The sequence below is a fragment of the Haliotis cracherodii genome, unplaced genomic scaffold, assembly GCF_022045235.1.
Source record: "Haliotis cracherodii isolate W230 unplaced genomic scaffold, xgHalCrac1.p SCAF_15, whole genome shotgun sequence".
NCBI lineage: Eukaryota > Metazoa > Mollusca > Gastropoda > Lepetellida > Haliotidae > Haliotis > Haliotis cracherodii.
The window spans coordinates 22,344,446-22,416,534 of NW_027266270.1; the positions used below are offsets into that span (position 1 = coordinate 22,344,446).

The window sequence follows — 72,089 nt, forward strand, 5'->3', positions numbered from 1 at the left end:
CCAGATCGATATATCGATACTTGATCGGGATCTGGTTATAAAACGAACGGGTTATCAAGCTTCGTAACCTGAATGCCCATAATTCCCAGAAGGCATTATTTCTTAGGGTCTTTGCGGGCTGCAGGGTAGTCTTGTGGGTAAAGCGTCGGCTAGTCACGCCGAAAATCCGGGTTCGATTCCCTAATTAGGAACGATAAGAAATCCCCAAAGGAACACCTCTCGTCATCATAGTCCTTGAGTGTGTCTATAAGCAGTGTAAAACCATGCACACTAACTGAAGTCTGTTTGGATAATTAGTAATTCAGATAAAATCGACCGCCTCCGTGCTCTGTTGGATAGAGTGCATCCACGGAGCGCTGAATGTCCAGTTGTCGATCCCCGGCCGCATCATAACAAAAAGACGAAGGTACTTGTTGTTACCCTGCCTGACACTCGGCATCGGCTGTAAGGGGGTACAACAAGGACTGGTCGGCTCGGAGTCTCGGAGTACACTGTGTTACAGTTGCGTATACATGTTAAACTGCAGCATGGTATCTCAGTGTGCTGGCACTATCAAACCAGCATAAGTCCAGACTTGTGCAAACAGCAACACACCCTACACACACGTGAATGTACGTCGCTATTAAAGTGCAATAATCTTGAACGCGACCTCACCTCACCTCACCTCACCTCATTTACAATGACTTATCACGACGTGTCAGTGTAATGTTTAAAGTACACGGACCATAGATGCTGACCACTTCATAGTACCATGAGTTACGTGTTGCTAAACCACGGATCATAATCGGAGCGAATACGGGAATTGAACCCTCAATCCTGCACAGGACTCACCACACCAGTCCACAAACATCCCTACACGAATAACTCCAACCCATCTCAGTTATTTACAACAAGACTCGCGGCAAATTGATATTGTTAGTGCCAAACTGACTGATATTAGCCAAGAGAACGGCACTTTCGACAGCAACGAGAGTGTTCACTTATGCTAGCCTCCTGCATGCCGTGCCTGTCAACTCCCTAGGGTGTGTAGGTTGTAGTTAAGAAGACATTAGGTGAGACTTTCATATTTCCATAAAGAGTTGCCTCATAAGATTGATGATACCGTTGTCTTCACGAGAATGTTTCATGGACACATCTTACAATTCGTGTTAACCTACAACACATACAATTACTCCTCCGCTTTCTTCGCCTGCAATTGTAATTTGATATAAACTGCCAGGCAAAAGTATACACCGATGTTCAGTGATCCATTCATTATATTTTCATCTCTATTTCGCCTTTACGCCCAATGAACTCTGTTCCGCCAGTTAATCGTAATAGTTTTGTTCTTGTTTTATGAATGCAACATCAATTCTAGTAAGCAATGCTACATTAATCAGCACTTCTACTAGCACCACTAGCACCACTACTGTACTGCCACTGCTGGTTCAGTCACTACAACGTCTACCACTACAACTGCAACAACTACTACAGCTACTACTACTACCATCTCCTCTACTTTTATCACAACTATTTCATCCGCCACCACGACTACTACGGCTACTACTACTACCATCTCCTCTACTTTTATCACAACTACTTCTAACACCAACACCACTACTACTACTACTACTACTACTACTACTACTGCCATCTCCTCTACTTTCATCACAACTATTTCTACCGCCACCACCACTACTACAACTACCATCACCCCTACTTTCATCACACCTATTTCTACCGCCGCCACCACCACTACTCTTTCTACTACTTCTACCATCACCCCTACTTTCATCACACCTATTTCTACCACCACCACCACCACCACTACTACTACTACTACTACTACTACTACTACTACTACTACTACTACTACTACTACTACTACTACTACTACTACCATCACCCCTACTTTCATCACACCTATTTCTACCGCCACCACCACCACTACTCTTTCTACTACTTCTACCATCACCCCTACTTTCATCACACCTATTTCTACCACCACCACCACCACCACCACCACTACTACTACTACTACTACTACTACTACTACTACAACTACCATCACCCCTACTTTCATCACACCTATTTCTACCGCCACCACCACCACTACTCTTTCTACTACTTCTACCATCACCCCTACTTTCATCACACCTATTTCTACCACCACCACCACCACCACCACCACTACTACTACTACTACTACTACTACCATCACCCCTACTTTCATCACACCTATTTCTACCACCACCACCACTACTACTACTATCATCACCTCTACTATTTCTACCGCCACCACCACTACTACTACTTCCATCACCTCTACTATTTCTACCGCCACCACCACTACTACTACTTCCATCACCTCTACTTTCATCACAACTATTTCCACCGCCACCACCACTACTACTACTATCATCACCTCTACTATTTCTACCGCCACCACCACTACGACTTCTACCATCACCTCTACTTTCATCACACCTATTTCTACCGCCACCACCACTACTTCTACTTCCATCACCTCTACTTTAATCACACCTTTTTCTACCGCCACCACCACTACTACTACTACTATCATCACCTCCACTTTCATCACACCTATTTCTACCGCCACTACCACTACTACTACTGTCATCACCTCTACTTTCATCACACCTATTTCTACCGCCACCACCACTACTACTACTTCCATCACCTCTACTATTTCTACCGCCACCACCACTACTACTACTTCCATCACCTCTACTTTCATCACAACTATTTCTACCGCCACCACCACTACTACTACTTCCATCACCTCTACTTTCATCACAACTATTTCTACCGCCACCACCACTACTACTACTTCCATCCCTTCTACTTTCATCACACCTATTTCTACCACCACCACCACTACTACAACTACTTCTACTACTATTATTATTATCATTAGTAGTAGTAGTAGTAGTAGTAGTAGTATCATTGCTGCTATCGCTGCTACTACCGCCACTACTACTACTTATTCGATCAAGTGACCAGCTCCTAATCAACATTCAATCTAACAAACACAAGTTTCTCCATCTTTCCAATTTGCCACTGATTCACTCTGGAGCTCTCTTCCGCCCAGCTTCAAACCATCTCTTACTCTGTCATCTTTAAGACTGAAGACTAACACATTTGAACGTAAATATTGACAATTCACTCAAGTTTATCTCTTGGTTTATATATAGTGAGAGAGCGAGAGTCTTTTTAGTGTTCAATCCCATAAGAAAATTCAAATAAATACATCAATATACATAGTCTCAAGCTTGAAGAATATGAATATTTATATATTTGGAGTGTTTTATATCTTCTATATGCTCCTTGACCTTGCCCTTTCGTGATGTGGAAGTATGGCGCCATATGAACAGCCTCAATTTTATTAATAACATCATCACGGGGAGTAGTATTTGTAGTAGTAGTATTCGTAGTAGTATTCGTAGTAGTAAGTAGTTGTAGAAGTATAAGAAGTAGTAGTATTCGTAGTAGTAGAAGTAGTATTCGTAGTACGACTACTACTACTACTACTACTACTACTACTACTACTACTACTACTACCACTACTACTACTACTACCACTATTATCATTATTAGAAGTAGTAGTAGTATAAGAAGTAGTATTCGTAGTAGAAGTAGTATTCGTAGTAGTATTCGTAGTACTACTACTTCTATTAGTAGTTGTAGTAGTAGTATCACTTGATACCACTATCACCACCGCGACTACTATCAAAACCAATACTCCTAAGACGACCAGCACCATAGCTACTACTGCTTCCAATACTGCCATTACTACCCCAAATAGAAACAGCGTCTACAGTATCCCTCCTTCCATCTCTATCAACAGCTTCTACTACTTGTACTACCACTGCTACTACCATCCATACTACTTTTATATCCACAAAGAAATTACCACACAGGCCCTTATCATCTAGTCAGCCTAGCGAGCCTTGAGTGTTTTGGGAGTGTAAATTGTTTCCAAATGAACGGTATTGTCAGTGATATAGTTCCACTGTAAGGTTGTTAAGACAACCAATGTACGCTCACTGTTGAAACACAGAAAGCTGTTTTGTGTATTTTCACTGCTAGGGTACAACCATCACCTGTTATAGATCTTAACACGTACGTGTAGGACTTAACTAAAGCGACAGATCCCTTTCCATATCGAATAGAAATCTCTGCATAAGGCAGAGGATTGTACGATTCCGACTATATCATGAGCATGTGTTTATGAATCACTATCAAATAGTAATGACACCAGGTGTTCGCGAAAAGATGTTAAACACAGCCCACCTTTGTATGCGTCAAGCCATAACACTGCACTTCCCTGGAGTGTATATACAACAGAAATGACTATAACAGTGTGTGAAATATAGCTGTATTTTCAGGGTTATGGGACGGTTCTTCGTCCAGACAGGGAGTGTATTTACTCTGAAAAGTCTACTATATCATGGGCATGTGTTTATGAATCACTATCAAATAGTAATGACACCAGGTGTTCGCGGAAAGATGTTAAACTTTGTATGCGTCAAGCCTAACACTGCACTTCCCTGGAGTGTATATACAACAGAAATGACTATAACAGCGTGTGAAATATAGCTGTATGTTCAGGGTTATGGGACGGTTCTTCGTCCAGACAGAGAGTGTATTTACTCTGAAGAGTCTACAACATGCGCACCCTCATTGAACACGAAAGTCTGGGGTCCTACAATTCATACACTGTATGTTATCAATGAGGCCTCGCAGATATGGAAGCTGCAAATGGATCTAAATCTTTCTGATTTCCTCAAATCTTGGATTTGCTTGAACGCAGGGTAACCTTTACGCTATTCCATACAAGCAGCGGCATTCGGACAAATCCCGTTATCTTACTGCCGTTGTTTGATTGTTGTAGAAACATGGCATATCGTCCGATCCCTCATTTCTGTCAATATTATATTGATGCAGTCAATTTAAGGAATTCGATCGCCTAACCCGATATGAGGCTGCAGTTCCATAATGTTAAGCGGTCCATCGGGCGCTGATGGTATGTAAATACACGGACGAAGGCGAAGACCCTCCCCACAGCCCCACGCAACCCCCACAAACACAGCGTTACTGGGAGGGGAGGAGCCAGCCTCTGAATCCATTAAGGGATTTGGCTAAGTTGTATGGTAGCGTGGGGAACGACCACTCACTTGAAACTTCCCTTCCATTTTGTCAATATACATTCCAGCCTGTCCGAGACTTCGGGGATAACTTGGACTTGACAGAAGGGGGAAATTAAAACTATTTTTAATATTCAAAAGAACGCCAACTTTTTTCTGAAACCAGAAGTGAAGTGAAGATTAAAAAGCACCCACAACCGAGCCGCGTCGCAGAGAGAGCGGAGACAAGCAAGGAGACACATCTCACCACCGGAACTTACTCTCTACCCTCAACATGAACGCTGCTCTCTTTGCCAAAGCTGTTACCGTTCTCTTACTCGTTATATGCAAACAAGGTAAGCCGTTTTCTCAGTCTCCTTCTCACTTGATATTTGAAAAATATTTATTCTAAAATTCCACAGAGTATTCCCTTATGCCATTATTTATTATATACTTTATTTATTATATAACAAAGAGCCTATTCCTTGATATATCCGATATATTCTTCAGGTTTAATTAATTTTGGTAGATATGCCAGAAGGATTTACTTAATTCGTTTAAATCTAAATCATGTGCAACTTTTATAGATTCCACACAAGATTACTGACAAGAAATGCAATGATACTCAGTCTTGTGTTGTGCCAACTTTTTTACTGCTAATTTGCTCAATATTTGCATTGGTTAGACTGAAGCGCCTTTAAATCGTTCAGCGCTCATGATAACTTACAATCGATTTCCTAAACGAAAGGCAGTTTCTCAATTGAAGTCAGTACCAGCATTCTTTCAAACATTTTCGTCATAATTTGCACCTTAGTAAAACCATTAAAACACTACGTTCGTTCTGTCAAGTAGCGATAACAAATCAATGGTGAAGCAAAGACGGTATTAACAGACATTTCTTATGATTATGAAAGGATTTTATTTATCATATGTTCCATTTACGATGTTCGATCACTTGGAATATGAGCACAAGTAACCACTACACCATGGAGACTAATGCATCTCTGTAAAGTTCACTAATTAAACAGGGAAAGCCTAGCATGTTTCACCGTCTAATGACATGGAAGCATGGAACTGCATTACGTGTAATGCATTTTTAACGTCTAGCATGACTGCCAGTTGTATATCTATCTGCCGCGAAGTTCCATTAAATATGGATCGCTTGCTTTCAAGACATGTGCAGTGATTAGACCAGGTGGTCGTAGAAGAGGCGCCATCCATAGCTAGAAACATGAATGAACGCTCGTCTCACTAAGCTTTCGGATGACATGGCATGCGAGACATTTCCTTGAAACCTTATTCTGACTCAGCTGTGTAGAAACATATTGGCACTGTCATGTATATTTGATATACACTCTTGTGTTCATCGATATATGAGAATGTGTATATTAATATTTTTTTCAAAAAATCACATCACGTTGATGTAATGGCAATTTCTTTGTAAATCATCCTCATATACGTGTAATTGATAAGGGCTAAAATGACATAAGTATTCAGATCCGTGTAATCTTTCATCTCTAACCCTTCTCATGGTGTATCATCCACGAGTAACGGTGCACATTGTCTAAGTTTCCCTTTAGAAGTAGTGTCCCATGGCATACAGGAAGGTACAGTAGCCTCGTGGTTAAGGCGTTCGATATCTCGCAGTAACTCAGTTTAATCCCCACACGATACAATGTGTGAAACATAAATTTTGCGTCTACCCTTTAATCAATCACAGACTCAAACACGATTACTTGTACACACTGATGATCCATTGATTAATTTCAAACATATTTAATCACATAACCGTTTGAATACGTTTGTTCTGCCTTTTCTACAAACCTTCCTAAAGTAATAAACGCTCTTGGTAGCCTGACAACTTTTACAGACGACATAGAAGTATGAACTTGATTTACAATGCAAGTTGGCAAGTGTTGCTTTTCACAACCTATACTAAAGTAATAAACGCTCTTGGTAGCCTGACAACTTTTACAGACGACATAGAAGTATGAACTTGATTTACAATGCAAGTTGGCAAGTGTTGCTTTTCACAACCTATACTAAAGTAATAAACGCTCTTGGTAGCCTGACAACTTTTACAGACGACATAGAAGTATGAACTTGATTTACAATGCAAGTTGGCAAGTGTTGCTTTTCACAACCTATACTAAAGTAATAAACGTTCTTGGTAGCCTGACAACTTTTACAGACGACATAGAAGTATGAACTTGATTTACAATGCAAGTTGGCAAGTGTTGCTTTTCACAACCTATACTAAAGTAATAAACGCTCTTGGTAGCCTGACAACTTTCACAGACGACATAGAAGTATGAACTTGATTTACAACGCAAGTTGGCAAGTGTTGCTTTTCACAACCTATACTAAAGTAATAAACGCTCTTGGTAGCCTGACAACTTTTACAGACGACATAGAAGTATGAACTTGGTTTACAATGCAAGTTGGCAAGTGTTGCTTTTCACAACCTATACTAAAGTAATAAACGCTCTTGGTAGCCTGACAGCTTTTACAGACGACATAGAAGTATGAACTTGGTTTACAATGCAAGTTGGCAAGTGTTGCTTTTCACAACCTATACTAAAGTAATAAACGCTCTTGGTAGCCTGACAACTTTTACAGACGACATAGAAGTATGAACTTGGTTTACAATGCAAGTTGGCAAGTGTTGCTTTTCACAACCTATACTAAAGTAATAAACGCTCTTGGTAGCCTGACAACTTTTACAGACGACATAGAAGTATGAACTTGATTTACAATGCAAGTTGGCAAGTGTTGCTTTTCACAACCTATACTAAAGTAATAAACGCTCTTGGTAGCCTGACAACTTTTACAGACGACATAGAAGTATGAACTTGGTTTACAATGCAAGTTGGCAAGTGTTGCTTTTCACAACCTATACTAAAGTAATAAACGCTCTTGGTAGCCTGACAACTTTTACAGACGACATAGAAGTATGAACTTGGTTTACAATGCAAGTTGGCAAGTGTTGCTTTTCACTTATGCTGGAGACTAGAAACCGGTACAGAGAGCGTGGACCAAGGGCTGTAACCACCGGATCATCGCTAAGCATCAGTACAATACTGTAACATTGGGCTTGTCGCTCTAGACATCTTGATCTTGGCATTTTGTGTCATTGCTATTCGCGCTGTTGCTCTAGGCATCCTTATTCTGGCGGGCCTGAAGTCGTAAATGTCTGGTTAGGTACACGACGGAATGTATCCATTGTAGCGTGTTGTTATTAAAGTGAGTGGTACAAACGGCAAGACATCAACAACCACGAACAAACCTTTACGTTACGCCTTCTTTATAACATGACAATACAAATCTATCGTCTATTCACATTGAATCTTTAACACATTGGTTAAAACAGCATGATACAAATCGTTCCGCTATTCACCTTGAGTCTTTAACATATTGGTGAAAACAGCATGATACAAATCGTTCAGCTATTCACCTTGATTTTGTAACACCTCTGTTGTAACAGTGTAACGCCAATCTGTCAACCTTGAGTCGTAAACATATTGCCCATACCAAAATATACATCTGTCCTCTATTCTAATCAACCGAGAAACGACAATGTTATTTCCGTGTAACAACGTAAAACCCCCAATCACGTTTACCACTTGGTACAAGCTATGGTTTAGTTGGTGTCTGTTTGCATTAAGTAAATGTAGCATAGGCGTGTTTGTGTGTGTGGACATCTACACAAAATGACATACGTCAATTGATGACCAGCCAGGATTAAGCAGAAACGCAGATACAAACCTTTTTTCGGTCACGATGAATATATGTTGGAACAGTCAATCAAAGAATAACGTGTATGCCACATGTCAGGCAACATTGTATATTGTGTGAGTGACGGGTACTAGGACAGAACACGCTTACCTTTTTTGCGAACACCTCATGTCGTCAATAAATTTCAGTGATCCATTCTTATAATTTTCACCGCTATTTTCCCTTTAACGCCCTTGTTTCGTTGGATCCTCGCACCTGGCTATTCCCTGACGCTGGCATTTTATAATTATAAATTGGATCTAACCGGAACACTATTTAACAATCAAATCGTACATACGGAGAATACTATAAGTTTGATTTGATAACGATTGACACATATGAACATGTTAGAACCCTAATACCACAGCTGTGGTGTGTACACACGTATTGATGAAGCTAAGCAAACAGCACTGAGTATTGCGGCAAACACGCACATCCCATGACAAACTACATCATATGGAAAGATGAAGCCGGCGCAAACCTCCATCAACGTATATATGCTGAATCCATCATTCTGGTTTTACTGATGGACGTCCGTGACAGAAGTATTCCGGGAAATCGTGGCATTCAACGTTACCTTATTTCATTACTACGGTTAAATGCGACTCTTGGGGTTGATTGATAATGATGAGGAGTTGAAAGATGAAGATGCTTGTGATGTTATGGTATAAAAGGATCACTACACTATGTCAAATACCAAACTTGTTTGATGAAAGTCTTCGGTGAATTAGTGGGAATGTTTTGTGTTCATTTAATGACAGTAATCCTTTTGATTCGAGCGACAACTGTAAATCATAAAAATAGGTTTGGTTGAAATACAAACTCGGTTTATCAGAGAGGTGATTACGGGTCTTTGAGAAAATTAATCGGTTGTGTAGAAAGCAAACTAATAAAAAGGGGCAGTGCCTACATACACGGTCACAGACGCACGTTCGTCTCCAACGTCTCCAACGTCACTGGTACAGTCGCCGTGGTGAAATATTTCAGTTAACCATTGAAAAGATCCTTTGAGGGTTCTACGTTTTTGCGCAAAATGTCATTGCTTGCCTTCTTTTAAATATCGATTGACACCATATGGTTGAAATAGTGCCGGTGTGATGTTAATTTTTCACTCACTCACTTGCTTTAAATATCGACTGTAGTACATGTTACGTGTCATACAAAGGTTTAAACACTTTGAAATTCTGGTAACATTTCTTGAATTGATACAGCAAGATTAAAGGCTTATTTAGACTGATTCCATCATCAACGTGGCACTGAATTTGATAAACTATCGAAACGGATTGTCGTGGAAAGTATGCCTGCTTTTGATTTGTCATTATTCATGTGTGACAAGTTCGGCGAATAGCTCACATGTCATCGACAAGAAAAGATTATTGGTTTCAACTCAAAATATCTATATTTGTGAAGTATATTAAAGTGTTATATTCAAGCATATGGTTGACATTCTCGTTTCAACGAAAAAAGTTTCAATACAGATTAAAAACATATTTAGCTTCTTTAAATATATCGATATGATCTCGCATACTTGAATATCGTGTCACAATGATTTAAGCTGTACGACCAGTCTCTCCAATGTAGGTAGATACCGTTGTCACTTAAACCCGAGCAACTATACACAGGGGATCTGAAGAATGCCAGAACGTAAGAGATATTGATGAGCAGATAAAACACCCTCTTTGAGCCCATTTGAGACACAAATGATGCACAGTTCTAGGTCATTGATGATCCAGAAGACTCCCTCCGGACGAAAACAGTCATTATGATTACACTTCTAATTGATTAATTGTTTCCCAATGAGAAAATATATCCATGAAGTATTAGTAAATGTAAATCTTGTTCTTTGCCATGATTGGGATTGTAAGCGGAGTCGACTCTGAGGGTCTTTAGTAGAGGCTGTTAAAAGGGAAATGGACTGTTAGCTTTGCTTGAATTACACGATAAATCTGCGAAAAATGTAGAAGTTAGGTTTTAAAAGGCCTGTGTTTTGCATAGCTTGCAACGTACGGAACGAATGTGTCTACCCAACCTAGACTGTTTTTGATTTTCCACATTGCTGTCTCAAATAGGAATAGACTGGTTTCACACTGGGAAGCGCCGGGGTGGTGTAGGACGGTGGGGTGTGTAGGACGGTGGGGTTATGTAGGACGGTGGGGTTATGTAGGACGGTGGGGTTATGTAGGACGGTGGGGGGGGGGGTGTAGGACGGTAGGGTTATGTAGGTCGATGGGGTGGTGTAGGACGGTGGGGTTATGTAGGACGGTGGGGGGGGGTGTGTAGGACGGTGGGGTTATGTAGGACGGTGGGGTGGTGTAGGACGGTGGGGGATGTAGGACGGTGGGGTTATGTAGGACGGTCTGGTTATGTAGGACGGTGGGGGGGTGTAGGACGGTGTGTAGTGTAGGACGGTGAGGTGTGTAGGACGCCGGTGGATAGGACGGTGAGGTGTGTAGGACGGTGAGGTGGTGAAGGACAGTTGGGTATTTTGGGACGTTGGGTGGGGTTATGTGAGACGGTGAGGTTATGTAGGACGGTGGTGTGTAGGACGGTGTGATTATGTAGGACGGTGAGGTGGTGAAGGGCAGTTGGCTATTGTGGGACGATAGGTGGGGTTATGTGGGACGATGGTTGGGGTCATGTAGGACGGCGGGGGGTGTAGGACGGTGGGGTGTGTAGGACGGTGGGGTGTGTGGGACGGTGGGGTTGTGTAGGACGGTTGGGTGTGTGGGGCGGTGGGGCTATGAAGTACGGTGAGGTGTGTAGGACGGTGGGGTGTGTAGGGCGGTGGGTTGTGTAGGACGGTGGGGTGTGTAGGACGGTGGGGGGTGTAGGACGGTGATTTGTAGGACGGTGGGTGCACGTGTGTAGGGCGGTGGGGTTATGTAGGACGGTGAGGTTATGTAGGACGGTGAGGTGTGTAGGACGGTGGTGTTATGTAGGACGGTGGGGCGTGTAGGACGGTTGGGTGTGTATGACGGTGGGGTTATGTAGGACGGTGAGGTGTGTAAGACGGTGGGGTTATGTAGGACGGTGGGGTGTGTGGTACGGTGGGGTGTGTAGGACGGTGGTGTTTTGTAGGACGGTGGGGTGTGTAGGACGGTGGGGTTATGTAGGACGGTGGGTTATGTGGGAAGGTGGTTTATGTGGGAAGGTGGGGTGTATGATGGCGTAGAATGGCTGGTAGTACAGTTACAAATACAGTCTGGAAAAAAGTCCACGAGAAGATTGAATAATGTGGCTCTTATTACACAAAAATAATTTACCTTCAAACACACGTAAGATTTACAAAACAAATGGAACCTTTCCCTAAGAATTGGACAAGATAGATAATAGAAAGACCCACGCAAGAATACCATTTATCCCTGCGAATTATATCTCCCTTAACGCAGACTGCGCGTGTTTGAATGGCAAATGTAGAGTATTATAACAATAGAGGTTATACAAAACGTTCGTCTCCCACTCAGGAAAGTTCAACGAAGAATTAATACAGTTACATGATTTTTGTTTTTAGCGTTTATCATTCCAAGTCATCCTAAGGAAAATAGTAATGCATGCTTCATATAACTATACGCTGCTGACTTTCATCATGGATATATCTATTGATCAAGCTAAAAGCCTTTTGCTTACTAACGTAATATTATAAGAAAGAACCGCATATTGACTGATGACATAATTCATAGTGCAAGAGTGGTATTGGAACGAGGGCAGATAGAGAAGCACCCTTATGTGCACAAATAATCTTTCAAGGAAAGGCACCAACGCAACTTAGATCCCCAATTATCGATATTCCATTACAGAAATACGGAACACGGTATGTGTCTATACACATACCATAGCATGGCTGTAAGCAATATTCCCAGTTCCACAACTCGGATAGGTTCGTATACAGAGGCTGGATGGAGTACACTAAGTGTATTTATCATCATATCGAATACATATAAATGTGAATTGAATTGAGTCTACATGCAGCATACCGATTAGTGTGATAAGAAAACTGTTATATCTTCTGACTTTTATGTCAAATATAACGACATATGCGGGTGAGTGTTAGCTTCCAGACGGTCTGGAAGTATTTTATGCATTTAAGTGTTTTCTTGAAATGAGGCATGGCGAGAAGATTGGTATTAAATGTATATCTAGAAATTGACAGCGGTTTATCTTTATGGGGATTTTCCTGTGCCTCAATTACGAGAAAACTGGTACACTGGGGCTTTGTTCCTCGTGAAGAGTGAGTGAGTGAGTTGGGTTTACGCCGCTTTTAACAGTATTCCAGTTATATCGCGGCGTGTCAGCTTAATGTGGGAGGAAAGCCCGAAGTGATGCAGGTCTCAGACGTTTATCACCAAGGTGAAACCCACGAGCACGGGTATGGTGCTGACAAACCTAGAAATCGGTGCGAACCGGGATTGCCAAGGGATGCAACTCTGCACAGCGAATCGCGGCGCCTTAGATGACTGGGCCACCCATGCTCCCTCCTCGTGAAGAAGACTATCGTGGATATTAAAGTAAGAGATCCTTCTTTCGTACTGTATTTACACCCAGAAGCCCAAATATCTACAAGCAATTACTCGTGCAGTTTCATTCCTTTATGGGCGGCACGGTAGCCAAGTCGTCTAAAGTACCGCGAGTCACTGTTAAGAGTTGCGTCCCTTGGGCAGGCCAGAAACCTATAATCGTGGGTTCGAATCCCGGTTCATCACGTTTCTAGGTTTGCAGCACCATATCCGTGCTTGTGGGTTTCACCGAAGTGATAAACGTGTAAGACCTGCATCAGTTCAGGCTTTCCTACCACATTAAGCTGACATGACATGGTATAACTGGAATACTGTTGAGGGCCGCTGAACCCACTCACTCATTCCTTCCTTTGTGAGCTCTTACTGCTGGATCGTCTGAATCATGTGAGTGAGGCAATACTTGACAGGTGTGACTGATATCCATGACAACGTGGAACAACACAGCCATTCCCAGTACAATTAGTGATTTGCGGGAATGTAAAAACCTTGAAGAGAGACTATGCTCGCATGACTCTTGTCCGTGCCAGTCTCGGTCTAGACCCTTATTTAATGCCATGGTGCAACTGCGACGTCAACTCGCAATAATTAAGGAACTTGCTAGCGGTTACCTTGATACGCATTCTTCAATGTAAGCTGGCAGGCAAAGACGGTTCTGAATGAATTTAAATGAAATTTGCAAGAACTGCCAATTTACCTAGATCTTTTTAACTCAGAAACTAATACCTTAATGTTGTCGTAAGAACACTGATTAAAGAACATATCAACTTCCATTGGCTTGTATTCTGGAAAGACCCTTTAATGTCAGCGCAAAATCGCATCACCAGCCAAGACGTCAGACATAGATATATAGCTTATCGATACCGATTGACGCCAAGGAGATAGCAGAATGAAAACCACTTCCTCCCTGGCTTTTCCCTCTTCCGCTCGGATTCCTATATCTCACAGCCGGGAACTACACGGTCAGCCATTCTGGCTGATAGTTTATCCTAAAACTCTGTCCACCCTGACGAATTAATTCTATTTCTTTGCGGAGCTGTTTGTTTAAGCGATCGCATGTTAAAGGTTAATACCAATTTCTGATTTCCTATTGGAACTAACCAAAGTCTGAAGATGGAATCAATCCCCCGGACTTATATATATTGCCTTTAAGTGACCCCAAGAAACTAACTGGATCACATGGGAAAGTTCAAAAGCCAAAGACGTTTACGAAATGTTTAATAAACGCTGTCGGTGCCATAATTCAGGTTTGTAGGAATGAAGATGAACTCCATACTTTGACATGACAAACTTATATTTCCAGACTTCGCCAGGAAGAAAATGTCATTTAACAACTTATCTTTTTTCAATCTTCAGAAGGGGAATAACCTTAAATATGATAGAATATAACATTATATTAGTTGTATTTGCAGATGAGGATGAGTGAGTGAGTGAGTGAGTTGGGGTTAACGCCGTTTTTAAAAGTATTCCAGTTATATCGCGGCTTGTCAGCTTAATGTGGGAGGAAAGCCCGAAGTGATGCAGGTATCAGACATTTATCACCAAGGTGAAACCCACGAGCACGGGTATGGTGCTGACAAGATGAAGATGAAATGTTCCATGTCTAGAGTTCGGGCTTTGTTAAAGATGCTACAAGCGCTGATAGAATCAATGAGACTCGCTGGCTACAGTTGAAACATGCCCCTTGTCTCCATGCTACTGATGTTGTAGTATCTAACCCTGATATGACTGACGCGTTCATTCAGTTACAGTTAACGCAACGCTGAGGTAGCTCGGTGCTGCGCCAGTTCACAGCTTGCACACCGATCCAGAACTTAAGGCGTTTTTACAAAATCCTATACTTTTATTTGGACGTTTGTACACCATCTTCATCTCGACGCGGTGGTGGGGTAAAGCGTTCGCTCGTCAGGTGAACGATGCGGGTTCGATTCCCCCATGGGTACAATGTGTGAAGCCTATTGCTGGTGTTCCCAGCCGTGATATTGCGGGAATATTGCTAAAAGCGGCGTAAAACCGTATTTACTCACTCATTCATTCATCTCGACAAGAGGATTGGTGATTACAAATCGTTATCAGTCTGGACATCTAGCCGTAACTTTTTAGGGGCACAGTGTTTTGTCTCTTAGTTTGGCCCGTGAGTCCTGGGTTCGAATCCAGGTACCGTCCCGAGCATGACCCTTTGTCTGTGAGCGTCATACTCGTGCTACAGGTAAACGAGTCCGATCTGCATCACGTTGACTCTCTACATTAAAAAGGGCGGTGAGATAGTCCAGTGGTTAAAGCGTTCGCTCATGGCGCAGAAGCTTCATGTTCGATCCTCAACCTGGGTACAATGTGTGAAGCCCATTTCTGGTATTCCTCCACATAATAATGTACCTTTTCGCAAACACCTGATGTCATAAATAATTTTTAGTGATCCATCCATATAATTTTCACCGCTATTTTGCCTTTTACACCCATATTGAAATTGTACCGTTGGATAATCGAGACTGGTTATTTTCTGGCGTTGACGTTTTATATTATATACATCATAATCATAAAAACTTACCATACACAACTTTTTTTTAATCAATCGTGGTATTGAGAAGAAAAGTGGTATTGACTTAAAGACAAAATCAAATCAGTGTCTGTTAGCGTTGGCATCCTGTAATAACTTGAAATTGATTCTATTCACTGTTCTGTTTCTCAATGAGGTGAAACAAATTACGGGTTACAAAAAATACACACCTAATTTTTAACGATTGTCAACGATTGGTCCATCTCTGACAACACAGTTGTGATAAAACACAGTCTGAGCTATCGTGTTTCTAAATTAATCCACCATGGCAAACCCCACGTAGCCCCTAAACGCTTAACAAGATACAAGGCGAGATTGTACGTGATTGTGCGTTAGTTCGCGGGACAATGTCCATACACTTTGTTGACAAATCAATCTGGAAGAAGAACAATTCAATATTTGTGATTTACTAGCATAACGCGGGATCAATGGCGTTATTTTAACGTTCGGGTACCTACACGACTTTATGAGTATCGTTATTCATAAAGGGAATTACAGTGACAAGGTAATTTGAGGACCTTTGTTCGCGAGAGTCGAAACAATACCCTTATGTCCATTAGCCACTGCAACCTAACCAATGGTATTTGTATGTCACTGTATACGAACTGCTGCTGAATTTACAAGTAATATATGCATTGGTCGTAATTGGAAAAGTGCTTTCCTTACATCAGTTGTTACTATAGTTAGAGCGTCCATTCATAGCGTGTGAGTTAGTTTTACGCCGCTTTTAGAAATATCACAGCAGGGGACACCAGTAATTGGCTTTACACATTGTACCCATGTGGGGAATCAAACCCGGGTCTTCGGCGCGACGAGCGAACGTTTTAACCACTAGGCTACCCCCCCCCCCCCCCCCCCCCCCATGCGAGTCAACACGTGAACCGGTGCTACCAATGGGGTGTCTATTTCTTCAAATAAGCATTTCAAATTTACAGTCACAGCAAATTTGATTCAACAACTACAAACTGTTTGTTAATGTTATTGTATTATCTACAACTGAACAACAGTTAATTCAACTGCCTGACAAAAGGAGGCTAAAATGAAACAATTTGAAACAAGAAATGGTTATTCGATGGTGATGTATTTGATACGGGTATGATAGTTGTGTTTTGCACCTTAAGCATGCAGTGTTTCGGCGACTGTTTTCAGCCTAGTAACGTTTTGATAACGTTTGTCATGTTTTGGTTAAGTCCAATTTTTAATTTATACATTGTACTTTCTTTTCCCGGCAGCATATTACAAGTGTTGCAAAAAAACATCACACAGATGACTAATTTAAACTGACTCTGAGGCACCAAACCTTGCTTCACAGGTCCACTTTATAGCATACATATATATGTGATGCTAGTTTTTCGGGTCTAAATTGGACATGTGAACGAAACCTCGAGTTTGTTTGAAGATATGACACTTTCAGAATCTACTTCTTTGTTGTTTATAACAACGTTTCAAGGTGACTTCTAGTGAACGAATAAATCACCCGATGAAGGGTAAGAATAAGCCCTGAAACGTTGTTACAAACAATAAATAGGGTGTTATCCATGAAAGTGTCATGTGTTCATTTTCTTAAAACGTATAAATGCCTATCAGAGAATATACGTTTGTTTATTGTCATAGAGAGAATACACTCTGAACAAAACGATTCAAGTTGATTAATGCTGATAAGAAATAAGAAGAGCTATTTGTTTACAACATTTAGCGTAACAGTGAGTGAGTGAGTGAGTTTGGTTTAACGCCGCTTTTAGCAATATTCCAGCAATATCACGGCGGGGGACACCAGAAATGGGCTTCACACATTGTACCCATGTCGGGATTCGAACCCGGGTCTTCGGCGTGACGAGCGAACGCTTTAACCACTAGGCTACCCGACCGCCCTTTAGCGTAACAGGTAACTATGCGTTTTAATCGTTTTTTCGTACAAGTTAAGTATCGAACACTGGAGTTGATTTCAATTACAGTTCTTGTACGCGAATAGCAATATAAATCAAACTTTTGTCGTTGCGCAGTGGCTCAGAAGACCTTTGCAACACAGAGCCAATCTGTTCTTAATTATCAGACTGTCATTCCCTTCAGTCAAGGTTGTCATAACATCTCGTTCCTGCTCGCGAGACACTAGTGAGACTTCATTTGAGAATTATCAGCTGTGTTTTTAGGAAGATAGAGGACTATGAGCCTGGCCTCAGTACGCACCACGGCACATTTGTCAGTGTTAAAGGATTAGAGTGTGTTGAGTTTATGTTGATTTAAAGAGGCGACGAATTCATCAACCACGTGGGCACGCACGACAGCGTATCTGTGTCTGTCTCTCCCTGCTGATTGACATGTTTTTAATAGTTTCTACATGTGATGTTGCGTCGATTGGAATGTGTTCAAAATACTTGTTGGAAATAAATGTCTAGCAATTGTATGCACGTGTTGCATACACCCATCTACCCTAAGTAACGGGACATTTGATATTCGGAGTGGGGGTGGTTGTCTTTAAAAAAAAGTTCCAATAAATAGGGGGAAATAGTTTTTCCACTTGACCACGCTTAAATCATTTGAGGCCCTTTTACGTTTTCAAATACATATATGGTAATCATATGTAATATAATTCTAATATTATTAATTTGACGCGTCAGTGATCAACATGATTTCAGATGCAATTCAATTTTTCTGCCTTTACCATGTGCCCCCGTGTTTGTTCAGGTGAACTCTTGACTTGCCTTTGCATGTGTTGTGACGGGTGCCAGGATACGCTGACACCTGGTATCATCACGTTTTAATGGGCTTATGATATAGTCGGAATCGTACAGTTGACTCTGCTTTGTGCAGAGATTGCTTATGATTATGGAAAGGGTTTAGTGGTTTTTCATATGACGACCAGAGGACGAGTATGACAAGAACTCATTCTGACATCACTGGAAAGGTCATTCTTTAATGTTACGTCACACTTTGAAATATTGGCATGGAAATTATCAGTCAAACGTTTGTTTCCTTTTTACGTTTCTATTTTCATTTATTTACAAAAACAAAATAAATTGTTCGCGGGTGAAGCCGGGAAGTCAGTTTAAGGTTACGTGCACATCACCAGAATATGCATCCTCACCAGTCGTGCAAACAACTCTCCCATCACTTAATGCTGCTTAATATGGTAATTATTTGTAATCAGATCGGATATCACAAACGTGACGGCGAATTCCAAAGTTGTCATACAAGTGTCACAGAGTAATACAAACAACCCACTAATCAATTCTCCAGCAAAATTATAACTATTATTATTTTAGTCATCTTTATTATCTTACTTTAGTACTTTGAGCGTCCAGTGGTTAAAACGTTCGCTCGTCATGCCGAAGTTCGGTTCGAATCCCCCTTCTCCACAGTATGAGAAGCAATGATAACGTTTGAATATTGCTCAAGGCGGCGTAATACACTACTGCTTCCATTGCCTTATAGACGCTTATAGAGTCAGAGATACTGAAATCAAACCGATAATGAAATACCTTGGCATACATCTTCTTAGAGGGGAGACTGGAGTGGCAACGATTACTATAACCCTAAAACATTTAGGGGGCGGTCGGGTAGCGTAGTGGTCAAAGCGTTCGCTCGTCACGCCGAAGACCTGGGTTCGATTCCCGACATGGGTACAATGTGTGAAGCCAATTTCTGGTGTCCCCCGCCGTGATTTTGCTAGAATATTGCTAAAAGCGGCGTAAAACCATACTCACTCACTAAAACATTTAGTCGTTGAACCCTGGGTTTCGAAACTTAAAAGGCATCTGTTATCAAGTAGCGTTAGACGATTTACTGCTGTCAGTTGTACCTACTACTACTACTACTACTACTACTACTACTACTACTACTCGCATAACCTACCTTGGTAAATAAAAGGGACAAAACCATTTCCATAATGAGAAATCTTGATTTCGACTATATCATAAGCAAATTTTTATGAACCAGTATCAGGTGTTCGCGGAAACACATGCATAGTCACAGTCAAGTCAAGCGTTTTCCTGAACAAATACTGGAACATATGGTGCGAGGTAAAATAGGGAACAGCTTCGAATATTTTGTCACATTTTAGTACATAATTCGATCAGGGAGAATACCGTTCATTGACGAAAAGGCGGCTAGTTCTCTCTGATCACGCAGTCCATGTTTTATCCCAGCATATGTGCGTCACATTTATATCAGTACTAATATTCAATGTGCTGATGTCATTTTCACTAACCATTTTTTATATAATGAAACTCGACACAACAGGTTCAGTTTTGTTTTATGTGTTGTTAACGCCACACTCAGTAATATTCCGGCTGTATGGTGGCAGTCTGTAAATACTCCAGTCTGGATCAGACAAACAAGTAGTTGAGACCATGAGCGTGACGTGACTGGGATATGATGACATGCATCAACCAATTCACAAAGCCTGACCACTCGATCCATTTAGTCGCCTCTTATAATTCTTACCCGGGAATTCTCACGGGTCACAACAGATCCCCTGAGATTAGACAGTCACGTTCTTTTCTTTCTTCGAACCTCTCCCACATCCCACTCCACTCCCCCACCATAAACAAACAAGCGTTCGTGAACAATAGTAGCTTGCTGCAACCACGATAACTATAATTTTCCAGTCAACCATTGTACACCACCAGTGCATCACACTAAACAACCAGCGCATCCCACCCGCCAACCAGCGAATTCCACAACACATGTACTAAATAAAAACGTGCGATACGCCCCGATTACAGTTAGATAGCATGCTATCAATGTGACATCAAGACTCGTTTTCCAAACAAATAGGAATAAAATTGCTGACACAAAACCACCATTCATTGACACAGTAAGAGCTCCCGTGTTTAATGCTACAGAGAAGAATCCACAATCAAATGTAATGATTGAAATCAGGATGGTTACAGTACACTCGTAGCGGCAGAGAGTCCGCTGTTTGTTCAACATCAAAGATTCTGATTTAATCTGTAAGTGCTCAATCTCCTGTTCAGCGACGGCACACATCGGAGACAATTCATTTATGAAGCACGTGTTTCTTAATTTTGCACTGCACAGCCTTATCAGATGATGGTCATCGTTGGCGAGCCCTTAATACACACAGACCATCAGCCCACGACATAAACTCCGTTGATTCGGTTTTCCGTAGCAACCTGCCATTCATTCAGATTACCTAATCTGTCTTTACAACCCTTAAAACAATAACTAGAGTCTTTACACATGTATGACTGATCTTGTAAGAGTTCCTGCACTTCAGGGTAAGGGAAGCATGAAATAAATGGAGATTTACTTATGGTAATTAGGACATTTTCACCTCCGTCACGCCAAAGCTACCATTCTCTTTGATTGTAAATCCCTCCTTAATTCCGAACTGGGAAGATATTTTAAGCATTGGAAATTAAGATAATAGATACGGTGACATACGGCTTTTGCAGTAATGCATTTGCGAGCATTTGTAGGCACCTTGGTAGTGATGGCATCAAAGAGGGGACCATCTTGCAATGCTCCCATTGAAGCCTTTAAATGTTGTGATAAAGATGCGATGTGAAAGGGTTAGACTGGTCTAAATGTTCGAGGCTTACTGCGTCGTCTTAAAAGACACATTTGACAGACGTGAGACTGAATTACACTTTTTTGTGTAACTTAAGGACACATCCCTAGAAATTAGAGCCGATGTACTTGTCATACGTCTGCCGTTACCCTTAGTCTGGTCAGTTAATGGAAGAAAATGTATGACTCGAGGTAAGCAATTATTTTTTGCACTATACATTTTTTTATGTTAGCTAAACAAAACTATCACGGTTAGAAGTAATACAATTACGATTATTGATTGACACAAATTGAATAGTTTGCCTAAGCATTGAATAGTTTGAAATATTCGTGTGTAGGTGAATCATTCAATGGGGATGAAGGAGGTTTTGAACTTTTGTAGAGATTATTGAATACACTCACCAACTTTGTGTATACGTGTTGATGAGTAATGATGTATACATATTACAATTATAAATCCCAACACGAATGTGTGTTTGTATGCCAGTTGGGACAAGTCAAATCGGTGTTTGATAGTGTGAGCAACCTTCCACGCAGTCGCGGTACACTGTCTCACAATCAGGACATACCCGAACCTTAATCTTCCCTTCCCTTGTCAAATAACATTCTCTCCATTAACATAAGACATGTCCACTAAAAGCAGAGTCCATGCAACGAGGTTTGTATGCTCTGAACTCTATAACAGACTACAGATGGGAGCTTCCGTGTTGAGAAACAAACCACGACCTGCAGCCAGACAGAAACAACCCGTCTAACACATACCCTCAGTGCCATGCTGTTGAAATCGACTTGTATTGCTTCGCCAGCTTCCCTTTGGTATTACACTTCGTATTACTACAGGAAATGAATGGGAGTGGTATTCTCGCAATCACCACTGAAAACGTACCATTATTAATGCTGTTTCTTTGCTGAAAACTGATAGCAATAGACCCATACATTCTTTTCTTATCCCTAATCTCTGTTTCACCAAATTCAAATAAAAGCGACAAAACCCCTTTATGTTCAAAAGAAATCAGTTACAAACACATGCAAAGGCAAGCCAATTGTTCACGACTGTCATCATGACAACACAATCCACACTCTAGAGACCAATTTTCATTTATACAAGCATAATAATGAATATAGTCTAATCCGAGGGTGTCTCCTGACCCTGAGCAAGTCATATTTTAATGTCTCGTCGATGATACATATGTCATGCTAGCTCGTATTAGCGTTGGTGTGTCACTGCAACAAGTGCTACAGTCTTCAACAACAGAAGGATGGTGTTTTGAACTGGTCGCTTGCCTGTGGAGATTCCGGATCAAAATAGTTCCCAAGTACCTCATACATACCGACAAAATAGGGGATCGAGTGGACATATTTGGCTCCATGGCTCCATGGCTCCATGGCGTTACTCATGTTTTCAGTCATTGTTGTGCCTTGCCCAGACTCGCTCATTTACACACGACTGTGGTGTAGCTTAAATAATGACACTCATTCATCTCCTTTAAATATAAAGGACATAGTGATTCTTATTCTATTTCTTCAACTTCATGTCATAATGACACCGTCCTCGGGGGCTTCACCAAAGAGATAACGCCTAAGATATCATCACTACGGGCTTTCTTCCCACATTAACCAGACAGGCTGTGACATTACTGAAATATTGTTCAAAGCGGCGTTAAACCCAACTCACTCAACCATGCCATAATGTAATTTTTGTACATATCTAGAGACATTTAGAATGGGAGATGGAGAAAATAATATATTCCTACGATATAGGTTTTTTTTTCGTTTTCATTCTTTAACTCCATCGTCATGGTGCCAATATTCCTCTCCTCGGCGAACAAATTGCATGAGAAGACTCTCATTCAGCCAGCAGGTTTCAAATAACGTCTTCTTTTAACGGTACGAGGTGCATTCCCCCTACAACATTCACGACTTAATGCCGTATGTGAGTACACGGGATCCTCTTGCAGATCTGCATGAGACTTAATTGAAGGTGATGTCCATATTCCCTGTGGCTGCTGCGGGCGAAGCGTATTGCCATACCCTAGAACATCACGTTGGCTATGAACCATTGCTATGATGACACATTTCCTCCTTGCTGTTAAGATTCACGAAACAATATTTTGGATAAATTTGATATTCTGGAGATAACAGACAAACCTTTTTTACGTTTCCTCTCTTGGGAACAGATCTTGGGACGACTCTCTTGTTGTGAATGACCGCGAGCGGTGCCCCCTAACGGAGTCATAAGGCTGCTGGGATGTTATGTATTTCAACAACGTTTTCACTATCATATTCAATAAATGTTGTTATTTCAAACAATGGCCAACAACGTCATTCAAAAAACACTAACTAGATTATTTATTTGTTTCCATGTAATACCTTCACCGGATTTATACATGGAAATTTATCACGTAAAGTCCGTGTGTATTTAATCGACCCATATCTCGGGATTTAAGGAAATTCCACGCAATTTCTTTCAAACAACGGCGTAATATTAATTTATTGATAGAGTACTATGTCTTCCACAAATTTCATACATTTCCTAATGTCGTAAATCATTCGACAGTTTACTCCGCTAAAATGTGAGTACATCATAGTTTTCCCCTGAACGTCAAAGTCATTCGGAATGGCGTTAACCTAACACGATGGCCACGCTACAAGAAGGTCATGTAACTCCACATGAAATAATACTTCTATAATTCCACCGTGCAAGTTTTGCCGGGAGCTACTGGACTTTTGGGCCAGCTATTCATCCGGTAGTTTTAAAAGGATGAACTTTAGAAACAAGGATATGTTCTTTTGTTCATTTTTTTCTGAATTTGGATGTGTCATTCCAAGGTTGGAGAGTATCTATTGATTGGAGTAATCTTGTTCAGGACGGAACTAAGGACGAGATGTAGTCCCCGTTATGATTGACGTGAAATGTTCTCAAATCGTCAAGCGGGGCCTCTCTCACCGCCAGGGGTAATATTTGATGGCGTCGGAAATTCTAATCAAGGATATTTTGTTAAAAAAAAAGAAGCGATTGAAACTTACACTATCACTTTCTTGCTGCTAATATTTGCTCCACGTCCAATGTGAAAGTTATAATCAGTACACACACATAATGCAATTCTCCATGGTAACCAAATTACTACAAACATCTTTTTCAAGTCGAGACATTTAAAGTGGCGCGGACCTCAGAGAACACAATGAAATGGCATCTCGTTATGCTGACTGTACCAAGGGCCTGTTTCCCTCAAAACTACTTTCCACTATATAATGTAGAGGCCATGGAACAGTTATTGTTAAGGCGGTTCGTTGGTACCACTTACGTCTATTGAATGAGTGACTTAGAACTTTACGTCTCATCTTAGTTCTACATCGACGAGAAACTAGATATATATGTGAAACCATGTCTCCAGAGGACAATAAATTGGTTCTAGAAATGTGAGAGATTATAAAATTAAAAATGTTGTCGCACCAAGTAAGTATCTAAAACACGGGCTATATGCTACCAGCAACCCGATGTAAACAACCCATCTTGGGATGTACAGACACAGCTCTTTGCATAATGCCGCCTCAAGACCCTAGCTACTGGCGGTTATTCAACATAGAAGCTTTTGGTGAAGAAATGTCATATTTCCAAAGCGCCAAAATTGTTGAACATGACATAGCCCAGCGCTTCGTTACACTTCATGTGATTATTCACAAACAGTTTCAAACTAAATCTCAAAGATACTCAGAGTAGTCTGTTATGATCAACGATACGTGAACACATACAACATAAGCAGACATTCAAAGTTACTCGGAGTAGTCTGTAATGATCAACGACCATTTAAAGTTACTCAGAGTAGTCTGTAATGATCAACGATACGTGAACACATCCAACATAAGCAGCCATTTAAAGTTACTCGGGGTAGTCTGTAATGATCAACGATACGTGAACACGTACAACATAAGCAGCCATAACGCGATGGATAGTTCAACTGTACCAGTCGTATCCAGCAAATGATAAATATGTCTGAAAACGTGACAAACAACAACGTCTACAGGTGGGGAAAGTAGCTTTTACTTACTCCACTGCATGTCATAATGACGTGACGGACTGACGGTGTGCCTCAGAGTCTGACATAACTAGGAGAAATATGCGACTGTGATTAGTCAATCAGAGGTTTCAAATGACACGTTTGAAGATGTCGACAATAAAACAACCTCTGCCTATAAAAACACATTATTCACTGATCAGAAAATCAGAAATATCCGCCATTTTATCAACCAAAATTAAACATGTCATATAATGATAATACAAATGTCGAGAAAGTTAAAAACATATTATCAAGAGATATTATAACACTCATCGTAAGGGAAACGCCAATATCTTCCGGGAATGTAAGCCCTAGAAATTATTACAAAAATACCTATATGTAGTTGACTTATTTTCTCGCCTGTTTGCTAATTCAGTTCTGGCGATAGATTACTTCCGAAGTGAAGGATGTTCGTCATTGCGAACATTTTTCGGTCGCTCTTGTACATTGTCGGTGTAGCCAATTCTGGTGAAAAAGAACAAGAACCTGCGGTCAAATACAGCCTCCTCCACCTCGTTGAAATGTTTACATGACCAAATACTCTTGCGTTTATCAAGAAATGGACATTAATATCGCCCCATTCTCCAGTTGAAATCTCACGTTTTTACATTTTACATTTAGTATCAAATGTGCCGGTTACGTATGTTACTTTGAATCATATGTTGATATCATGTGTACTTTTCATCCTTAGAATTACACAAAAATATATTTGTTTGAGGAAGAGAAAAGCATGACTCCAACAGTGACTCCAACATCCTTGCTAAGTCCTCTTTTTCAAAGGCATGGTTCGCTGTGCAGAGTAGAGCACCTTAGGTGATACAGGATGCGCTGATCATCGGTTGTCTAAGGCACCGCAATTCGCTGTGTAGAACTTGTGGCCTTTGGGCGGCAGGTTTGTCAACACCCTACCAGTCCTCGTCGGATTCACTGAAGCAGTAAACGTCTGAGACCTGCGTGACTTCGGGCTTTCTTCACACATACAATTAAAAACTTACTCACTCACTCACAGACTCATAGAAACAAACGGATTAGTTTTGAAGTATAACTTACCGATAGAATAGCAAATTGTATTAGTGACATAATTTTACTAACCTGACGGGTAGTAGAAAGTAGACAACCATAATTAAGAGTGAGGTATTTGATGTGGTATCATCGGTATTACATGTATTACATCAATGAGTATCTCACAGCCTAGTAACGTTTTGATAACGTTTGTAATTTTTTGGTCTAATCCAATTTTCAAAAGTATACTTCCTTTTGCCTTGCAGCTTAATTGCAATGAAAGGTACGTACGCGTGTACTCAGACAGACAAATATCTTTATTCAACACAGAGGAATTGGCGGATAACTTAATGGTATAACATTTTGAAGAAAAAAGTGCACTTCGTTACCATTTCAAAGACTCATATAATTTGTCGATGTATTATGTGGATAAGCACGTTTTTAAAAGGATTAAAAGGATTTTTGCCGAGTCAAATCAAAGGGTTGTTTAAACGCTTTTACCAGAAGGAAAGAATACATTTCCATTTGCTTACACACATTTCATCTGATTCCTTATCCTAAGGCTATGGATAATACAACAGAGAATATGACGTTGGTTTTGAATGGCCCACTCTCGCCGGGGGCGAGTGCAGAGTCGTGTCAGCGAATAATTACAAGCTTGACCTCTCCATCACGATAATTACAATAGGATTCAAACTTTCAATGAACTTCCGCTGACAGGGAATTTCACGTGAAGAAATGAAATAGGCTTCAGTAATAACTGTAATTTCTATGTACAGAAAGCATCTCATTTCGCAAATTATTGCATATGATCCTCTTGGCATCTGGATGTGATTTGCGTTGAGCAACCTTGACCGTTTCTCTTCTCAAAACGATTGCCACACAATGTAACTCCACAAACGTCCATGTCGACATCTAGTTTCCCCGTGTCTAGTTTCTGTCAAACGACGAAAATATGTATTGACCTTGAATATTTTACCTGTGTTATTAATGTTTAATGGGCACGTGTAGTTTTAACCTTGACTTAGGTTAAAGATGCTGCGCCAATAACTACCAAGGCTTTAACTGTATTCACAGCTTCTGGCATTTCTCGATGGTTCATACATATCCCAGAGATTGAGTTCTGTTTCCATCTGTCATCCAACCCTGGCATTCCGTACACCTGGTAGACGTTATATAGCATGTACGCCCCGAATACCTCGGTGGTACAACACAGTCCGAACACCCCGTGCGCTCGGCCATAAACGCGTTTGGCTTCTTAAAACGTGTACCCATCCTACACATATGTACATGTACACTTGGTATAGAGGCTTTACAACCCGTATACGCCATGAAGCCTGTACCAAGTCACATTCCGTATACCTTTGTAATTCTATGACCTCCATACCTATTCACAACCCGTTCCACGTTCAATTCCCCATATGGCGACGTCATTCTTGTTGCCATTCCCGAATAAGTTGCGAATAATCCGTGGGTATATGCGGATTTCTGCGAAAACCATTTTATTGTTTTATTGCACTAATACGGAAGATAATTTATTTTTTATGGCCCTAATTAGGAGTTTTATGGGACTATCACGCTGTCAACGCGTGGCGGGCTATGGCAATACTCTCCATACATGTACAATGTACAATGAATGCCATGCAACACTGTGAAAGAATTGCAGTGACACTGTCAGCACCATACCCCTGCTCGTGGGTTTCACCAAAGGGATCCACGTCCACATCCAAAAGTGGAGAAATGATGTTGCCTCAAAAGGACTTTATTAATAATATCTCAAAACGTATCAATTATTTGACGCATATCTATCTTTTCCAAAGCGATTCTATATTCCTTTACTAAGATTCATTACATCTGATCACAATCTACCGATAGAAACTGGCCGCTGGGAGAACCTACCACGATATGAGAGAACTTGCAATCTTTGTAAATCTTTTTCTATTGCTGATGAATTTCATTACATATTTTACTGTAAAACTCTCTGTGGAGCAAGAAAAATGTACTTACCATCTCTCGTAACAAAATATCCAAGTATACCAAACTTTGTTAAATTATTTACAACCAAAGGCGCCAACGAAATTATTAATCTATCAAAATACCTCTCGAAGGTATTATCTCTTACAAGAACAGTAGAATCTTAACTCCAGCCATCTTGTATAATATCTTGTATTTATTAATTCTGTATTTCATCATTGTGTATTAATTAATTTTTCATTTGTCTTTGTATACTGTATATGCTCTTGTACAACCAAACGTGGTTTTTGAGAAAAAATGAACTTGAACTTGGTTTTCCTCCCACTTTAAGACGACACGCCATGATATACCCGGAATACTAAACACATCTCAATCACTCCATACAGAAATCGCGACCACTGCACAGCCCCTAACCATACCACCTTCTATACGTGCTTCGCCAGACAGCCATCGTGACATGGGCCATCTTTTTATAGCAAGAGCTGTTTCAGCAAAAGCTTAAACGCATTAAATTAACTTTCATTAGCTCCATTGTTAGGAAATAAATTAAAAGTACCAACGGTGCTAAACGCGAATGTATCTAGTCAGGTCACTCGCTACGTCCTTCGTTCTGTATTTACCTATATGTCACACACCATGAGCATCACATTAAACAAAGTGCCCACACAATCTTTAGACGACCCTACACCACTGCACAAGCATTCGTAGCCAGGAATTAATGGATTTCACTGGCCTATCTATTAGCTGGAGCTATTTCTCAATTCGGAAGCACAATCGCATGAAGTGCGTGTTAGTATCGCTTTGCCCATAGCGTGCATACAAACTATCACAGGGTTCTCAATTTTAATTTTAAATTTTATCACGATTCTTCATTATCGTTGTGATGTGTTCCACTGCTGAATCAGGGGCCCTGCATGCAGCCCCAAGCAAAGATTAGAATTTACAACTGGAATAAATTGGAGAAATATTGTAATTCGTTTTTGTTTGGCGATTAGTTTCATCATTAGGATTACAAGATGGCCATCTTAAAAAACATTTAATATAATATTTTTTGAATTAAATGAAATTCTGATTTGGGGGTGAACGGTAAATCACATGGATTTATTGGCTTGATTGAACACCCTTTCCACCGCTATGCTAGATGTATTCAAATATTACAGGGATGGTTAAATTTAAATGTATATATTAAAAAAGAATTCATTGCACTAGTGTGAGTAAGTGGGTTACAATTAAACGTCGCATTGCCAGTATACTAGCCTGAAAACGATAACTCGTTTAAACATGACAGCCAACAAAAGTAACATCTGCACGAAATACCTTTTTTTCAAAAGTCAGGACAAGAGGAAAGGTTGTCTTGTTTATGACATATTTTTGTTGCCAAAAATGGTAACAGTGATCTTTCTTTATGTTATTAGAGGTCAGCGAGTAGAACTTGTCGTCTCATCTGAAATCACTACATGTAGCTACCTCCGGCGATACATTGAAATGTCAGTTACATTATTGTGTTAGACATCAACAGTTAGGGTCGTTGGAGATATCGTGATATCAAAACTACACTTATTTATGTCTCAATACAATGGGATTACGTTTATGCATCACATGTAGGAACTAGAGAAATTCCAAAATATATATAAAAACATTTAGTTCCGATCTTCTGTTTTTAATGTGATGGATGCCTCTATTGGGATGAATGGGCCACTATCGTCGTAATGACCACTTCCGACGTCTGGGATCACAACGAGGCAATATACGGGCTGTGATATACATTTCACTGATTGCATGTCAATTTCTGGATAGGGGATTGCTATTTCAGCCTAATTACGAACAAAACATGTCAATCGTTTAGGTTAACTATTGCCGAAATATCAATATTTTGTCTTTTTCTATAGGAAATGATCCTTTAACTGTAAAAGGAAACAATTTGGTAGCAGCAGCGATTATACCTAATCTCGTAAGTAGTTGAATTAAGATATATTGCGCTTGCTTCACCTCTGTCGATTTCAATAATTGTTTCAGTCTCTCGGTAACTGATTTCCTTGCCAGGAGAATGTTTGGCGTCTTGTAGTCTGGGCACGCGGGAACGGTTCTTGTTGTAAATGAACACGATGTTAAAGGATTACGTTGATTACTTACGTGATTATTTTAATGTCTATTACGGTAACAAAAAGAAAATCAATTGCGTCATCTAACCACTGTGACACGCGCGGTTTTTTTCAACTGGATAGAAGGGACAAAGGAATATTCATAAAAATATAAAAAAATGTTGACAAATCGTTTATTGGGAATAGTTACAGTAGAGTGGCGCACAAAACTGCTGCTTTGATTGATGACGTTGCAGACGCTATTGATTGTTTGGGCGTTCCGTTCAACGCTCAATGATACATATCTGACATTAAATAAAGTTATATGGACCCGTGTCATGTATTCGTTGTTTGGGGTGTATACGAGTGCTGGTCAAAAAATTCTAAGCCTGACTAACTTTCAACTATGGGCCATAACAAAGTGAACTAGTCAAAGTAGTACATTGTTTGAGTATTGCAAGAGTATTTTGTCTTTTGAGGCCGTTTGTATATTAGTAACAGCCAGTTGAACGTAATATGGGTCCAAATGGACACAGAAATAGAAAATAATGAGTAACGATCAGTCATCAAGTTTTTGGTTTGAGAATAGTACTCCCCAAGAAATTCATGACCGCACGTCACAAGTGTACGGGGATAAGCGCTCCAGCTATTCCACTGTTAAACGTTGGGTAGCGTGTTGAAAAGCAAATAATTCGAGTCTGGACCAGACAATCAAGTGATTGACATCATGAGCATCGAACCACGCAATTGGGATACGATGACATGCATCAACCAAGTCAGCGAACCTGAACACCCGATCCCGTTTGTTGCCTCTTACGACAAGCATAGTCGCCCTTTAGGACAAGCATGGGTTGCTGAAAACCTATTCTATCCCGGATCTTTTTTAATATAAATCCACTTTAGCAAAACGTTAAATGTCGACATTCACCAAACACATGGTACATTATTTTTTATCTTGCAGAGATCTTTGCAGATGCAACCACGATAAGCACACGTACACTAAAAGTACGAGAAAAAAAGTCTACCCACAAACGCATCAAGCAAATGAGATCATATATTCTGATACCCGATATCAAAGATACATTGCAAGGCTGTCCTTAAGTCAATGGTAATGACAATGTAACGATCCTTCTTGAATTTGATAAATACCTTACATAGACACAGTAACCTTTCGTCACGTTCTACACCTCTGTGAAGGCGGTCGGGTAGCCTAGTGGTTAAAGCGTTCGCTCGTCACGCCGAAGACCCGAAGAACCATACTCACTCACTCATTCACTCACTCACTCACTCACTCTACCCCTCTGTAAACACGTTTGGGTTTACTGGTATCATGAACGCTTTACTGATATGAATGGGACACACATGCATACATTCTCTCACACAAGGAAATGTCAACATATTTGAAGCATAGTGTAACGTATTTGAGGCATAGTGTAACGTATTTGAAGCATGGTGTAACGTACTTGAAGCATAGTGTATCGTATTTGAAGCATAGTGTAACGTATTTGAAGCATAGTGTAACTTATAAGAAGCATAGTGTAACGTATTTGAAACATAGTGTAATGTATTTGAAGCATAGTGTAACGTATTTGAAGCATAGTGTAACGTATTTGAAGCATAGTGTAACGTATTTGAAGCATAGTGTAACGTATTTGAAGCATAGTGCTCAATGCGGCGTAAAACCGTCATTTACTCTGTCACTAAACTACAGGGTTAAAGAAAGTATGCACCCGTTGTTTCATGTGGCTAAAGATGAAACAAACCAGAACTAGTCATTCGATGGTCATGTATTTGATACGGGTGTCATAGTTGTGATTTGGACCTTGTGTGTGGTGTTTCGTCAACAGTTTTCAGCCTGTTAACGTTTGTAAAGTGTTGGGCAAATCCAATTTCAAGTGTCTGGTATAGCTTACCATCTTGTCAACACACAACAACGAACTTTGCCACTAGCTGCTAGTATAACTTGAGCGGTCAACCTCACTTGTTCTCTTTTAAATCATAGTTCTCCTGTTTGTTGAATTCTTCCAAGACACATCCAGCACTACAGGTAGCGCGAAGTGGGCTGTAACATGTGCACAGATTGTTGAGGACCACTCCTCGCGTATAAAATATAGCCCCATTACCCTCCCATGCCATCTGACATGCGCAATAACTCCACCACGCCATCTGTCGGCGAGTGTTCAGACATTTAGTGTCGGACAAATAAATCAGAAAATATGGCGCCGATATTTGACTATTATGAGAGTACGCTTCCGTTGTCATAGAAACCAGGAAACCTTATTGTGATTAAGGTAATCTGTCGAAGCCTCTCTTGTATTTAATTCCAATAAACAATGATTGATTTTTAAAATATTAATCATAACTTGCTCCTGGCTGCTCGTGTCTCATATATTCGTATTTATTTATCACATGAAATAAGTATCGCGCAAACTTTCATTACACAAACACGAATCAAACAATCGTGTCATTCTTTTATCAACAAATCAAATATAATTGTGGTCTTTTCCACAGTTCTGTATTACGACCTGCTAATTCGTAGATTAACACAGCACATTAAGTACTTTAGGGTATTTTTTTTAACTCTAACAGCTTATACCTTTTTCAGCTGAAATGAACAGACATAGATATGTCTTTTGTTTGCAGCGGATGCCCCCATTGGGGCAGGATGCGCGGACCTGGTATCATCACTACCAGACAGTGATTTATAAACACATGCTGATACATACTCGTACAATCGACTCTGCTTTTAGCAGAGAGTTCTAATGAAAATTAAAGGGGTTTTGTCGCTTTTATTTGTATTTGGTGAAACAGAGAAAAGTGAGAAGAAAGGAATCAATGGGCCTATTGCTATCAGTTTTCAGCAAAGAAAGCAACATTAAGACGTATACATTTTCAGTGATGATTGCGAGAATACCAAAGGAAAGTTGGCAAAACAATAGAAGTCGATTTCAACAGCATTCACTGAGGGTATGTGTTAGACGGTTTTCACTCCGTATGTTCCCGTCTGTAGTCTGTTTATGTGGCCGGTCTCCCACAGAGTTCAGAGCATATATTTAATAAAATATTCACACACATAACACCATTCCATTCCCCTTCTCAGCTCTAACAGCCTAATGAAATGAAGAGACCTGGGGTATTACTTAATACCTGAAGGCATGGATGGCCCGGTCTCCTAAGGCGCCGCAGGACGCTATGCAGAGTTGCGCGCCTTAGGCCCTATCGTTGGTTCGGATCCCGGTTTATGTTCTAAGTCTGGCAGCACCTCACCCGTGATCATGGGTTTCACCAAAGTGTTAAACGTCTGAGACCTGCATCACTTCGGAATTTCCTCCCACAGTAAGCTGGCACGCCGTGATATATCTGATATACTGTCAAAAGGGGCGTCAAACTCATTTACTCATTTCTTAGTACTCGAGTGTTTCACAAAACAATTACTGTTTTACGTTATACACAACTGTATTTCGATGACTATATGTAAGTCTATGGCCCTGTCAGCTTGTGGTTTTCCGATTAGCACTGATGCAAATTTGTCAGCAGCCACAGCCCAGAGGAACATCTGGATCATCCGATGCTTTCCCTGGGCAACATGATGTTTCTGTGAGCATTGATAATGCTTGTACTTTACTTCTAGTATTTCCAGGTGACTAGTTGTATAGAGTATGTATCGTTTTGTGACCAGTGTCTCAAGAGAAAGTGTCGATATGAGCGCATTTCATGAAGCGTAAGCGATCGATTTGAACTCGAAACATTGCTTGCCACGTGTAAGGTAATAGTAGTGATACACGCAAGCTCCCCACAGTGACATCATTGCTTCCTTCCTGTTCTATTTCCGCTGTATTGATACAAAACGCATTTGGGTTAATTCTGACGTGCGACGTGGAACGATATGCTTTCTGGTAATTTGACATTGTATATCACATACCTTGATATTTAAAGGTCGAGGCCACAAAACACATAAACTTAATTATCGCGAACATTTTGACGAGGCGACGGGGTTTAACGCCCACGTTCAAGATTATTGCAGATATATAGCGTGCGTGCGTTCGTGCGTGCGTGCGTGTGTGTGTGTGTGCTTGTGATAGTCCCGACTAATTCCGGTTTATAGAGTTAGCCCACTGAGATACCATGCCACAGTTTAATATGAATACCCCTCTCAGACACAGTATACTGACCCCGAGCCGACCCGTACTTGTTGTATCCCCTTACTGCCGATCACCAGGCAGGGTAACAACAAGTACCATCTTTTAACGTGTTTTGGTATGACGCGGCTAGGGGCTGTCCGGGCAGACGCTCCACACACTATACCACTGAGGTGGCCATTATTCTGACGCAACGACTGATTTATCTTGCCGAACAGTCGCCGCTCAAAAGTCTGACGTCCACCAAAAGTGCAGTACATGTAAGACCATTTTGTGAGGATGTATTGTTCTAGATCTAAGAAATAGTAACCGGAGAAGACTACTGATATTTCCCAATTCAATACTCACCCCCGTCCACTCATTCACGCACTCACGCTGTTTCATTGGGGCTTTTTTTAACAATATTGAATTATGGTAAACAATTCAAAATAATGAACACTAAACAGTGGCTTAAGTTCAGAAACTAACTGAAATGTGTCTGTGTTATCGTCTTACCAGTCATAACCAGTTTCTCAGATTCAATGAAAGCCTCTTATGTGGATTTATGACATCATGTCTTTGTGAGAACATTTCTTTTGCGTTATCGATGTTTTAACTGAAATCTCCCACAGTGCAGTTTTTGTACGAGGATGTGTATCGCCTCTTAATGAGAAACGCAGTTTTGTCAGCTTATTAAAAGTCGCTGACAGACAAATCATAAGAGATTTCTGAAAGAAATGTTTAAATCCGTTGACTGATCGTGTTTCTTTCCGTAAAGACCAAGGATGAAAAAACATCCAAACCAATTCACAATTTGACGATTACTTCCGAAAATCCCCGCAGCAACGTCCTCAGAAAATATCAGCACTAAAGAGCGAACTTCAATGTGAAGATTCCATTTGAAAAAGGTCGTGTTGTTCTTTTCCAATGCATGGCGACTGTCCCTTATCATCACACTGATAATACGCCTTCCAAGAAAATGAAATCTTCAAAGAAGTTTATGAACGCGCAAAACATCGGAAGCATCCATGATATTATCTGTGTTAATTTGTTTATACAGTCCTCGCATTTATTAGAGATGATCTTCTTATGTGGAGGTATGACCTTCTCGATGCCTCCAGTCCCGCTTTGTAGAGGTATGATCACTTGATCCCCCTCCAAGGTACTCCTCTGTTGTCAGCACTGTTCACTCGCTTTATCATGACTTGATACTACCTTCGTAGCGACTGATTAAGTCAACAGAAACTCCCAGTGAAATCTCAAACGTATCGCTAACGTGGTGACTTCATGTGAAGCAAAGTTGTCCCCGCTGCTGGCGGGAAACTAGGCTTCTTGTCAGACTGACGCCTTTAATTAGCCTTGGTGTGCCAGCAGTTCTTGCCGCCATCGCCTCGAGAAAATAATCTCTTCTCAAACTGATAATAATTAATCCGGCACTAACTCGTCTTTTAATCGTGTCGGATATGCCTTAAGAACGGAAGTCTGCAAACAGATGAAGGCAGGGGAAACAAGTACGGTTGGAGAATAATTAGTACTTTCAAAGACGGACAGAAATTTAAAAGCATTTTAATGTAGTTTACTCTAGCTTGCGTTTAAGAAAGACACGATGGTTGATGAACTCAAGTTTCGTCAACGAGATCTCGTGAGATTTGTCTCATGCCGCCGTTAACTGCATTCGAAAACTACTTATTGTTCCTTCCGCGGCAGAAATGTAGTGCAATTAAGTGACTAATAGTGGATTGCTTTGTCTAAGCTCTCCAGTAAAAGCAGCTTTTCCTACGTCTTATCTTGGCCAAGAAGTGTGCTTAGATTACAATCCACGACCAAAGGTCACATCCCATAAAGTCAAACCCGCCCGGCAATTTCCGCTAGATTTACAGTGATTCCTGGGACCATCGCCCATGTAGAAGATCACACGCACTTGAAAGAGGTAGTTCTGTAACTTTGATGCCAGATGGTTGAAGGACATGTCACAGTGCGGTAACTCGTCGTCACAGGATACTTTGCAGTAGAGAACAATGGTTTCCTGACGAGGCGTATGTTTTTAGTAGCATGCACATCTGTTTCTTGAGTGCGTTAGGGTGAATGTCGATTATGATGTCCATGGCTTCTTCTGTAATGTAGACATCTCTCAGTCATTCGTCATTCGTTACATACATATTTCAAGCACAGGTGTGTCGAACGCCGATTTATATACAAATGTGTACAGTTACTAGTTCATGGATATGGGTATATATCGTATGATTGTTCCAATCGTTAAAGAATTTGTTTATGTTAACATACCAGTTTCATATAGCCGTACAACTTTATCAATACCAACTTCTGGTTTATTGCATATATCAACGTTTCCATGCAGATTCTTACATCGTTATCAAACTGGAGTGTCAACAACTAGGTGAGTGAGTGAGTTGGGTTTAACGCCGCTTTTAACAGTATTCCAGTCATATCATGGAATGTCAGCTTAATGTGGGAGGAAAGCCCGAAGTGATGCAGGTCTCAGACGTTTACCACTTCGGTGAAACCCACGAGCACGGGTATGGTGATGACAAACCTAGAAACATAATCGGGGCGAACCCACAATCATAGGTTTCTGACGTGCCCAAGGGACGCAACTCTGCACAGCGAATCGCGGCGCCTTAGATGACTGGGCCACCCGTGCTCCCGACAACAACAAAGTGATGGGAGGTACATATGCATATGTTGTGATAAGCAGCAGATTTACAATGACAACAGCAGGTAATAGATAGCGGCTAGCATGCAGATGATTAAATGAAGGTAAATATACAGTAAGAATAACAAATAGAACACGGGTAATGAAGCCAGTAAGGATAAGGATTAAAAGGATTAAACAGTTGTGATCCTAATTAAAATAATCTATTGCTTGATTAGATCATCATAGGAAGACGATATGTGATACCCTTTATTTCTGTTGATCAAAGGTTTCTGGCGGAGGATGTCTGTAGCAGCAGTTGTTATCCATAAAGTTGTACATTTTCTTACTTACACATTAACTTATTGGATGCCAATCAAACAGGTTTCTATAACCGCAACCACAAGTAAATATCCGAATATATGTCTGGTCATACAACGTACATAAATTAGCATTTTTATTAGAGTCCGTTATTCATTGATGAATATCTGCAACAACCCTGTGTCTACTCATATTGTTTTCTATTTTATGAAATAAATTGTATAATAAATAGTGACATTTTTATAGAACCTCCCAGGCAAAAGAACGAATATACCCATGTTTGATGGTGGCTAAATATGAAAGAAAGAAGAAATTGGTTCGATGGCGATGTATTCATTTGGGTATCATGGTTGTCTTCTGGACCTCACCTTGCAGTGTTTTGGTGCATCTTTGCGGCGTAGTAACGTTTTGATCACGTTTGTAATATTTTGGACAATTTGCAAGTGTATGCTTTCTTTTGCCCGGCAGTATATATTTGTATGGTGGGCGAGGGGGGGTGGTAGTTCAAAATGTTGGGGGGCACGGGTGGCCCAGTCGTCTAAGGCGCTACGATTCGCTGTGCAGAATTGCGTCCCTTGGGCATGCACGAAACCTATGATTGTGGGTTCGAATCACGGTTCGCCCCGATTATGTTTCTAGGTTTGTCAGCACCATACCCGTGCTCGTGGGTTTCACCGAAGTGGTAAACGTCTTAGACCTGCATCACTTCGGACTTTCCTCCCACATTAAGCTGACACGCCGCGATATAACTGGAATACTGTTAAAAGCGGCGTTAAACCCAACTCACTCACTCACTCAAAATGTTGAGAGTGGGTTGTGAGTGGGGCTTAGGATGGTTCATTTCAGTCAGGAACAATGTACTCTCTGGTGTGAATGCTTTAACTACTGCTGCTGTGTCCTGGGCCATTATTCACCTCAGCGGGCACTCAGGTCCAACCTCCTGTTATTTCCGCTGTGAAAGCCTATTTAATTGTAGAATCAAAGCTCCACCCTTTCAAAGAAAATTTAAATCCAATTTCTTCATCTGTCTCAGCAAAAGGGTCTAAAATAGAACAGTAAAAGTGCGTTGTGATTTTGAAGTTGAGATGCTTCTAGCTAAAGTAACAAGGCTGAGACTAATTCCGCGAACAATAACGGCCAACGTCAATCCAGCCTGAAATCTCGCTTTGCGTCTTGAACTCTGTCTGCTATAGTGCCGTGAAAAAAAATATGGCGATCAACCTGAGGTCGCTCAGTTTGTTATTTCGAGTCCAGTGGTACTCGGTCGAATGTCATTATAAATTTTTGGACAAAAGAAACTATACACACGTTTGATGGTGGCTAAACATGAAACAAAGAAGAAATGGTTTTTAGATGGTTATGCATTTGATACGGGTATCATACTTGAATTTTGAGACTTACGTTGGCAGTGTTTCAGCCAAGTAACATTTTGATAACGTTTGTAACTTGGGGGTCAAATCCAATTTCCATGTGTATGCTTTCTTTTACGCTGCAGTTTTCATACACATTTTAAGGAAATGCATTAAAATAAGCCAGTGTGTTTGCCGACGGATAAATCCACCATTGTAACCAACCATACCTCTTGTCATACCACGTCGGAGTAAGAACGGACTATGAGAATCGGCTGGCCAGGCGTGGTGACTTCGTTTATTGTGCTACCAACTTGACGATATAATTGCTCATGCTTTCGGTCATTGGATTGCCTGGTCCAGATTCCATTATTTATAAAATCCTGCGATATTTCTGGAATGTTTCTGACTGCGGCATGAAACAACGCTCACTCACCCCAGTATAACCGATTCGGCAAGCACTAACTACTAGGGAAATATGTCCCTTAGTCCCAAAGGGGAAATAATCATGGATTTACTTTAGGCATCTGAACTCACTTGTAGTTTAAAACATTCTGGAATAAGTAGATTAATCCGTTCCTAATTCATATCTACATGCATCCTCACTTGTAGTTTAGAAATTCTGGACTAAGTAGATCAATCCGTTCCTAATTCATATCTACTTTTTGTCGTATCCAATATAAACACCGCATGTAATGCAATATCCCATTGTCACTATGTAGTCAATGAAAACCCGCCAGGATATGACTGGGAATGTGAGCATTACGCAGATTCTGTGTACTGTTGCATTACCCTTCATTAATCAATACAATTCTGATCGCATAATTAACAAACCAAATGTCACAGAAAGGCCACACAAACATGCCAATTAGTGTGTTTATTCAGTGTGTCAATCATTAACAGGTGCGTGTGATATACACATCCCCACGATGGTGTAAATAGCAGCACTTTGTCCACCCTCATTGGCAGCCGTGGTCAATGTATACCTTTTTATTACCCCAGCGTCGCCTGTGTGGGTCTTGTATTGATATACAACATTACCATCAGCTAACACCTGCTGAACTTGAGTGGTTTCTCAGGTACTCTGCAAGTCATTTCAGTCACGTTGGCACGCCACCACATGTTAATCATCTCACCTTGACACAATGGAAGCTTTCTGATTTTTTCCTTCTCAAATATTTTTTTATCGACTCTACATTTGAGCACTTTTCAATTCAAACTGCCCCACTTTTCGATTACATGTTCATTACACTGTATTTAGCAACACTGGGATCTCAACAACAAAGTTTAGGAATATTTTGCTGATTAAAACGGAATTCCAATTGTGGTGCATCGTTACGCTAACATCGGCTCACGAGAAGAAATCAATGACTACAATTGTAATTCTAGAGTGGCCGATTTCAAAATATCGATATGAAATCTAAATGGTTGTGTGTAAATTATACTCATTCTTCATAAACTACAAATAGATTATATTAACACATGCTTGTCCTCGAAAAACCTCGTGTTGTTCAACCACCTAGACACTGTATCGTAGGAATGGTCAGTCATTAACTGAGCTAAAGGTGATTTCAAGCAATGCATGACATAAGATTCATTACCATTGACGTTAAAGCATAGTCAATTGAGTACAAAAGGAAATGCATAACATAAGAATTATTACCATTGACGATTAAGCATAGTCCTTTGCGTACAGGAAGAAATGCATAACATAAGAATTATTACCATTGACGATTAAGCATAATCCATTGCGTACAAGAAGAAATTAATGCATATCATAGGAATCATTACCATTGACGATTAAGCATAGACCATTGAGTACAAGAAGAAATGCATAACATAAGAATTATTACCATTGACGATTAAGCATAGTCCATTGCGTACAAGAAGAAATGCATAACATAAGAATCATTACCATTGACGATTAAGCATAGTCCATTGAGTACAAGAAGAAATGCATAACATAAGAATTATTACCATTGACGATTAAGCATAGTCCATTGCGTACAAGAAGAAATGCATAACATAAGAATCATTACCATTGACGATTAAGCATAGACCATTGAGTACAAGAAGAAATGCATAACATAAGAATTATTACCATTGACGATTAAGCATAGTCCATTGCGTACAAGAAGAAATACATAACATAAGAATTATTACCATTGACGATTAAGCATAGTCCATTGCGTACAAGAAGAAATGCATAACATAAGAATTATTACCATTGACGATTAAGCATAGTCCATTGCGTACAAGAAGAAATGCATAACATAAGAATTATTACCATTGACGATTAAGCACAGTCCATTGAGTACAAGAACCTACATACTTGATACTCCTAGCGTGCTTCTCAAGTAATAGGTTCTTGTTTTTCTGAAGACATTAAGCCTTAAGTAATATATCATGGAGTTGATCCTTTGAAAGAACACATGTGAATAGTTTTTTGGGTATTATTTAATTTACAAGCAAATGACTCTCTGAATACTAGATGCACTTAATTCGTCGTTAGTGGTTCCCCGTTATCTAATAAGCAACGATATTAAGATACACGCACTAAGCGTTGAGATATACACACGAGAAGGCCGAATGGTACACAGCTGTGATGTTGGATCTTGTGTGCAACGCATTTATCGTGGGATTACGTGTGTTTTAAAGTACATTACCACCAGCCCGACACCCACTCATAACCAAAACTTGATTAGGGACCCTTTTATGTTAGAAACAGAGAAGAATCGCTCCAATAAATATATACGTCTTCACACACAAAAACGCAGAACCAGGAATAAATGTATTCAGCATGATGATATGTCTTCACTGCATAAAACCATGGGCTTTCCGCCCACATAATAGCGTCGCAATCTGTTTCCCAAACAACGTGTTTTGTGTGAAGGGCATTTGGTCTCACTGCGGCTTACAGTAGCAATTCCAGCGGTTTTGATTTTCTGAAATCGACGTCAACATTGAGCTATAATCTAGGCGTTGCAGCGAGCCTCACATCTTTCGAAAGAACATCAACGATTGTTACCACGAATTGATAAATCGCTGTCATTTGTCCGTGATCTTTTCTAACGTTTACGGCTATTTAATCTCAGACTGATTTAAAGTAGGAAAATAACTTAATTAGTCTAAGACGATTCAATCCATCATTACACTAAGACGATGATATGAAGTCTGGTCAGTTCGAGGTATTTTTACTGGAATAGTCGTAAAATCGTGATTCTCCTTTCAGAGACGTTTCATCTGAACTTCAGAACAATAAATTTACATTCAAAATCGTTGTAAAGAAATTGCTATTTTTCAACAATCGATAAAAACAATTACAAGAATAAACTTGCAGAAATCATTGTTTCTGTAGGGTCTGTCTACATGATATATATCTTGAAAATATCATTAATTCTACCAGTGATTTCATTTTCTCTCGTTAATTACTGTAGCATAAGACGGTTTTATGTGTTTTTCTTGTCGGTATCATGTGTGCTATGATTATAAGACTGAATCGTTACGTCGAATTGTATTTGTTTTACACAACGTAATGAAATTATGTCACATGCAAACTCGGTAACCAAGGATTCGCAATAATACAGACATGAATGAACACGTTTCTAGGTTCTGATGCAATAACAACTTGCACTGGTGTAATATGTAGGCCTTTCAGAATCGGCAATGTAAATGGTGCTTTCTGGTCATGGTAGTCAACTCTTTGAACAAGAAATCAATTCCCGAAGGAACATAGCCAATCAACAATTATTACTGGCAGATCTGAGTGGTGATTTCACATGGGATGTAGAAATACTACTTTCAGACAACTACTTTCAGCCAATTTACCTCCCATTAAGTGGTCTGCTGGGTTTTTTTTAACTTAACTGTATTGAGACACTCTGGTGCTGTACACTTGATACATAAAATTATATTAGATTATCGTTTTTGTAATAAGTTTTTGAATAATCATAAGGAGGTGTGATTATGGATAAATTTCTGTTTACGTGGACATTAACCTTATGTAATAGGCCTAAGCATTGCCAATTTAAATCTACCTTTTATGCCTTCCATGCTACAGCTAGTGGTAAGGATACCACGTTTATTGGAATAACGGATAATAGAAATCATATACCAGATATTTTGATTGATCACCAGCCGTCTAATTATAACTCTCTGATTGACCCAGTCATTAAATAGTATTATATAAGTCTGCTTCAATTCACATGTAGTTCTTGCTAGTATCTTGGACAGAAAATGTTGTGAAAATGTAAGATCACGAAGACTTACTTGATGAAATATGTCAGTAGCATAGAATGCAGCTTAATCTATTTTCGAGTGAGTCACCGAAAAGAGTATTCTTGCTGGAAGTTTCTCTGAGAGTTATGGTAGCGAAGAGTCTTATGAGGGATAGAGGGCTTTGTAATTACGATATCTCCACGGGCGCAGCATCCCTATCGCTAAATACGAGATAGAGACCTTAAGAGACAACATAACCAGAGACAGAACCTTTTAACCCATAGCTGTCATATTTACAGTAATATTATATATCGCGAGACAAGCCTATTTCCTTGTATCTGCACAGCGACATCTCTAACTGCTTCCCAACCTTAACTTATTGTATTGGTTTTTAGAGCCCAGTATGTCTAAGAAGTCACCATATTCCCGTGATTTGGCCCTTATAATCACAGAAACCCTTCCACAAATATCGCCATCCAATTAACCATAGAAGGACTTTATCCGCTGCATGAAAGGCATGGCGACAGATGCCTATTGGAGCTTCACCTTTGTCCTGACCATAACCTGTTCAGCTCTTACTGGCACGTCTTTGATCTTGGGTAGTAAAACTAATATTGGCTAAAGTCACTTTGGAAAGATTGAAGGACGATATCTGATGGAGATAATAAACGAGGCATTAATACCCCGACTTTGACTGGACAATTTGTGCTTCTATCAATGCATACAGCGACCCTCAATGGGATTCCACAATATTTCCTTATCACAGACTTTCAAGAAGAACACTAGGAGTCATATGCTTTGAAATTGGCTTAAACAACCACTGCCAAATATGTCGAACATGATTTATGGCGGTGATATCAGTGTGGGCGCACGGAGTGTATAGTTTTGATATTATGAACTTGTACCTATAAAATGACATGTGGAAAGCGCATTTTTGGGACAAATACAATGAGCAACAATTAACAAATGAAGAATATTATAATGTTAAGCACCATTTTAACAAGGCGTTCTCTGTCGACGACTTGACGCATTTGACGCATCTGGGACCAAAATCATGTCCTGTACTATAATCATGTCACGGGTTTGTCACGTTGAGCACTGAACTTTCCTCTGCATGTTTTTTTGTGACGGCTGCCTAAACTGCGACAGGATACGCATCGAGGACAATTTTTTATCACCACTATTTGACAGCGATTCATAAGCACGTGCTCATGACATAATCGGAATCGCACAATGGACTCTGCTTTAGATTTCATATCATAATGGAATTTGTTTTACACAAATTCTAATTATGATTATCAAACCTCACAAAATCTTATTGTTCAACACCAAAGTGTCTTCTTATTTTATACTTGATCATCATTTGTATGATGTAAGCAGAATATAGACCTTCAAAGTTGGTTGTGTTTTGCAAAAAAAACATTCCCAGTAAATCGTTCAAAATATATATGTGTGATCATTGAATAATGTTCAGTGAATATAAATCCGATAATTCTTCGCTCTTACGAATTTGTATATTTATTTTATGAAGCAAACAATCAATGACTGTTAAGTTTGAACAAATATATCTTTGCAACCTCGTGTTTCCTCGTTATCTATCGTTAAGCTTAAACTGATATGAAGTTATCGCTGTGGTAATACTAATATGAATACTCATTATGATGTATCATTAAACTTAAACTTGGTTAAAACAGGATATGCCTCGTTTTTAACGAACACCTGGTGTCATCACTTTGAGCTATCCATACGTACCATTGTGATCTCTTTTGTCGTTTACTCCTAGGGAATCTGTTGCAGCAGCTATTCATGAATTATTCTCTGACATTGCATGTTTATTCTCAGTGACATTTGTAAACTGTGCTTTGATCAATCTTAAAACAAATGTGTCCACTGTATCCTATAAAAACGGGCCAGTAAGTGACGAGAATATAACATGAAAATATTTCATTAAATAGCTCTCACTGAATATATGACTCCTAGACTTTATTAGACATACAAGAATTCCTTTACAAACGATAATTTCTTATATATCTTTACTAAACAAAATGTGCTCACTGTTATCAAGCTTCCTGGAGACAAATTGGTCCAGATTACATTTTTAACCCAATTATACTCCTCTCAGACATTGAATCAACATCAGTTGTCCCACCTACAAAGGGCACCAATTCAATGCTTGTTGCTTAAAGGGGAAGTGTACACGCAAAAATCACTTTCTTTCTTTTTCTAAACAAAACGCAATTTTAGAATTAGTTAGTATCTGTGTTTGAAAATATACTCATTTTTTTTCACAGTGAAAGTAGGAAGCTCACAATAGTGTGAAAGTGATATGCCGTTATGAGGCCTTCGTTTTACGAGCGAAATGGGCCTGAGTTATCCCCCTTAGATTATGACGTAATTGGTGCCAATTCAACTGGGTCCCTGTCTATTCTCAACGCAAAAGTTATCAAGGACCAGTTTGCGGTAAAACAACATGGTCTACGACACACTCCGGCGCAGTGGTGACTCAGCATAACACAATTCTGGCTGGCATCTGAGAGTGCTAGAATCACAAAACTGTACCACGTGAAGCGGCTCTAACAAAGCATGATGACGTCATAATGTTTATCAATTGGCACCAATGACGTCATATTGCAAGGGGCATAAGCCATGGTGTTTTTGTTATGGAAATAGAACACTTGGTAAATGTGAAAAATATAAATCGTTTTAGTGCAAAAAATATGTTAATTAAATATGATGTTTTTATATTTTTGTCTATGACACTTCTATGTTAATACTTTTAATGTGGAAAAAGTAAAAGAAAAAAAGGTTCATTTCCGTGTGAACTTGCCCTTTAAGGGTGGTTTGTGACAAATATCAATTTTTAGTCCAGCAATTTCCAGAAATGCTTTATGACTACCATTTAAACTATCACAGTCGATGGCTGTAAAATAGGAGGCAAACAACATTACAGATGCAATTATGACTGATATTAGATTTCTGGTCTGGATGGGGGTAAAGATGACAGTATCAAGATTGCTTGGTTTCGGTACACGAACGGATGATGGCTGTATTTGTCAGCGATTTTCACGTTAGCTCTTCATGGGATTGGTAATTAAGGTATAAATCTTTAACATTGACAAGGAAATTGTTTAACGTCTGTTAGGTGCTTTAGGTTGAACCCCCTGAGTTGCAGAATGAAGGATGCTGTTAATATGATACATCGTTGTCTGAGAACCAGGAAAGTCGTGATGTTCAGGCTGGCGTTATCTGTGCAGGGACGGGTTCCTTGACCATTGTCCATTCCTCTGATAACGACTAAGGTCCCCGGTGACTGAGAGTAGGGGATAAGGGTCCCTCGTTGACGAGATTGATTTATTCTCAATCACGTACTATCATTTGCAGCAAACTTAATGTTTACTTGTCTCTCATACACGAGATTGGTACTAGAGTGTTGCCTACCGGTAACAAGATGCTGACACGTTGCCTTAATCATTACGTTGAGTATGAGTTCGAATCCAATACGTCCTGTACTCGCTGGTCTGTATTATATGTTGTTATAAACTAAATATTAATTTCTGAAACCGTTTGTTCATGTTTATGAATTTCTAATATAAAACAAGGAATCGTGTTATAATCGGATGTCCTCGTTATGTAGATTATAAACGCGACGAGCGAACCCTTTAACCACTAGGCTACCCCCGCCTCACAATGGATGTAACGATGTAATGACGCTTTTACATCCAGTTTTCACTTCACAAATCCAGGTGCAATCCAGCAGCCTGTGCTCGTCCCGAGAGGCGACTTACCAGATCGGGTGGTCAGCTTGGTTGATAGAGTGTCATCACATCCCTACGGCGTTGACCCTTGTTTACAATATCAATCACTGATTTACACCCTGTCGTCATATAACAGGAATATTGCTGGCGTCAAATAACAAACCGACAGACAAACAGTGTTGACCCAGAAGTTCGCCAAACGGGTGGAATATCTCGTTCTTCCGGTTGAATCTCGAAATTAGATTTTACTTCTTTGGTCTACAGTAGATGTAGACGTAGATGTAGATGGTTATGTTTCTTTTGACGCCCAATTACACATCGTTCCGTCCAATAGCTTTATTCAGTCTGAGTCGTACCATCAGCAGCTCCTAGATGAAGCATGGTATAAATGTTAACGGGATGCTCCGCACATTATTCTTTTAATCTTTTGGCGAGCTTATGGGAGAATAAAGAGAAGGCTCGTTCTTATACCAACTGTCACTAATACCTGAAACCATGCAAGCGATACACTTAGTGCAAGCATTCACACTACATCAACCAAGTCCCATGATATATGCAGCTGGGTCAGATGTATCCTTTCTGTCACCTTGCCCCGAAGTACATCGTGGTCACGCTGCCCTAAACATTACAGCCAGACGTCCACTGTAGCAGAATCGGGATAGGATTTAATCACGGCAGCACTGACACTGTACGACTGCAAATCTCAGGGATCAGCTATATATGTAGTGATATTAACAGTGTACAACTGTACAATGTACAAGTCCCAGAGGACGTCTCTATATAGAGAGAGGTATTGACATTATAGCAATATAGACTCGATGCATACCCAAAAACAACAGCGCACAATGGATGCGTCCGTTTGACGTCTTTCATCTATTCTGTGACATTTGTGATAGTTGAATGGCGTTATGACATAATAGCGTCAAGGCGTTATACAAATGTCAGAGGAATTATATGAATCTTCATATTTTGTAACGAAATTAATTTACATCAGGTTTACAAGTACATATATCTGAGCTCAATCGAATGTTCTTATCGCGTCACGTTGACATAAACTGTTTCGCTCAGAAATATGAATATTCATTCAGGATTTGACCTTAGAATGATTTGATGCATGTTGATCGCGATAAGCTTACAGTCAATACAACCGCTACTATCCCTGTCGATGACGGAAACTGTGTCAGTTTATTCCTGCTATGGAGATCCGATGTCTGACAGTGTCATCGACACACACCGACGACGCATCCATCACCTCATGTTTGTACACTGCGATCGCTTGATCTGTTGTAACACTATACATCACAGGAACATAGGCTCGTGGCGAAGCCGTGCTGGAAGCGTTCTGTGTAGTCTCTTGTACTGGGATGGTTGTTAGTTGCTAATCTATAAAAGCAGACCTCGGTGAGCTTGCTTCTGGACGTTTTTCTCTTAAAGGAATGATGTGTGGATGACGCAATAATGATTTATTTAGTGAACTTCTGGTATGCTCGCATACGAATTTATATTTTTGTCAACTTTGTCACTGGTAATATTCGATTTAATATTATTGAAACGGACACGCTAGCCACAAAAACAAAAATCTGAATGATCGCTTTTGTCATTATTTACTAACAGATAATTATATCTTCATCGGAAATTGTTTGAAAGAAGTGCGTGGCCACAGGCTATTTTAGAATACAATTTGAATTAGGTGTCCTCAGGGACCTCTCAAGCTGTCAAAGTCACATTCCAGATTGTTTCCATGTAGCGACTAATTGGTACGGATTTTTATTCAATATTAAGTACTGTTGTCCATCAATGACTTGAACATAAAGCGATTTAGCTTTGTTAATGTTTTTGTAAATGCGGGTTAATTACGCCCTGTTTCCCTGTAATTTAATGCGATAGAAATACACACAAATGCATCGAGTACAGGTACACACTACATTGACCCCTATGAGAACGGATCCTACAGTACATTACACATGTGATCGAGCTGAAGTCCAGAGATCAAGCTCCAAACTAGAGTTGACTGTTCCCATGTGTATGCATTATTTAGTACGGATTCAAGACCTCGCTGTCAGAATTTACTTCGTTGATCCCCTCTTCCGGATAATCCAAACAGTATAGTAGTTGATAATCAGGCAAACATACAGTAACATCCGCCTTGAACCCGGATTTCCTTTGCAACAATACCAAAGTAATTAATAGAGCGGGACAAAGAGCATCTCCCTTGGGTACTCCAAACACCCAATGACCATGCTGTATTATGTTGCTTACGATTGTCAGCGTATGTTCCAAACTCCTATGGGATTTTCGACAAACATGGCTTAATGAACAACCTACGCCATGATCGTAGCTGTGTCATAGGCAATGCCTTCTTGATGGAACCAGTTTCGGCTCAGTAGGTATCCTAGTATGGCCTGCATTGAGGCGGCTAACGAGCAATTCTCTGGCGCCCTTATGAGGCCTCTAATTAAACATCTCTTGACTCCTCCAAATGACAGTCGGCGGTCCTCTAACACAGCTGAGGTTAGGCTTGGGCGAAGCTGATGACAAGGTACCCAACTCTTGAAAGCAGACTCGATTTGATTTCATAACCACTCCTCTGTCAGTCAGAAACTCTGATTTAGTAAATGGGTTTTGAATCTACTTTTGTAAAACGGCTACTTCTCAATTTCAAAAAAGCAATGTAACGCTTGAGGGAAAAGCTTTGAGACAGTTATTGCCAATCTCGGAGTGTCGATATCAGTACATAGTGGTTAATTCTTTTGTAATTAGCATGTACTTGTCCAGAAAGAAGAAATACCCAACCCCAGTCCATCAATATGTTTAACAAATGGGATGTTCTTGTCACTCTAACTGGTGCGCTCTTTCACTCACTTGTCTGTTGACCTCTTGATAATACAATACGATTTGATGTGTGCGCTGAAGTGACGTAGCCGTCCCATTCTGCGCACGTTATTTATCTCATACTCTTTGCATTTACGCAAACCGGGATGGCCTTTGTGTATGAAGTCCTTGGTACAACATTAAACACTTTTCACGACAATGCAAATGTGTATGGCTCAACACAGTGATAAGTAGCAGGTGAATAGTATTAAACCGTTTCGATTGAAGATGATTAGTTTTGTGGAACATTCGTTCGAGAATGAGGCTCGATCGTTACATTGGGTGAGTGAGTGAGTGAGTGAGTGAGTGAGTGAGTGAGTGAGTGAGTGAGTTTGATACGGGAGGAAGCCAAAGGTTAATCAGATCTTAGACGGATCAGGTGGCAAACCAAGCATCATAATCAGGGCAAAATCCGGGTTTCAAACCCATCAGTTTTGGATCCTGGCGCTGGACGATCGAACCGATCGGATCCTGGACTGTCTAAGGGACGTAACACTGCACAGCAAATTAAGGCTCCATGGACGACTATGCCTCTCGTTCCCCGCAGATAGTTTGAACCAAATACATAAGCATTTAATGTTCTGATGTAAAAAATGAATAAGTATAGAAGACATCACTCGAGTATCACAACCTTTTTATAAAAATCTAAGTTTATAATGTGTGGAAATCTCTACCTCTAAAATGAAGTGAATTGACCATGCTGTAGTGTTAGACACATAAACCAGAAGTTCTCAGATGAGAAACAAATTCTACTCAGTGATCTATCACGGGCTGGTTATCTCACCAGTTCAATCCAACTTGATTTAATCACCTCCGTTTTTAATGCGGTTTCAGTAAGTTATCCAACACCTTGGGATAACATGGTTTGTGTTCTCGGGCAGGCAGTTTCCCCATCCAATCTGGACGGTTGGCCCATGATCCGATTGCCTCCAATGCTTCACTCTCCATTCTCCTTATACAGAGTAACTTTATCGCCTAGGTGTGAGTTAAGAGGGTTTTTCACACGTTGTGTGTTTACTGGACTGCGTCAAACGCCTATTGAGTCAACGTTGAACGTTCCATTGCGAAGCCGTGTTGACTCAGAGTGTTCGTTTACTACTCAATTATAGTTAGAAATTAATTACTCAAATGCTTTCAAGGATGAGATTTTTAAGTCTTTTTTGCCATCGACACGACAGCTTTGTTGAGCGTAACACGTGTTCTGTCTCGGCCTTGATTCATTGTTCGTGCTTACAAGACAAGTCACCGCAGGGAACATGTCGAAAATGCCCAATTACAAAGTCCACGGCCTGTAATTGGTTCCTTCGTGTTAGTATATAGCCACAAGGAACAAGGTCAGTTTTGATCAAATAGCTAACTGCCTACACACGGGTTAATTGTCGTAACAATTCCTGGAACAGCGGGATGTGGACTTGCACATCCTTCGAAAGTAACATTTAATCACAGTCTAGATTAAACTCACAACTCTGAACCCTGATCATTGAACGTTTGTCCGTGGTTTCTTGGCCTGTGCACTGCTATTTCATCCAAATGACGACAGCCCCTAGAGCATCTTTCAATCAGTGGAAGACGGAGCAAAACACGGGTACAGATAAACAAAGTCTGTCTGACTGAGATAACTGAAACTTCATCCCTGTTGATCCACACGTCATTTTCTACCTCGAGCTATGGGGAACATATTCCGTCTCATATCCAAGGCTTCTTTATGATGGAGGCTACTGAGGAAAATTGGAACAGGCTAGATTAGAAGTTACACGTTTCGTGTTGACCTTGTTCACCTTGTTCAACTTCCATGGTAGCAGCTAGCGTGCAGTGGTCACAGTGTTTCAGTTAAGAACATATGACCAACTGTCGGGTCGTGAACAAGAATCGCCTGTACCCCAGGCGCGAGGTGATTCTCATTTCCGACCCTACATTGTGAGTATGTTCTCAAACTCAAAACAAATCCCTCCTTTCTAAACCTTAAAATACCTCCCCGCGTGAAATATTTTTGTGTGTGGAAAGTATTTTTCTTCTTTATTTATACTGTGTTCCACGATAAATGACTTAATGGTCATGATGCGCCAATCTCCGTCGCCTACAGTAGTGAGAACTAATGGATCGTTTGAACAAAAGAATGACGACAAACATGATCGACCATTTGCTATAAGGGGGGAAAAGGGGCTTGGGATTTTAATAACCCAAAAATTGTTGCAGGATTTTTATAATTTAATTTTAATTATTAGACTTATACTTTTAATTAAAAAATATCTTTAGCTTATCAAATATGCGCCAATCGCATGATGCGCCAATCTCCGTCGCCTACAGTAGTGAGAAATAATGGATCGTTTGAACAAAAGAATGACGACAAACATGATCGACCATTGGCTGTAAGGGGGGAAAAGGGGCTTGGGATTTTAATAACCAAAACATTGTTGCAGGATTTTTATAATTTAATTTTAATTATTAGACTTATACTTTTAATTAAAAAATATCTTTAGCTTATCAAATATCATGTCTCCATACAAACTGCCCGGGAGTCGTACCTGAGTATCAAATGGTCGGTTCCTAAGTCTGTCAAAATGCCGCTTGTTTGGCAGTGAAGGATATTTAGTGATGTATGGTCTGATTAAGCAAGGCGGCCATGGCAGTTTTTGTTTGTTTTTGTTTTGTATGTTGTTTAACGCCGCACGCAGCAATATTCCAGATATATGGCGGAGTAAGGAAGAGTTATACCAGTGTGAAATGGTGTGAGTGTGTTCAGCCTAATGTGGGAAGAGGAGTGATAGATTAACCTTAATAATCGAATAATCTGGATCAGAATATCCAGTGATTGATATTCGGAGCAGCGTCGGGTCGTCGGGCTTTCGAGGAAGCGCAACTAAGCAAGTCCCCGAGCTTGTCCACCCGATCCGCCTCGCAAGACTCGCATAGAGATCCATTCTGACCGAAATCTCCGCGGGGCCTTTGACTTTTGTGAAACCCAAAACTCAAGGATCGTTATGGAATTTGGGATCCAAACCAGTGACCAGCGGATCACGTCAGGGCTAAGGGACGCAACCCATCTCAATAAATTGTAGCTACTAGACCTTAGCCACCCGTATAACTATATCAGTCAGTTCAAATTGGCATTCTAGACACAGATATACACAAGAGGTACACATATTGTATATACAAGTCTCACCTCGCCTCTAATAGTTTGGAAAAAGCTTTTCATTACATAGTTTAAGGTCATAATAAAGGCTGGTTTTACAAGGAGATGAGGTCAGGGAGGACGATACCTACCAGGCGCCCGATGCACCTGATTGACACTGCCAGCGTGGTGCTTCCGGTGTTGGACTTCTTTACGGTAATTCACCAGCCTGGAATCAACTTATTAATTCCGGCGATGTCGGTGCAGAACGATAGGAGCTAAAATCGGTATTCGTGCCGCATAACGTGTTCCAAGAAACGATGTTACCTCATTATAATCCACATTAACCGCTGGTGATAAACCTTGTCGTCTCCTCGTGTCCAAGACGTTTCCACTTATATTTGTGTGTGTGAACAATGCATCATCAAAACGCTCGCCTGCCCTGATACTATACAATACGGAATCGCCCTTCCTTGCCAGCAAGAAAACGAACTTCACAAATGACGTTGCGTTCGTATTAGTGGTTTGTATGCGCAACTTATAACGAGGAAGAGTTGTGTTATTTTAGCACGTGATGTGAGGTTTATGGCGACAACAGAAGATAATCAATCAGAGCGTTATTGTCCTCTTTGCAACAGTTTTGCATATGTCCTGAGACAGCAAGGCTGTGATGGTTTATTCACAGTGTTTATCAATAGGGATGCTTATGTAAAGATGGTATTTAAAACGTTATCGGTGTATTGATATCGGAAGCAATCACTTTGATTTGACTATAGAACGAGCATAGATACTAGCGCCGTACACAGAAATACATTTTGAACGTTCACATAAAATAAATATACATATGATACAATATACGCGGTGACTTCTTTGATCTTAATGGTGCATGCCGTCAAAATGTATCTTGTTTTAAAGGATCAATACCGATTTGTTGTGAATACTGGTATGTGATGATGATGATGATGCTATCTTGATTTCAAGGATCATCGTCGATTTGTTGTATATAAAGCAACAATGTATATGATGACGGTGATAATAATAATAATGATAATAGTAGGAAAAATGTAGAGGGGTTATGAGGGAATAAGGGCCCTGAGCTGATGTCAAGCCTGATTGTGACAGGATCACTCGAATCCTCTATGCTGCATTAATTTATTTTAATATCTATAATAAATAAAAAAAACTTTTTTTGCTTTTTTACAGGCTACTCAGAAGAACAGACACAGTCCGAGGGTCAGGATGAACCTGCATCCAGGGAGAAGCGAGGCCTCAACATGCTCCGTCTTGGGCGTGGACTACAGATGCTGCGTCTGGGGAAACGCGGGGGGTTGAACATGCTACGTCTCGGCAGATCTTCACCCAGCTCTGAAGAGCTATCGGACTATTTATATGACATATTGCAAAATGAATATTTGGTTAACCCTGAAGTATTAAACGGAGAAGATGATATCATGTACCCCGACTCAAGTCGCTACAGGCGATCCGCTGAAGGTGACCGTGCCGTTGCTCTACCTAGGATAGGGAAAGATGAGGAGGAAGAATACGCAGATGAGTATGAGAAGAGAGCTTTGTCTATGCTGCGTCTTGGCCGCTCTGGGGAAGGAATGGAAGATGAAGTAGTGGGCCTGGAACCAGAAGACGAAGAGGAGAAGAGGGCTCTTGGCATGCTTCGGCTCGGAAAACGACCAATGAACATGCTTCGTCTTGGAAAACGACCAATGAACATGCTCCGTTTGGGAAAGCGACCAATGAACATGCTCCGTCTTGGAAAGCGTCCAATGAACATGCTCCGTTTGGGAAAGCGACCAATGAACATGCTTCGTCTTGGAAAGCGTCCAATGAACATGCTCCGTTTGGGAAAGCGACCAATGAACATGCTTCGTCTTGGAAAACGACCAATGAACATGCTCCGTTTGGGAAAGCGTGAAGATGAAACAGAGGGGGAAGAAAAGAGAGCCCTTGGTATGCTCCGCCTCGGTAAACGGTCGGACGAGAAAGTTGATGGAGACGCTGGTGTTTCTACGCAACAGTGATGCTCTAAGCAATAATCGGGAACTTTCGGTAGTTTCCGTCCCTCCCTACAAACCCATCAAAACCGCTTCATGGAATCAAACAATCAGCTAACATCATGTGAATACCGAAATCGTGGTCATATGTGTTTCAAATACAAAGAACTTACTGAAAACAATATCCATATAAACTTAAGTTGACTCAGGACTATTAATATAGTTCCAGGCTTTTGTACTCCTGTTCAAATACCGTGAGGTCACACGAGAGTTGACACGGATTCTTTCACATTGAAACGATGTGACGGTGGACAAAATAAAAAATATGCTTCAGATGATCGCTGTGGTAATCTTGATTTCAACACTACTGTCAATATCACAAATGAAAAATATCTATAATGTACAGTATCAAATACAGATGTATTATTTCGTGTTATATCATATTCGTTTTTACCAAACAGGGGCTGAAAGAGAAATAAAATATGTTGTTTATATGTTTATTTTTGGATTTATTACAATCGGCTTTAACATTGCGCAACGTTATTATAATGTAGCACTAAGGACCATTCTACTTTGACATTTTAGAATTCTGCATTCTGACTGGTCTGTCAGCGGTATGGAATTGAGATATAAACCTAGTGTTTTCAATGTAGACGTTTCGAACGTATATTCGATACCTGTAGGTTTCATTCTTGACAGAACTCGACAGCGTGAGATTTCGATTTTGAACACTTTTACTTTGACTGAAAACACATAAAACCATTTCCATGACACAATGGCAAAGCAAACGCGGATGGCGGTTTAGTGATCTTGCATCGGTTGAGTTAAATATGTTTTAGTTCTCAGTGAAGAAAGGTTTTAATCTGCATACATGTTTGCTTGATGTAACCAGATCATACTTTTCACCAAAATATTTGAACCACTTCAATGAGAAACAACAACATCGCGAAGGCAGAGATCCTGTAGGCATTTTCAAACTGACATGTCCAGAGAAAATAAAGCGACCTTTATGTCCTTCTGAAGTACACACCACTATAACGACGTCCTAAAGTTCTACAGATGGGAAGTCTAAGTAGACATGACATCATGGAATCCGACAGAGTAGCGCCAAAAGTCAGGTCATTGAGGATGCTAAATTTTACAATACACTCTCTAAGTATTGTTTCGTCAAGTTTTCTGCCTAAAACTATTGCCATCTTGTCGTGAATAATGTAGAAATCGTAACACGTTATACAGCAACATTAACGAAGTCAGATCAGTATTTGATATGGTCGAAAAAGCAGTGCTTCTGATTAAAAACTATTCTAAATGTGATCATCAGCAAAATCATGGTCTCGAGTAGATTGGGTACCTCAAGATCAGAATGCAGGATTCTAAAATATCACGGTAGTACCTACGTTAGGTTTATCTCCTTATTCAGACTTGAAAATAAAAAAAAGAAAGTTAATTACTAAATGAGTGGGAAAGTGATTGAATAATGTTTATGCCAGAGTCAGCAACATGACATCTTATCAAATATCGCAACGATCCACGAAAGGACGCACATTCAACAATATGACACACTGTATCCACATGTTTTTCGGTTTACGACAAGCATGTCTACTCTCGAAAACTGAATAAAAGCGACAAAACCATTTCCAAATTCAAGAATGAATTCCCTATTTTGACTTGTACCATACGTTCCCGTGTGTTTCAGGTGAACAATTGACTTGCATGTGCATGTGTTTGTGTCGGGTGCCACCGGTGGGACATATACGCTCACCTTTTCGCGAACACATGGTATCATTAATATTTGATAATGCTTTATAAACAAATGCTCATGATGTAGTCGGAATCGTACAATCGACTCTTTTGCAGAGATTTCTTGTGATTATGGAAAGGGTTTTGTCGCTTTTATGTACGAATCACTATCAAATGGTGATGATGTCGTGTGGTTGCGACAAAGTGAGCGTGTTCCTGCCCCATCGGTGGTAAATACATTGTCCGACAACTCGACATTATTTCGAAGGTTCATTAGACTTCGAGTTAATAATTCTTCAGTGTACTTAATTAACAGTTGAAAATTCAGACCAACGTTGTCCACGGGGATTGTCTGGTGCCTGTATTCAAAGACAACGTCAAGGTTTTCCCCAGACAAGTGGGTGCGAGGGCTCTCACACAAAGACATGTTTTACAGTACACCATAATGTCACGAACAGCAATAACGACCATTACAACAGCGCACTAAAGATGATGTTTAAGTGCATAGTTCTTAGTTTAGCACCAATCTAGCAAGTGCAATAACTGCCGGAAGTCGTCTGCTGTCTGAAGCCCAGGTGTGGTTGACATTGGGATGACGACACTGTACGTAACACAACTGCGCCACACATGGTAGATCGGCGTCCACCCTTTACCTAATTACCGGTTAAACCCAATTGGCCAGCTGGTCGAGCTTCAGAGCAGCCCAAGCTTGTTAACCACTGACGTACTAACAAAACATTTCCCACAATACCTAAACACATTGTGAAGAATGAATTTCTTATGGTCATAATTCTCCAGTGTCCCCCGCCGTGATATTTCTCGAATATTGCTAAAAGCGGAGTATAACCACACTCACTCACTCACTCACACTTATGGTTCTGTTTAAACCGGGGCGGTCGGGTAGCCTGGTGGTTAAAGCGTTCGCTCGTCACGCTGAAGACCCGGGTTCGATTCCCAACATGGGTACAATGTGAGAAGCCCATTTCTGGTGTCCCCCGCCGTGATATTGCTGGAATAATGCTAAAAGCGGCGTAAAAGCAAAACTCACTCACTCACTCTGTTTAAACCGGCGTAAATCACAAACTCACTTATTCATTGCATCAAGGCCGGTTCTTTGTGTGAGATCGCATCTGTAAGAGTCACAAGGGCGGAAAGACCAAAGCCACATAGGTCATAGATGTTTACAACTTTGGTAAAACCCACCACACACGTATGCACTAAACGGGTGATTCTTGTGTGAATTCGAACCCATCTCATGAGGATCCTGCCACGGCTGAGGGACGCAACCCTGAATCCGTTCGTCTGCCCCACTTGAAACCAACATCAAGATTCTTATATGTATATGAAGGACAAACTATATAAACTACAATATCTGTTAAACCTTTTTTAAACACAAGAAAAAATAACCGGTGCCATTTATATCCTGCTGCTTACAAATATGTGGATTCAAAGGGAGTATGAAGCACATGTAGACGCTGCCAGCTCAAGGATCTCCAGTTCAATGTCCCAACAACGATGACATGATCATCTTCAACCTGGATCAGACACTGTTTTGAAGGGGAATTTGCCCGCTTTCCTACACACGAAACCTCTGTCCGCTGAAACCTCGCTGATCCAGAAGGTATCGTTGAGGTGGAAATATGACACGACCCTCACTCACCATAACGGACATCAGGCCAAAATAATTATGTTGTGGATTGCATTTCCCTTTAACCAATGTCAGTACATTTATGTCTCTTCACGGTTTGGTAGTCCAGTGGTTAAGAGTTTGCTCGTCACGCCGAATGTCTGGGTTCGATTCCCCATATGAGTACAATGTGCAAAGCATTTTTCTGTTCTCTCCCTAGTGATATTGCTGACAAATTACTGAAAACCATTAATAATTCACTTTTCATGTATGTACCTACTTAAGTTACTTATTCGTATCAAGCAAGTTCATCATACATGCCAATATTTATAGATTTTAAACAAACATAATAGATAAAAGCAATTTTAAAGCAAGATGTGTGTAACTTCGACTCTTCGTTCCGGTGGAGACACTCTACCACTGTAGTGTTTCACTGAGAGCACTTCAACAAGTCAATTGTTGAATCAAACGTGAATGGCTTTCGGCAAGGGAATTCATTTGTCCAACTACGATGGGCCTAAGATTGCCAGTCGACAAATACCAGTAAATAACGAGGTTTATAAGATATAGCAAACACTGCCAGGCGCTCGTCGCCTCAAAGAGCACAACGCTGCCGGAAGAGTAGAGATTTCATGCATAACCAAACCTTGTTCAATATACAAACTAGTGCACTGGCTTTCGACCAGTGCTGGACACAGGGAACAGTCGGGGTACGATGGCACTGTAGCAACCCAGCAGTGGGGTAGCCTAGTGGTTAAAGCTTTCGCTCGTCACGCCGAAGACCCAGGTTCGATTGCCCAAATAGGTAAAATATGTGAAAGCCATTTCTGATGTCTCCCGCCGTGGTACTGCAAGAATATTGCTAAAAGCAGCGTAAAACAATACACACTAACTCACTCGCTGTATCACCTGTCACCGATCCTAACCACCCGATCTATATATAGTCGCCTCTTTCGAAGCGGATACATGTAGGTTGTAGGATTCTTTCTAACCCCGACATAAGACGTTACGACCATGTTCAAGGGTGCAAATCCTAGACTCGCCCTGATTTTGATTATTAGTCAGTATAAATAATGGTTCTGTGTTTCACTGTTTTCGACCTCATTAATCTGATAAGCCGTTATATAATAGATACTGTTCACTAGTGGCCTTAAAACTCACCTCACTCACTCACTATACTATTTTAACCTAATATTCGTCGATATATCCATTTTGATGTATGGTAGAGATACATAACATGTTAGATTAACCAGATTAATAACAGTTAATTTACGTTGTTAATTTCATAAGCATCTATTTTTTTATATAACTTATTTTCCTACTACCTGTGCACAATATTCACACCAAACACACGTGGTATAACATTACATACTGGATATCAAGGAACATGTAAACTGCATGTTAAAAATAGACATCCTGTTGCATCGAAACTCTGACAACTCTATCTATATTTCCCACAAAGTATTTTTAGACCTAAGAAAACGATTTCACGTTATCACAAAATTATGCGAACTCACAATGACGACAATGTGTGAAGCCCATTTCTGGTGTCCCCCGCCGTGATATTGCTGGAATATTGCTAAAAAAGGCGTAAAACCATACTCACTTACTCACTTACTCACTCACAATGACGAAAGCGGTCGCCTACCAGGTTGAATGATCTATCGACAATAACACCGCCCACCATCTGTACCGGAAGGCCAGTGGGCGATACAGATGGTCCCCGCATGACAATGGGGCCTATTACCTTGTGTAAACTGAAGGAACTAATCATTATGGTCAATAGATCGAGTCTTGTCAAACAGATAATTTGAGTCTTGACTTCAAGAGTTTGATATATAACCGTAATGAGTAAATATGTCGTCTTTAAACGGGAGAAGACGGTTAATGAGTACTTCGACAGAAGGCCTACATGACATATCCTTTTGCGTTTGTTTATATACATCAAGACGAACACCGGCCAGCATGTCTTTGAAAAGACGTCACACAACGGTGGATGTACGTAGGGTAGCCGTACCCCGAGAGTCAGATAATTGAACCCTTTTTTTTTTCTTTTCTTTTCTTTTTTTCTTTCTTTTTTGGGGGGAGAGTTGGGGGGGGGGGTGGGTGGGGGGGGGGGGGGGGGGGGGCATGGGGTGTGTGTGTTATAGCAATTTGCTCATCGTAAGAATATGGATATGTTAAGTCGTTATTTCAAATATTGAAATACTTTATTTTTACATAATCACGTTTTTTGGTGATAAATTATCTGAACCCATCTGCTCTAAATCCTCATTAAATACTAACAGAGATCAAACAGAAAGCACTGTAATAAGTTAAGAGGAATGACTAGTTTAAGAGGTGGGCGAGTATATGTATATTACTCCCCAAATATCACCTGACATGAATACGCTCGCGTTTCCGGAAATGTATCACTATCATTTTGTAGCAAAGGAGTGTTTGGAATAGACACTTCGTCTTCTTTTAGACGCATTTAGAAGTTGGTGTACAAAATAAAGATAAGATATGTGGATGAACAACTTCTTTATTTCCAGAACTCTTCGTCGTAAGTGACAGGTGAAAAAAATATTTAGATCCTCTAATAACCCTACAAAAAGTATGTGTTGGGGGAATTTGGAACACAACGTCTTTGTGGATTCCTAACTTACGATACAGTCAGATCAAACATTGTAACGACCCAATCTTGATTACTAGTGCTCTGATCTAACAGCAAGCAGAGGGAAATGGCTAGAGGTATTAGTAGTAGTAGCAGCAGCAGCAGCAGCAGTAGCAGTAGTAGTAGTAGTAGTAGTAGTTGTAGTAGTAGTAGTAGTATTTTCCCGATGCAAGGGATTTACTGACTGTAAAAGTCCAGTTTCCACTCTCGTCGAACTACGCTGGAATTTCTGGGCTCTATCTTACCGCCACTAGTCGCTATAACGAGTTATGTCCCTTCTCTGTCCCTCCTATTGACCAATCAGATTCCACCTTTCATATCACATGCATTTGCTTTAAACAAAATGGCGGCGCCCAGTCAAGACGATCTGAGCGATAATCAAAATAGATCCTGATAAAACGGTTCCTATTTCGCGTAGTGTATCAAATCACTTGAGCACCTTCATTAAAAACATTAAAAGACTTGTAAAATATCTGTTGACGTCAAATTGTGGGTACACATGCTTTGCAAATCCTTAAGTCGACCGAAATCTGCACGATAGTTTACGAACCAGATGTCGATTTTGTCATGCACAGACTCGTTAGTCAAGCCAAAATATAACTCCGTCATTACAGCCTAGTTCAGCAAGGGTGGAAACTTATAGTCAGTGAACTCCCTTGCCTCAAGAAGATGTAGTAGTAGTAATCAGCAAATTAACCTTTTCCGCTGTAAAAAATCGAGTCTGAACAAAACAATCCAGTGACTGACATTATGCGTATCAAGTCAGCAAGTCTGGCCATCCGATCACGTTAGTCGCCTGTTACCACAAGCATGGGTTGATGAAGACCAAGTCTAAAGCGGATCTTCACGCGGGAGTGGTGATAGCAGGCTAGCTGTCATTTGTGAAAAAATGCATTTAAGTTTCAGCTTCATCAACCCAACTGTTTGAAAGATGACGATTACAAATGAAGACGACTACGATAGCCTTACCGGGTGAGCTAAAGGATGACATCTCTCGGAAAGTATTTACGAAAACCGAATGTTTTAAAAAGAATGCTTCCAAGCGATGCACTAAAGTCAATATCGTCATGTCAAATAACTATTTATAAACTGGTCACTTCAAAGTGAAAAATCAAACAAGTGTCTTGAAGTGTCTTGAAGCAAATGTGCATGCGATTAATGAATATTTAATTTTGACGTTTGCATTCTACAATAAAGCGAAGGTTACGTTTAATCAAGCATTAATGCCCATTGAGCAAGAAAGTGCCCTAGGCTTTGTCAGCGTTTGCCCTCACTTGAAATTGATCTTGGGTAAAAAATCCTTTGTTTCAAGAAAGCATTTCAAAGTGGCCTTCATGGTGTGATATAAATATTTTTTTCTTGAAATGAACACATTTCAACATGACTCTGCCATTTCAGCGGAATGAAATGAATAACATAGTGATGATGTTGATAGTATATGGCGTCGTAAACTCATTATGCGTGGTCGTGGCAGATCGCCCTTCATCCCATTTCCGGGATAGTGATATCCGAGAGGACAGGAAACATGCTACAGATTCCATTATCAGGGCTCCTTCGCTGATAAATCACTGGGTACATATACTGAGGAAAATGTACTCGTGGTTTGGTTTGTGTTAATTAGACACAGAACGCTGGCACTAAAGTTACTCCTATGGGGAACAGACTAAGACGTTGTTGTTATTTTGGTTAAGTTACTGAGACACTCATATCATGCAAAATGACAGGAAATTGAGCTGATCAAGCAGATCTTACTCCCTTTCCTCGAGTAAATGTACCTGCGCAAATAAACATGTAATTGCCATGCGTTCGTATTGTTATAAGGTAAGTCTTTATTTTAGCATTTATATAGCCAATCAAGTTTGCAAGTCGTCTCGTTTCAATCTCAATCTTAAGTTGGAATGGTTGTTGTCTTAAAATAGAAATGTAAGAAAGTATATGCCATACGAAATATATCACTCAACAGAAATTAAGGACAACCCGATTCTTTGATATTACTATAGTTTTTCGGCCATAGCTGGTTGGTATTGCAACATATAACCTTCCAATGTGAGCCACATGCTTCAGAATAATATGTTGTATTGCTGTTATGACAGAATAACTACAGCTATTTTCTCTTTCCTATTACGATAGTTAACATGTCATTTCATGTCCGATTAACTGTAGTGATATGAAAGAATCGGGTGGTCCTAAACGTATGATATGTAATCTGAGAATCGGGCATTTACAGTTCCTTCAAATCACGACACGTTTATTTGAAATAAATATGAAATAAACATGGGAGGGGATGGGTGGACGGTGTGGGTGTGTGTGTGTGTGTGTGTGGGGGGGGGGGGGGGGGGTGCGGTGATGTGTTGGGGAAGCATGTTGGGCAGTGGACAGCGGGCATAATAACAGTGACTTGTAGGACAATTACCAAATGAACAAAACTTGGTTTGATTCAGTTTTTGCAAGTGTATTAGGTGTGCAAAGACCAAAGTGCATTGGTGTTTAGAACTTTGATGAAACCCGCAACACGAATATGCTCCTGACATAACAAGAATCACCAAATGGATGAATCTGGTGAGAATTCGACCACATGTCGGGGGCACGGGTGGCCCAGTCGTCTGAGGCGCCGCAATTCGCTGTGCAGAGTTGCGTCCCTTGGGCACGCCAGAAACCTATGATTGTGGGTTCGAATCCCGGTTCGCCCCGATTGTTTCTAGGTTTGTCAGCACCATACCCGTGCTCATGGGTTTCACCGAAGTGGTAAACGTCTGAGACCTGCATCACTTTGGGCTTTCCTCCCTCCGTGATATGACTGGAATACTGTTAAAAGCGGCGTTAAACCCAACTCACTCACTCACTCACTCACTCGACCACATGTCTAGCGGATCCTGACACGGCTAAAGGACGCAACACTGCACCCGTTCGTCTTTTTATCCTGAAACTAACAAGTATATACAAAATCCTTATAACAGACACCCGCATCCGTTTGATAAAATCTAAAATAATAACCGGTGACATCTATATCCTGCTGTTTACAAATATGTGAATTCTTCGGTTAGGGAGTATGGATCACGTGTGCATAGACGCTGCCAGCCCAAGGATCTCCAGTTCAATGTCCCAACAACGTTGTCATGATTATCCATCAGGTGGGTCAGACACTGTTTTAAAGGGGAATTTTGGAAATTCCCTATGGCCCCTTTCCGACACACGAACCTCTGTCTGCTGAAACCTCGTTGACCCAGAAGGTATCGTTGAGGGGAAAATATGATGACCCTCACCACAGCGGACCTCAGGACACAATATTTAATTATGTTGTGGATTGCATTTCCCTTTTACCAGTGTTAGTACATTTATGTCTCGTCAGGGTTTGGTAGTCCAGTGGTTAAGAGTTTGCTCGTCCGCCGTATGTCTGGGTTCGATTCCCCATATGAGTACAATGTGCAAACCATTTTTCTGTTCTCCCCCTAGTGATATTGCTGACAAATGTTGAAAACCCTTAATAATTCACGTTTCATGTATGTACCTACGTAAGTTACATATTCGTACCAAGCAATAATATTTATAGATTTTTAACAAACATAATAGACAGATAAAAGCAATTTTAAAGCAAGATGTGTGTAACTTCGACTCTTCGTTCCGTGGAGGCACTCTACCACTGAAGTGTTTCACTGAGAGCACTTCAACCAGTCAGTTGTTGAATCAAACGTGAATGGCTTTCGGCAAGGGAATTCATTAGTCCAACTACGATGACCCTAAGATTGCCTGTCGACAAGTACCAGTACATAACGAGGTTTATAAGATATAGCAAACACTGCCAGGCGCTCGTCGCCTCAGAGAGCCTCACACTGCTTGAAGAGTAGAGATTTCATGCATAACAAAACCTTGTGCATTATACAAAACCGAGTGCATTGGCTTCCGCAGAGTGCTGGACGCACGGAACATTTAACTGATAGAGGTAACAAAACTGAACGGTGCCCTTTGAGTGGAGTCTTCCTTCAGTCAATGTAATGACACTCACTCACTCACTCAGGCTGAAGTAAAGAAAATTACAATGTAAGCATAGTGACTCCAACTTAACACGTGTCTTTAGTTTATCACGTGATGTTTCATTCCGCAGTCGGTCATATTACAGCTATCTAACGACGACCTGGTCAAATAAACCAATGATGGACATTATGAGCATCATGCCACGCAGTCGGGATACGATGACACTGTATCAAGCGGTAGGGTAAGACTTGGGATTAAAGCTTTTGCTCTCACGCCGAAGGACCCGGTTCCATTCCCTACATGGGTAAAATGTGTGAAATTTCAGGTGTCCCCCGCTGGGCTGGAATGTTACTAAAAGCAGCATAAAACCATATATCGCTGATAACAATTAATTTAGTTTGTTATATTTGGTACGCAATTTTTTTCATATAAATAATGTTCTTACTTCATATGCTATTTATGACACAATGATACACATCAAACATACGTGTTATTACATATTGGATATCAAAGATCAGGCCGGTAAAATGTAAGTTACATGTTCAAAATAGCCATCCTGTTGAATGTTGATAAGGAACTCTGATAACTTTCTATGTTTCCCCAAAGTGTTTTTAGACCCAGGAAATCGCTTTCACTTAATCACAAAATTATGCGAACTCACAATGACGAAAGTGGTCGCCTACCAGGTTGAATGATTTATCGACAATAACACCGTCCACAATCTGTACCGGAAGGCCAGTGGACGATACAGATGACCCACGCATTACAGCGGGGCCCATTACCTTGTGTAAACTGAGAGATCTGATCATTAAGGTCAAAAGATTGAGTCTTGTCACACATGTAATTCGAGTCTTGACTTCAAGAGTTTGGGATAAAACCCTATTGAGAAAATATATCTGCATTTAATACGTTCGTCAACTGATGTTTGAGAAGACGGTTAATGAGCTCTTTGACAGAAGGCCAACATGACATATCCTTTGCGTTTGTTTCTAATCACCAAAATGAACACTGACCAGCATGTCTTTAAAAAGACAAATACACGATGGTGGATATACGGTGTTGTACCTTCGTCATCTTCTGTGACGTCATTATGCATTACGGTCACAGACACGTCTATATTACGTCAAAAAAGGAGTCAGCAAAGCTGAAGCGACAGTCAAACAATTCAAACCTGATAGGATATGTGTTATTTAGTTCATATCAATTTGCTCATCGCAAACATATAAATATGTTATGCCGTTATTTCAAACTTTGGAATGCTTCATTTTTTATATATTTACGTTCTTTGGGGATAAATAAGCTGAACCCACCTGCTCTTAATCCTCATTTACAGGAAGCCCTGTTATAGGTAAATTTAAGTTTAAAGGAATGACTAGTTTTAGAGGTGAGCGAGTATTTTACTCACCAAATCTCACCTTTCGGGAAATGTATCACAGTATTTTGTTCAAAGTCATAGACTCTTCGTCTTCTTTAAGACGCATTTAGACGTTGGAGTACAAAGTAAAGATAAGATATGTGGATGAACAACTTCTTTATTACAAGAACTCTTCGTCGTAAGTGACAAGTGAAATATATATTTAGATGTTCGTATTAACCTACCCAAAAGTATATGTGTTGGGGGGAATTTGGAACACAACGTCTTTGTAGATTCCCAACCTACGACACAGTCAGATCAAACATTGTAACGACCCAATCTTGATTACTAGTACTCTGCTGTAACCGCAAGCATAGAGAAACATGGCTAGTAGTAGTAGTAGTAGTAGTAGTAGTAGTGGTAGTAGTAGTAGTAGTAGTAGTAGTTTGTTTCTAAAAGCCGAAATCAGCAAACTCCCAGGTGTAAATAATCGAAGATGAACAAGACAATCCAGTGACTGACATTATGAGTATTGATCTACGCAATTGGGATACAAAACACGCATCAACCAGATTAGCGAGCCTGACCACCCGATCCCGTTAGTCGCCTGTTATACTGCAAGCATGGGTTGATGAAGGTCAATTCTAAAGCGGATCTTCACGGGAGAGTGGTGATAGCAAGGCAAGGTGTAATTGGTGAAAAAAGGCATCAAAGGTTCAGCTTCATCAACCCAACTGTTTGAAAGATGACGATTACAAATGAGGACGAATACGATAGCCTTACCGGGTGAGCCGAAGGATGACATCACACAGAACGTATTTACAAAAACAGTGCGTTTTAAAAAGAATGCCTCCATGCAATGCACTAAAGTTAATATCGTCATGTCAGATAACAATTTATAAACTGGTCACTTCAAAGTGAGAAAAACAAGCAAGTGTCTTGAAGCAAATGTGCATGTGATTAATGAATATTTAACTTTGACGCTTGCATTTCACAATAAAGCGAAGGTTACGTTTAATCAAGCAGTAATGCCCAACGAGATAGAAACTGCCCTAGGCTTTGTCAACGTTTGCCCTCACTTGAAATTGATCTTGGATAAAAAATCCTTTGTTTCAAGAAATCATTTCAAAGTGGCCTTTATGTTGTGATATAAATGTTTCTTGCAACTACAGATTTCAACATGAATTTGCCATTTCAGCGGAATGAAATGAATAACATAGTGATGATGTTGATAGTAGATGGCGTCGTAAACTCATCAAGTGTGGTCGAGGCAGATCGCCCTTCACGCTACAGATCCCATTATCATGGCTCCCTAGCTGATAAATCACCGGATGCATATACTGAGGACAATGGACACTTGGTTTTACTTGTGTTAATTAGACACAGAATGCTTTCAGATTGAGAAGTTATTTTCTTGGTTCACTAATTAGGAAACCAGTGCCCTGCCAAATGATAGGAACATGTGCCGATCTTACTTTCTTACTCCCTTCTTTCGGGTAAATTTCTTTACGTAAGTAAAAGTAAAATTACTATGCGCTTGTATGGTTATAACAAAAGGTAAGTGTTTATTTTAGCACATGTAGACAAAATGTAGAAAAATATCTTACACTCCCCATACCAGTACATCTGAGAATATGGATGACTCGTTTCAGATGTAGCAAGTTTAAACTTGCAATTGACTTGGGGAGATACACAAATGTCCCTTACACTGAACGATTATGTAAATATTGCATAGAAAATGGTATATCTTTTATTGAAGATGAATTGCATGTTTTACTTGTATGTGAGCGTTATTCAGCCCTAAAAAATATGTATCTTAAACAGTATATCAAGTTTCAAACTGTAACATCTTTTACTGAAATTATTTCATCAGAAAACTTTGATGTTGTATATAACACATGTTTATATCTATATTAAGTCCATCGGCTAAGAGAAACTTAAATCGACTACTTCCTTGGCATGCGTAGTTCATGCAATCAACCATTGTCTGTATTATGGGCCTATGGCCTTCTTACTGAATAAACTGTCTGTCTGCCTGTCTATTTTAGCACAAATATAGGCAATCACGTTTGAAAATGTTCTTGTTTCAATCTATATCTTAAGTTGCCAAGGATGTTCTTTCACACATGTTACAAGGCGTCTTCCATACCAATTACACTACTAGAAGAGGTTAAATACCAACCGATTCTTTCATGTTTCCATACTTAATCTGTCATATCATGTCATGACAGATTAACTAGTGTAACATAAACTAAGTAGGTGCTCCTTGAAAAGTATATGTCATACATTTTCAGTTAGTTCAAACCACGACAAGACTATTTGGAAAGTAGGAAATCAACGTGGTGGCATGATAGGAACTGTGGGCATGATATCGTGTATACAAATGTCCAAATTAACAGAATTTGTTTGATTCTGTTTTTGATAAGCTCTAAAAATATCTATAGCCAAACGAAAATTGGGTTCGTGTGCCACTGGACGTACGACCACATGTAGCCGCAGCTATCGACTGAGTACCGCACTGTTACACATGTGTTTGGAGAGGAAGGGACTACAGCCTGGATGTGTACATGATGTCAGCGGCGCTTTCGTCACGTTCGTTATGGATTGTTACTAAAAATATATATGTGGTGTAACAGCTTACGAAGGTCAAAAACATATGTGAGTAATATTGCTTAGGGTTCGCATGACCAGTTTACATACAGAGCAAATTGCCTTGATGTAAATATCCTTTTCAATCACCTCCGAACCGGGTGCTTCTTACTTCTGCAGTAAGAATACTACTGGTATGGTCTATGCTTTTAGCAAAGATTTTCATGTTTTTGGAAAGGTTTTTCTTCACATCAGCAAATACGTTAGCACGGCCTGGTCCAGACTGGAATGTGTACAGACAGTTGGAATATTGCTGAGTGCGACGTTAAACAACAAACATTAGGAATTCTTTCATCACAAAGGTGGAGGCTGCATTTTCTTCTGTCGTTACAAAAGAGAAAATCCAAATATACTATGCCGTCATCACAAACTGAGATGCTAACAACGAATAATTCTGTTTTCACGATAGCCAGTTAAATGCAGACGGCACGTTGGATAACCTTATCATACCACCATGACATCCTAGAATCCTGGGGGGCGGTCGGGTAGCCTAGTGGTTAAAGCGTTCGCTCGTCACGCCGAAGACCCGGGTTCGATTCCCGACATGGGTACAAAGTGTGAAGCCCATTTCTGGTGTCCCCCGCCGTGATATTGCTGGAATATTGCTAAAAGCGGCGTAAAACCATACACACTCACTCACTCACTCACTCACTCACTAGAATCCTGGGTTCTGATTGGTCCGCCAGCAGTTTTAAATCTACGCAGGAATATGAATTTTCTCATGACGGCATTATCGCCAAAGGATATACATGTATTGAAAGCACTACTTTCTCCTCGTATTCTCGATCATTTAAAGCGAATGTGGCTACATGTCAAACACAGAAACCCCCACGAACATTGATTGAGGGCGTATTTGCCCGAACAATTTATGCTTCCAATAGCGTACTGTGACGTCATATCTGTGGAACGTTATGACGTCATAATAGCAGCGTGTGCTTCAATCCTCAAAGGTTTCATTTTCTTTAGAATTGACCGTTTGAATAATGCTCACGTACTATCTGAACAAGATGATTTCTTTATGCGTTATGGAAGTGATTTAAGAATTAAGATGAATATTCTGTTTTGCTCATGTGAAAGCACACATACACACACTGGTCGATACACACTGATTTTGACAATTCAACCAAATGATCAAATACTCCACACCATTTATCACCTGAGCTATTACCGAAGTGTTTTAGTGTAAATTTGTATTTTGTCATGGTAGAATTCGATACCTGTATTCAAATTCGAAACCTCACGCTCACGCCCTTTCTTAATGCCCAACGGCGTGGTGTGGCTGCAATATTGCCCAAAGGGCCGTACGCTTAACTCACTCGCTACCTTAATTGCAGAATTTCTGCTGTGTGTACACATAGGATGTACAGTCTATGGAATCGCAGAAGGGACATTGTCGAGTTGCTGCCCTTACAAAAACAAAGAGTGTTAAACTTAACAAATGCGCGACAATGTCCCTTCTAGGATCCTATACAGTCACCTCACGGAAATGACACATGGTCAGCGCAATCCTGACACATTTCGAGTGAGTGAGTGAGTATCGTATTACGCCGCATTTAGCAACATTCCAGTTCACCCAACGAATTACGTCACAAATCACTTCTACACACTGAACTTATCTTTGTGTTGATGTTGATCCAAATTTAAGAATATGTGTATCTAGATTTAGATGTGGCAGAATTAAAAGTTAGATTGCAATTGGTACATGTTGGTGTATAACTGTACCATACATTAATGGTCAAGTATAGTGAAACAGGTGACTTTGTTGCGAACATCAATTTCCTTGACAACATCCAAGAGAGAGAAAATCATAACGTAGAACGTATTTATATGTCCAAATCAAAGTGCTGAAACCACACCCTCTGTAATCGGCTTCGAAATAAAACCTATTCGGGGGCGTGGCCTCGCGCGACAAACACCGGTAACCCGTTTTAACCCCAGTGGCGGATGTTTTCGTTTAGGTTTCCGGTTTTTAAATTTGATTTCGGTCAATCATTTGTGAGAGAGTAAGTGAGTTAGTTTGGTTTCACGCCGCTTTGAAAAGTATTCCACTGATACCACGGCGTGTCAGCTGAATGAGGGAAGAAAGCCCAAAGTGATGCAGGGCTCAGCCATTTATCACTTTGGTGAAACCCATGAGCACGAAACCCATGTTGCTGACAAATCTAGAAACAGAATCGTGGTGAAATGGGATTCGAACCGAGGCTTCTGGCGTGTTCAAGGGACGCACCTGTCTGTCTGCCAGTTTCCTTGTAGCCGTATACATAAACATGTATATCCTTGATACCATGCATGACTGCCTCCGTGGTCTAGTGGTAGAGCGTCCGCCCGGAGAACGGATGGTGCGGGGTTTGATCCCCGGCCGCGTCATACCAAAAGACGCTCGGCATTAAAACTAAAGGACTGGTCGGCTCGGAGTCAGTATACTGTGTATGAGTGGGATATTCATGTTAAACTGCGGCAAGGTATCTCAGTGAGCTAGCACTATAAATCGGCATTAAGGGGCTAAAACAAGGACTGGTCGGCTCTGAGTCAGTATACTGTGTCTGAGTGGGGTATTCAGTGAGCTAGCACTATAAATCGGCATCAGTCCGGACTAGTACAAGCAGCCATACACACACACACACACACACACACACACACACACACACACACACACACACGTGCATGTACGTCGCTATATAAGTGCAATAATCTTGGACGCGACGTTAAACCCAATTTCACCTCACCTAACCTGATACCATGCATGTTTCATTTCAGTGGCACTAACTTTTCACAATGTGTCAACTTTTTCTATTTGTTGTAAACGCTTCAGCTACTTGTACTTAACTACAATACGAAGCGGCGGCTGTTTCATCCCCCCTCAACATTAGGATACTTTAATAACCTCACTGAATGAAGGGTTTTTAACCGTTAAGCTTCCGAAGTACGCAATGTAGCTGAAGTTTCCCTTTTATTGATACTGCTTTTTTCATCTGAAGAGACTCGGCAAATTGGTCGCATACACTGCGCAGTATGTAACTTTTATCACTTACGAAATTACATTTTATGCTCTGGGCAATATTTGACAGTATGGTAC

At 40.4% G+C, this 72,089-nt stretch overlaps 1 protein-coding gene across 1 annotated transcript; it reads left to right on the plus strand.

Annotated features, from left to right (window-relative positions):
- The first annotated feature begins 5,167 nt into the window (after positions 1 to 5,167).
- On the plus strand, positions 5,168 to 55,515 carry LOC139462381 (myomodulin neuropeptides 1-like). Its single transcript, XM_071244059.1, has 2 exons — positions 5,168 to 5,482; positions 54,213 to 55,515. Exons 1-2 carry the CDS (start codon positions 5,422 to 5,424, stop codon positions 55,040 to 55,042), a joined length of 891 nt encoding a protein of 296 aa, XP_071100160.1. The 5' UTR covers positions 5,168 to 5,421; the 3' UTR covers positions 55,043 to 55,515.
- Positions 55,516 to 72,089: the final 16,574 nt, after the last annotated feature.

What these genes read in the sequence shown, in the direction of transcription:
- LOC139462381 (XM_071244059.1), top strand. Translation starts at nt 5,422, where the DNA reads ATGAACGCTGCTCTCTTTGCCAAAGCTGTTACCGTTCTCTTACTCGTT. An exon ending in ACTCGTTATATGCAAACAAG is followed by an intron (nt 5,483 to 54,212) that starts GTAAGCCGTTTT and finishes GCTTTTTTACAG; the next exon opens with GCTACTCAGAAGAACAGACA.